Genomic DNA, 64,575 nt, shown 5'->3' with positions numbered 1-64,575 from the left:
CTGTATCAGCCAGAGGCGTTTCAGTGACTGATTTCAGGAAAGGGGACTCCTGCCACCTTGTGGTGAGAGAGAGCGAGGCCCAAGGCTGGTATCTAGTTGTAGTCCCTAGCAGAGATCCCTTTCAGATCTCTGCCCACCCCTGATTTTATGAGACCCTTGGGCAACTGACTTAATTTGTGCCTACTTTTTTTTTCAAATTTGGAATCATATTATCTCTTGGTTTACTGATCAGGAAATTAAAGTGCCAGATAGCTTTCTGTATTTTATATGGTCCAGTAGTAGACAGAATGAATCAGTCTTTACTGAAGCTTGCATATAAAAAAACCTCAATTGCTCATAAAATTTTGTATCTCATATTTCTGTGGAACAGATTTTTTTCAGGCAAAAGGGGCTGTGAAAACCACACTTGTTGCAGGCTTGAGGTCTAAATAGGAGGTGACTGAGGAACACTTAATAGAAACCGGGTTTCTGGATCAGAAAATCTCTTGGACTAGATTACTTCTAATTCCAGGCCAACTTCTCCAGTATCAAGAAACCAGCGTATGGAAATATTAATGGCTGGGAATGAGGATGACAGATCCTCTTTTTAGCAATTACAGTGCCTCTGGGCTCTAAATCTCTGTGCTCATGAGGAGAATCACCTGAAAAGCACAAACAATATATAAAAGGCCCTAAATTAGATAATTTTTTTCGGTTGTGAATAAATGCAATCTAGATATCTTAGATACACCCCTCACCTGCTGTCTGAATCAAAGGAAGTCCCCTGGTCTTTAGGGAGAAAACCTAAGACTCTAGTACCATTTTGGAGGCCCTTTAGCAGAATTAGCATTTTAGGTGGATGGTCACTTGGTGAAATAGTTGCCTCAGACTGAGTTCAGCCTTCTAGCTCAATAAGGCAGCGGTTGGTGCTAGGAGGAGGGAGAGACATCAAAAACCAAGAAAACATGCACAAATGGTTTTCTCCTTTCTTCTAGGTCTTCTGTTATCAGTAAAGGGAAAACCTCTATACAGGATAGTCAACAATAAAGCCAACCTGTTGGTAACAAGCATTCTTGACCACAAAATATATTTACCAACACCAATAGCATTGGCAGGTCAAAAACAGAACCAAGGATTCTGGGACAAAAAAGGGCCACTTAACAACGGCATTACAGGTAAAATACGTATGGCCATTAGAAACCAGGATCCTGTTACCTGCGAAGAAGGAATCTTTTTTAGACACATGCTTTAGGTTAGTTTCTCATGTCACTGGGACTCCCATTCCCTTCCATTTCCCCTTTTCTAGTTTCATTCTTTCCCATTCTGACTTTTAAAAAAAGTTCTGCAGTGCCTAAGTAGTTTATGAGTGAGCATTTTAATACAGTACTTGTAAATACCTTTAGCCATAACCTGTTTGGGGTCCCTAAAATTGCTTTGTGAGGAAATGTTTGACCTTCTGGAACACTGACCTAACCTGGTTTACTGAAGTCATACCATGTTACAGCCATAAGGCCTTTTTGATTTTTGCAAATGAAGAAAACAGGGACAAGAGGGGTTGATTCATTCATGGTCAGTCTAGTGGCTATAAAGCAGATAGTCACCTGAATCACAGGGGACTACTCTTTCCATCCCACTATGCTGCCCCTACCAGACTGGATTAAAAAGACTTGTTTTGGGAATGGAATGCTCACCAAGGTTGTTAAAAAAGAAATCCTAAGGCCCTGAATGGGCTTCCCTGGTGGCTCAGACGGTAAAGAATCCGCCTGCAATGCAGGGGACCTGGGTTCGATCCCTGGGTTGGGAAGATCCCCTGGAGAAGGAATGGCTACCCACTTCAGTATTGTGGCCTGAAGAATTCCATAGACAGAGGAGCCTGGCGGGCTACAGTCCATAGGGCTGCAGAGTCAGACATGACTGAGCGACTTTTAGAAAAAAAAAGGCCTTGAACCAGTGTTTATCTAGGAAATTGGCAATCTCAAATCATATTCCTTTGTGTGTTGAGAGACAGAGGAGAAATCAGATTCAGTTTGTACCATAGCTTTTATTTTTCCCTTGTTATCGCTCCTCAGTTACCTGAGCTGATTTAGTGGAGCTCAAACACCTGTCTTTGGGATCCACGTGTGTTTCTAAGAACATTTCTATCACTCATCAGTGCTTATCCAATCACATCTTGGTTCTTCATTCAAGGTTATTTTCTCATTTTATTCTGTTTAGTCTGTGAAACCTAGTAATCAGCCAGAATCCACAGTATTAGTAGTGAGCAGTGTTCTGCTGTGGCAGGAGGACATATATACTGGTTTATCTGGTGGTCTGGCCACAGACTGCTAGGCTTCCTCCTGGTAGCTGCTGCTCTCCCTTAGCTGATTCCAAGAGTGCTTTAAGCTTGGCACCCAGGAGTAGGGTTTCCGCTTACAGCTCTGGCCGAAGGCACCTATATTCCACTGACCTTCTCTGCAAGTACTTATGAACTAGTCACTCAGTGACTCACCGAAGATTTTAGCCCTTCTTGGAGATGGGACTGATGTTCTTGCCCAGAATATGCTGAGTTGACTAAAGCAGCCTCAGAAGAGTGGCTTCTATTTTCACACACGCAGTTGAAAACAGTTTTTCAACAATGACTGTGATAAAAACAAAGTATTAGAAGTGGCTACTCAGACTCCACTTTGGGTGGCACTAAAATTTAAAAATTTTACTATTTTGTGAGGTCCCAAAGTCTTAACATTTCCAAACTGACAAACCTCTATCAATAAAACAATAGCATAAAGTATTACATTGTAAAACAAAACATTATTGTGTAACCCTGTTGTCTCATTTGAAATTTTTAGTATCTCCAGTTTTTCTCTGTTGACAGTACAAAATTCCCACCTGTCCCCTGAGATTTTGATTTTAAAATGTTTTATGAAATGGTTTTAATATCCTTCTATCTGATAAAATAGAAAGCTGCCATCTATCTTGGTTCTAAAAGTTTAAAAATGTTACTATTTTGTGAATTCCCCAAGTTTTAAGAAACCACATTGGAAATGTTCAGCACAATACAACTTAATATAAAGTTTTACTCTTGGAAAACTGGAGCTGAGAACTAAGCTCCTTTTTAAACTCATTCAGTGGGAAGCAGCGATCTGGACAGCCAATCAAAACACCTGAGGTTTCCAGCCACCCTAGTCCATAAGGTCATACCCAACTTAGACATTCCTTTGGTTATCGGGCACCGAAATTTCTGAGATAGATGAGGGTTAGCTACTTTCTTTCAGTCCCTGTAACCGAATTAGAAAGAAAACAAACAAAACCAAGCCCAGCCCAAACTCTCCCACATATAAATTTTAATAAATGTTCATTAGTAAGCAGAGTTTCTGCTACCGGCTCTGGAGGTTCAGTAATGCCTTACCTCCATGTGTTGGCATTCACCCATCACTTTGCATTAAAGGTCCACTTAAGGCAAACCTGACAATATTCCAGAGATGGGACTGTCCTAATCCAGTCAGCAACAAGCAACAGGAATCCGTGGAAAAATGGCAGGAAGTAAAAGTCAAGCCTCAGGCACGAGTCTTAGGGGTACAGACTACAGGCCTCACTAGATTTTTTTCTGTAAAGGGATGGGGAACTACTCTGAAATAATTTAGTTCACATCTCCTGAATACCTCTAGTTTTAACAGTGAGAGCCACTACTATTAACTAGGAGTTACATCCAGTCAACAAGCTATAAATTTCAAAAAGATAACCTACTTCAAACATTTATTCTTTTATTGAGGCTTCTGAAGTGACTGAGATATGGATGCCAGGAACACCCGTGCCAGCTGCCTGGGGCATTTCTGATTAGAGGTTGAGCTGTCCACTTCTGGGGCAGGAAAACCCACGGCAGAGCTGCTAACTGCTGCAGGGGAGCATGTATAACCTGACACGTGTATAAAAATGCTATGACTACAAACTCAGGAAAAGAGAAAATACTACTTCCCAGTTCCTCAGGACCCAACAGATTTTGTTTCAGGTGGGGACAAGAGCCAGCTGTATGAAGACGGAAAGGGGAAAAGGGAGTCTATGTAGGTCTGAACCCTCCCACCCCCCACCCCAAGCTGTAGGGGCTGCCACATGCTGCCCTTTCAGCAATGGTAACTAATGCTTAGCAGGACTTCAGAGTATCACAGAAACTGTGTGGCTTCTTGTAAAAAAACAAAACATATTACAAGACTTATTTTTATTACGACAGTAAAATTTAACATTTTTGTTTTGAATCATTCCATCAGTTCTAGGTGGAAGCACATCATAAGTAGGGAATAAGCTAACTAAAAATAGAAAAAAAGTAGCTACTCTAAGTACAATTTTATTAGAAAGACTATGAGGTAAACTTCAGAAAGGCAAAGCTAAATGTTAGTCTTTTGTGACACGTGAACTCAAATTATAGTCACCAAAGCATCTGCGTTGCCCAAGGAAGTGCTCCCCCCAGTGGTCTCTCATAGGAACTTGAACAAAGATAGGCTAGCAAATTAGGGAGTCAAACAGAACACACATAACTAGAAAATTCTTTATTAAAACATATCTTGATGTTACAGTGACTGAGAAAGAATTAAACTTATTAGCTCCTGAATTCTAAGTAACTCAAGATATGTTCAGCTGAAACAGTAGTCTTAAATGTGCAAAAATGTCAGTCTTACTTAATCATAGGTTCAACTTTCATAGTGACTAACAATCTGAAAGTGGAGGTCCTTTTATCTGATGAATATTTACTCTATCCTGGCACTATTTTAGATACTAGACATGCCAATGGAAAAAAACCAAGTAACTGTCCAATTTTAAATTTAAAGGAAAACTGTAGTCCTTGAAATGTTTACTGATTAAGTATTTTCATAATTATGTTTTAGATGTGTTTTGTTCTTAACGCTTATTGAGACAAAAAAAAATCTGGACATTTGGCAGATTCAATCATTTCCTTCTTGAACACATACTGTAACTTTACAAACTCCAATGACTTTTGTACTAGCTGGGCATCCCGAGATTGCCTGGGAGACTTAACTAGTTATCGGGCATTCACCCTGGGCTAGATACCCAGCACTGCACGAGTCGTACAGGTACCTAGGAGCAGCGCCTATGTGCCCGCCCACTGAGATATGCCTTGGTTTGGTTGAGAAACTTATTTCAAAAAAAAAAACAAAAAAAAACATTGTTTCTGGTCGCACTAGGTCTTCCTCGCGTGCAAGCTCTTCTCTAGTTGCAGAGCACGGGCTCTAGGGCACATGAGCTCAGCAGCTGCGGCTGCCAAGCTCTAGAGTACGGGCTCAGCAGCTGTGGTACATGGGCGTAGCTGCTCCACAGAGTGTGGGATCTTCCAGGATCAGGGATGGAACCTGTGTCTCCTGCATTGGCAGGTGGATTCTTTACCACTGAGCCACGTGGGAAGCCCTGGTTGAGGAACTCTTATAGGCAAATAGAAGGTATCTCATAAGTACTTACTACAATGAATGGTTTTCAGAACAAGATGAAAATCTGTAATTCTGAAGACTGTTTTATATCATGTTCATAGATGCCTTCAAAATGTAAATAAATCATATAATTATTTAGACATGTTTGGTGACACCTAAACTTCAGAACACTGGCAAAGACATCACCTGTAAAAGCAGTCACTTCAATACAATTAAAATGCTATTTTAAAAAAATATCCTTTAAAACAGTGGTTCTCAAACTTTAGCAAGGATCAGAATGTCGGGGGTGGCGGGGGAGAAGATGGGGGAAGCTGTTTAAACTACAGATTGCTCGCCCCGCTCCCAGAGTTCCTGACACGTTTCCAGGGGGTCTAGGCATGACACTCTGAGAACCACTGCTTTATGACAGAGTCTCCAGAATTCCAACTAGGAAGTGATGTCCATATGCTATTGCTTTTTCTAATAGTGAATAAATAAAACAACATTTCTGATATGGCTTCACCAAACTTCAAATTTTTATACTCTTGGAATGTCCTACTTAAGTAGAATAACACATAAAACTTATGCACCTTGACTTATAACAATTTCCGTGAGTTCAAAAGAGAGAACCACAGACTAGTCCAGTACTGGATAATCTACGTCAACATCACTGACAAAACCTACAGCAACTATCGGGAAAGGGACTGTGCTGCTCCTCCTCCCTGCTTCTTCCCCTTCGAAAATCTTAACAGGAAGTCACGGAGGGACTGCACTCAGCATGAGAACATGACCTACTATGCATGTGTACATAAATAATGCGTGAACCACCATACTGAAGACTAAGAGTCAGGAACTTCTTCATCAGGACAGCAGTAATATTCCACAAAGCATATTTGTCCATCTTCATTTCTAATCATATACTGTAATGAGAGAAATCCTCGGTTATCTGTTCGAATAGATACCTTACAAGACAGGACTAATGCCTTTGTAGAGGGTTTCAGTAAAGAAATCTTGTATCTGCAGAAAAGTAAACAAAAAGCTGTTATTTGGACACATTTAAAGCATAAAGGACAAAAGTTAGCCAAGAACTACCAAATAGCAAATATAAGAACAGAATCAAATGGCCATCCAATTTGCTAATATTTTCTTCATTTTGAAAATTTAATTCACTATCACAATGCCAAATTCCCAAGTAAACCCAGCAACCTACTATTTATTTTTTGCTATACTTTTATCTATACATTGAAAATCTTAAAAAATTTTATTTAATAGAAATATAGTATTTAACTTCGCCTTCATCACCAAAATGGCAACCTACTGACCTGTTGACCTGGGTCTGATTGCAGTGAAATGATTCCATCAAATCAGAATCTTTGGGATAGTCAAGGTGGGAGCTTCCTGCATTCCCAAAAGTAGATAACCTATAGTACAAAATGAGCAATTCATTTACTCATTGGTTCAACAATAAGCCACATTAGTATCCAAATAAGCAAACACTTCCTTAAGAAGCTCATTCTGGTGAGCGGAACCGGTAAGTAGACAGCTGTAGACAAGGCACTGTAACAATGACATAATAAAGATTCCTGTGGGATGCTGCAGTACAGAGCTAGCAACTAATAAATGACTTTGCAAAAAGCCAGTCACAGAAGGAATCTAGGGGGCTCTGCCTCCATTTCATTACCTTAATATTACTTTGACATTGTCCCTCCCTCTTCCTCAAATCAGAACCATGTAACAGGAGAGTGGAGGAGTGACAGAAAACCCTGATCTATGTCAATGGCAAGTCCAGGGCCCTGCCAGCTACGTCTACTGCCACACCAAGCAATTAGGGCTTTTGTGTGTCTCAGATGCTTTTCAGGCTGTTTTATGGTTTTCTTTGCTTGGGAATATCAGTAGTTTGCAGACAATTTGTGAATGTTTATGTTTACTTAACTTATTGATCATTTGTTTTGGAAAGTGAAAGTGTTAGTGGTTCAAGTCGTGTTCAACTCTTTGTGACTCCATGGACTGAAGCTCACCAGGTTCCTCTGTCCATGGGATTCTCCAGCAAGAATACTGGAGTGGGATGCCATGCCCTTTTCCAGAGGACCTTCCTGACCAAGGGATCGAACCTGGGTATCCTGCACTGCAGACAGATTCTTTACCATCTGAGCCACCTGGAATTAACATACATGAGCACTGTAGGTGAGCGCTATGTGAGCACAGTGATAAAGACCTAGGTGTTTGCTGGCTTTCCCCAGAATCCATCTTTTCTCTCTTCTAACATCACCTCTTTCTCTGAGCCATGTTGTTCATGCCCAGCCATGCCATGCTGATGGTTCCCAAATCTATATTTTTAGTCTAGACTGATCTCCTGAACTCTACACCTATCTATCCAACTACTCCTTAGTGGCACAGGCTCAAGTTTAACATATCCAGAAAAAAATATTTCAACTTCCAGTTCCCCACCACCAAATCATTTCCTGTATGGGAGATGAAAAATACCATGATTCATCTAGTCACCCATGCTGAGAGAGATCATTTAGATGGGGAGCCTCTGGCATACTCTGTTAAAGTGCCTGGAATCTTTAATTCACATCACTGCTTAAGTAGGGTTATACTCATTTCCATTTTGATTAGCATTTTAACCAATCTTGAGCAAATTTTTTAACTACCTAACCAATAAGGAGGAGGAAATGGAGAAGGAAATGGCAATCCACTCCAGTGTTCTTGCCTGGAGAATCCCAGGGATGGAGGGAGCCTGGTGGGCTGCCATCTATGGGGTCGCAAAGAATCAGACACGACTGAATTAACTTAGCAGTAGCAGCAACCAATAAGAAAAGCCTGCAGTTCTTCTAAAGTAGATACAAAAAGAATAATTACACTTCTTATACCGTATGTATTTAACTCCTTTACTCTAATATTCTGAAGTATTTCAAAAGAGTAGAAATAAATAAATTCTCTGATTTTAATCCTGAAGAGTTTTGCCATTTCATTTGTTAGGTAAAATATGAGAAGCAGCTTCACAGTTTTTGATACTATATTCCCACTGAAAACTGTCCTCTTAGGAAGCTCACCTTGACCATGCCTCCCTAAGTACTCCTGTGCTCGTTCCCTAATCTTAATGGTATGAAATTTTCTTCTCTCTAAGGTGTTTCATGTATATCCTCATCACCTTGATTTTAAGCTTTTCCTTCCTGTAGTGCTTAATGTAAATATGCACACTCTAGGTGAATGACACTTAGTGAATGAACCATGTATAGAAAACACCTATTTCCTCCAGCATCCTGTACTAACTTGGAAAAAAGAGATACCACATGCTGTAAACACCTTTTGCAAAAGTTTAAGCCCAATTTTCCTCACAATGCAACTGATCTATGATGGTAAGTAGTACAGAACTGAAATGACTAGTTTATGAACTCAGAGATGGGGCTACTCTTCTAGAAACCAACACTACCTATGAAGCTTTCAATAGTGAGTGAGTCTTCCTGGGTCTTCTAGTGTCCTGACACATAAAAGTATGAAGAAAGAGTAGAAGCTCTCTGAAGTTCTGAAAATTCTTGTATCCTGGGTAACAAAAACTTTGCATCCTAAGCAAATGTGTAAGCAGGTAGATGGAGTAAACTACATTAACTAGGACTGCAGGGCTTTCAAGTACCTGAAATAAGGTTTATCTGGAGACATGGTGATCTGCAGGACCTCACTCGTCATATCCAACTCGGAGAATGCTTCACGGAGCCCCTCTGACTGCAGAATAATTTTATTAATGACATTGGTGCTGCAGAAATCAAAATCCAGAGTCTCCTCAGGCTCCTGAGTATTGATTTTACACACTGTCACCACACCTCCTTCTTCTAGAAACAGCATCAGAGGGTAACCATAACCTTGGTAACACATCCGAAGCGCAGTAAAAGTCCCTGCAAAGGAAACAAATCATACTCTGGGCTTAGTTTTAGAGCTCTGGGCTCAGCTTCTCCTCAAATCATGCCTTAAACTCAAGAATATTATAGTGTGTCCATTTCTAGCATATATATATGTATATCCTTATGAGAAGGGATCACATCTTCCCTGATGATAGTTGTGTGTAGACAATTCCAAAAATAACTGCAAAAAACTGGGAATAAAATACTCTATGAAATCGTTTTCCAGGTTGCAAAAAAAAACCCAACACTTCAGAGACAGCTAGGTGATTATATATAAATATACAACTTCAGGATGGAGAATCTATACAGTCTATATCGCATGTATTAATAATAACTGTTGTAGGATAGACTATGCTATTCTTGACGGTTCAATCTGTGTTAACAATGAATTGCTTTCATATTGTCTTATGATAACATCAATGTATTCCCTGTGATAAGGACCCTCTCAACGTTTTCTTCTGGCAGATAGTCTTTATATTTTACCACATCTTAAGGTCTGCTGCTAAGTCACTTCAGTCGTGTCCGACTCTGTGTGACCCCACAGACAGCAGCACACCAGGCTCCGCCGTCCCTGGGATCCTCCAGGCAAGAACACTGGAGTGGGTTGCCATTTCCTTCTCCAATGCATGAAAGTGAAATGTGAAAGTGAAGTCGCTCAGTCGTGTCCGACCCTCAGCGACCCCATGGACTGCAGCCTTCCAGGCTCCTCCGCCCATGGGATTTTCCAGGCAAGAGTACTGGAGTGGAGTGCCATTGCCTTCTCTGTCTTAAGGTCTAATTGGGAGAAAAAGGGTGATTAATGGAGGTTAGGGTTTTAGCTCTGCAAAACAATAAAGAGGAGAAGGAATATGACAGGACACTTGACTCCTCTTTCTTACTGGGTGGAGAACCACACTGAGGAATGGAAGAAGGCAGGTGCTTTTATGGAAAACCAGTTGGGGATCACTGCATTAGAAAATTATAATTTTAACCAATTCCAATAATAATGGAATTATCAGTACAAAATTAAAACATATTTTCTAGAGGACCATAACTGATCCTTTCCTATGAAGTAAAAATCATCCTTCTGGGGTTTCCCTGTAGTTTTAACTATTTCTAAAAGTATATGACTATTTTAAAGAAAAGCATTTAGGAAAATAAACTTAATTTATAAATAGGGCTTAAAGAAAAAAGAGCAAATGTCAAACACAGTGAACTGGGAGTCAGGACAACTGGTATCTATTTTCTCTGCCACTAACTATAATTCTTGACAAATTAGGGAAAAGAAGCAATTAAAATATATTTCTCAATGTTAAACATATTTAAGACATGTTCAAAGTATTCTTTTGATTAGTTCAAATTTAAAATCCTAAAAGCTTTATAAATTAAAAGGTGAATGTAAATATAAGAACCATTAGCATCTACTAATATTATGAAAAATCAGAATACATGATTGTGGCAAATGAAAAACAAATTGGCAATTAATTTTTTAAACAAATGTTTATATTACTTATATTCTAATAATTTTCCTGTATTTTTCTGACCATCCAGAAATGCTTTTATGTTATTATAATGACAATAAAATAGTTCACCTGGCACAGGACTTGATCCAAAAATAGACAAACAGTCTAAAAGGACAGTTAAATTAATTCGAAAAGTAACAGACTCTTCTTGAACTCTAAACTCTTGAAATATTCCAGCCTATAAAAAAAAAGTAAATGTGAAAATGTATGTTAAAGAATGAAAATGCACATATACAATTCTAGAGCTCACTTTATGTTTTTAAAATAACAATATTGTGCTAAACCCATGAAAATAATTTCTGATTATCAAACACATCTTAAACTTTTTCAACTGAGATCCACTAGAATACTACTACTCAGTAGCTGAAGGTGTAACTGATTTCAGTCTGATGCAAAACTTTATGAAAAGGTCCTTGATCTAGCTCCTTGGAGCTAAGCTATCTCCTACATGACTCTCCCTTGTCTCCTTTTTGTACCCATCAGTTGGGCTAAGGTCATGTGGAAAAGAGCCAAACAAATTAGACAATGCATGAGTAATAACTGACTCTCAATTTCTTTTGAGGACAGGAACCATGTCTGATTAATCCCTCTATACCTGAGGTCATACTGTGCCCTTAGGTGTTCCAAAAAAATGCTAAATTAAATGTGAAATCCTATCTGAACCATACAACTATTACTTTGTAAGAACAAACAGATTATAACCAAGAAGAGGAAAAAATAATAATAGGGAAGTAGTGCAAAAGAGCATATACTACACAAGCAAATGTTGTGGGTTCTCATCCCAACTAAGCCACTTGCCAGCTATAGGACTGCTGACAAATCACTTACATAGTGTCTCAGTTTCCACAACTGTAAAATGGGAATAATAATAGAACCACCTCATAGGACTGTTGTGACTTTTTTTTTTAAATTTATCAAAATACATTTATTAAAAGTATTCAAAGACCACTTCAAAGTTTAGCTGCCATCAGGACAGTTTTGGCACTCATGATGGACATTGTCATTTTCTACACAAAAGCACTCATTCTAGTATAGACACCAACTGACAGTTCAAACACAAATCGTTTCAGTTTTCCAGTTATGTGAGAAAAAGTGCTGATGATCTGTAGTCATAGGAACTTCAGTACCCTTGCTCATAGTAAACATATATTACCTAGAACTAAAGAAACTACATCTAAACCACTACTGTTGTGAGGATTAAATTATTTAAACACATAAACATACAAAACACTCAGAAAAAGTGCCCACCTACAGTTTAATATATTTTAGACATTATTAACCATTATCTCTGTAAAACAGGATAGGAAAAGGATTTGTTATCAGGAGAGAAAAAGAATTCAAATAATGATATTTTGTGCTCCAACTTAAATGAGGACCCTTGTAATTCATTGAGCTGGGTGAAGAATGTCATATGTCACTGGATTAAAGATGCCAACTTCCATACCTGAATAAAAGCATTTGCTTGTACACATTTTGCATTTTCCACTGTAACTTTGATTCCATTTTTAGTAGCGAAACACGTGGCATGTTCTCGGAAATGAATAGCCTTCAAGATAGTGGAGAGGTTCCTGACGTTGTCAAGGCTGGCCACTAGGCAGTAATCATTCTCGTCTGGGATCCTCTGGGTTAGGAGGGGCATGGTCCACGGCGCATTCGGCCCCGAGGGATGCTCCTGAAGAGATCGGACAATAAAACTCCCTGTCCAGGCTGACGAGGCCCGCGATTTCAACCTGCGCTGAGCCGAGTGGAAGAAGCCTCGAAGTAGGGGCTGAAACCCCACCTCTGCCACTTAACTATCTCTAACTTTGGGGGAAATTACCCTGTAAACTAGGGTTTCGTCGTCTTTAGTAAGGGGACAGTAACACGAAAAGTTACGAAGGACAGAAATACGCAACTAACACGGTCACTGGGGGTCAGTTTCGCCAAGCCAAACAGAGGCTCCGCTTCCTCAGTCAGAGAAGAGCTGTCCCGCGCCTCCAATCTTACTTCTAACAGGATATGCGCTAGGGGGGTGGGCTTGAGTCCTTGGAAGGTCCTCCAAGAGACCCAGACAACCAGCCACCACCACTCACCAGCCCACGACCCGCTTACAGACTTGTCTTGGGATCCCCAGCGCCCAAACCCTACCTTTGCGCAGCGCCCGGATGCAGCTCCTAGAAAACTGCGGAGGAAGTGGAGCGGCTCCCGCCACTCTATTCAGATATGCCGGCCACCTCGGCCACCGTCACCACAGAGATAGAAGCCTAGAGAGCCGAACGGGCCGTACCATAAAGACGGAAAGGAGGCACCATAGAGCTGCAGGACTGTGGAGCTGGAGACCGGGACCATAGAGACAGGAAGGCGGAGCGACCGGCAGAGCCGGAAGGAAGGCCCAGAGCGAAGGCGCGGGGCAAGATGGCGGCGACTAAGAGGAAACGGCGTGGAAGCCTGGCGGTTCAGGCGAAAAAGCTGAAAAGAGACGCGAAAGATGGCAAACCGCCGGCTAAGCAGAACGAAGTATCAGAGGAGGCGGCAGAAGAAGAGAAAGATCGTATCCCAGGCCCCGTTTGCAAGGTAAAGGGGGCTTTGCGGCCGTGGCTCCACGCGCTTTCGTTGTGGTACCTACCTGATTCCCGCTCTGGGGGTTTCAGAGATGCTGGGGTTGTTAAACGGGAGCTCCGTCTCAGCTCTCCCGGCGGGACCAGCTGCCGCGTTTACGTCTAACCCTAGTGCACGTGGCTGCATTCTTGGCAGGCTGAGCAACTTGACCGATTTCAGAGATGTTACCTGGCTCGCCGAGAAGCGACTTTCGGGGACTGTTACAGTGTTTGGTCTTCATTTCCTTCGTTTTTTGTTGTTGTCGGAGGAAGGAATTCTTCCTTAAACTTGCTTGTCTCTCTCTAGTATATATTCCTTCCAGGGATGGGATATCCAGAATATTCCCGTATTTTGAATGTTGAAGTTGGTTATGCGGTTCTTTAAAAAGCTACTGTCCTTTGGGACTATGCTTTAAACGTGATTTTTAAAATTTTACTTTTAATTGCTTTACAGTGTTGTGTTGTACAGTTTTCTAATGTACAACAACGTGAATCAGCCAAAAGTACACATATATCCATTCTTTCTTGAACCTCATTCCCATTCCATTCCCTACTTGTTTGATTTGTAACTCTCAAGGGATACGAAAAACTAGGGTAGATACTATGAGTTTTAGGTGTACTTGACAAAGTTTTAATGTGCCAAGCACTGAAAGAAGTTAGGTTTCCCGTGCTTTGGGATTGCAAGACCACTTTCTCCTAAAATGTTGGAGTTTAGAAGGAAACTAAGAACTGATATGTAAGTTGGTGGTTTTTATTCAGAAGAAGGTGAACACAAGTTGTTGAATCTTTCATTCATCTGAGAGCTCCTTAAGCTAGATAAAATACTGTGGAGACAGTTGGTCTGATCTAGTGATTTCCTTCTGTCCTCTCCTGCCACCTCCACCACAGCTTAGCATAGATCTGTATATACCGCGTAGTGAATGATGGGTAAATGTGGCAAGCACTGGGAAAGGAGTTAGCTTTGAGGAATGAAAGATTAGCTTGAAATCTAACCCTGATATTGATTAACGGGGACATTTTGAACTCTTCTCACTTGCAAACTAAGGAAGAAAATGTAGTTTACTTTTTGTGAAGAGTAAACTGGACTTCTTGTAGATTTTCTGTAAATGTTAGTATTCTCACTCTTCCCAGAGGAGCTAAAAAGAAATGTGATGGTATCTGTCATCTGAGTCATAATATGAAATTTTTTATTTAAGTGCAGGAGATAAACATTCCTTTAGAATAACCAGGTAAGGGATCATGAAGGATTCAGCCTTTGGATTGGATCCCAAGGTGAGGCCAAAATTTCCATATTCAGAAATGAGAGGGAACAATATAAGTCCAGAGGGAGAGAGAAAAACTAATCAGAGGTGTTGAAGTGGATGAAATGCTGGATTTGGAAAAAAAAGCCAAATTGGCTAAAGTGTAGGTAGAAATATAAATGTACTTTAGAATCTAGTGTTAAAGCTGTGTTATTTTGAACTTTGTTTAGAAAACCCTGGAAGATAAAGATGTGATTGGAGCAAGCAGGGGGTAGTCCACCTTGTCTATTGGAGGAGCTCTTGGTAGGGAGGACTAGCATTTGAAGATCTGCACTTGTTATGAGATGATAAGAATCTGAACCTTGAAGGCAGTATCACTAAGAGAGGACTAAGAGTTGTTGGAAAGAGAAATTGACAGCATTTACTGGTACTTATGATATGAGATAAGGGCAAATGGGAGATTCAAAGCATGGGGGACTGAAATGATGGTGACATCATCAGAAAAATAGGAAGGATGTTTACTAGATTTTAAGATTTGGTATCCTAAAGTTGAATTTGAGGTAAGTCAGATACTGGATTATTTGAGCTAGAAAGAGTTCCTTATCTTTCTGTAGAGTTAGTTGACAGTGAAAGCTGTGAGAGTGATTATGAGAACTGTCATAATCAGGAGGAGGAACTGGAGAAATTGGAGAAAAACGAAAGGAAGCCAAGGAGGTTTCTGGGTAGCAGCTGGGGTCAGTAAATGCTACTGAGATTGAATTAAAGGCTGAAGTCAGGATTGTTTGAGTTGCTACTTGGAAGCATTTATTTTTAAACAAGATAGATTCACCATGAAGTGTTAAAATTCTCACACTTTTTTCCTTTAGGGGAAGTGGAAAAATAAGGAACGGATTCTCATCTTTTCTTCTAGAGGAATAAATTTCAGAACAAGACATTTAATGCAAGACTTGAGAATGTTGATGCCTCATTCTAAAGCAGGTGCTTTTATATCATATGTGTTAAAATTTCATATTTGTAAACTTGCCTGTTTATGTTTTCACTTCTAGTCACACTTTATTCATTCAGCATGTCAGGTAAAGAACAATGACTTCTCAGAAGTTTTATCTGTTCAGTGCCAAGATTTTTCCAATTAATATTTTTTAGAAATTGTCTGCAAAATTCATTAAGCATTGTCTTCTCTAAAACTTTTTTTGAAAGTCGGGGAATGACTTCATTATAATGTTCTCAGAGGCCGTGAGCTGGTTTGTCCTTCTAAATGAATCAAGACTGCCATGTATTATTTTCTGCATTTACAACAAAACAAAACAAAAAACGGTTCCTATTAAAAACTTAATGTATCAGGAGTATGATTTGAAGCACCTTTCAGTTGGGACTCAGTCTACTCCTAAATGTCAAGCTTTTTCTTGTATAATGGGATGTCTTACCAGCAAATGAAAAACATTTAGTAATGGGATTTGGAACCATGACAGTGTTCTCATGCAGCTGTATTTTGTGCCTGTGTTGGGAGGTGCTTAGGTTTTAATTCTTGGTAATAACATAACAGTGTTTCAGAATAAAATAACAGTGTTTCTGAAACTGAGGTCTGTAGTTACATAAAGAGAATTTTAATTTGTATTGTTTCCCTAAGTGAGTGTTTCTAAAACCTGTGTCCTAAAATTGGTTTGTGAGAACTTTCCTGTTTTGGAAAGAGATTCATAAAATTTAGGTAGACCTCATTTTATTGTGGTCTTTTTATTCACTTTTTATTTTATTATTATTATTCACTTTTATTCACTTTCTTGCAATTTTTTTTTTTCTCCATATGCAGACTTGTAACCTTGTGTCAAGCAAGTTTCTTGGCTCCATTTTTTCAATGGCATTTATTTGCTCACTTTGTATCTCTGTCACATTTTGATAATTCTTGCAGTGTTTCAAACCTTTTCATTGTTATTTTGTGATCTGTGATCAGTGATCTTTGAAGTTACTACTGTGGCTCACTGGAGGCTCAGATGATGGTTAGCATTTTTAAGCATTAAAATATTTTTAAATTCAGGCATGTACATTGTTTGCGTGTAATGTGTTTGTACATCTGATAGACTACGGTATAGTATAAGCATGACATTTATATGCACTAGGAAGATGGAGGAGCCTGGTGGGCTGCAGTCTATGGGGTCGCGAAGAGTTGAACACAACTGAGCGACTTCACTTTCATTTTTTACTTTCATTCATTGGAGAAGGAAATGACAATCCACTCCAGTGTTCTTGCCTGGAGAATCCCAGGGACGGGGGAATCTATGGGGTAACACAGAGTGGGACACGACTGAAGCAACTTAGCAGCAGCAGCAGGAAATCAAAAAAATGTATGACTTGCTTTCTTTCAATATTCTCTTTATTATGGTCATCTGGAACTGAACAGGCAGAATCTCTGAGGTATGCCTGCACGCAAAGAAACACTGCCTAGATCTTTATATTTCCTGAGGACTATTTTCAATCACTCCTTTTTGCATTTCAAAAGAACAAGATTTTTAAAGAGGTCATGTGTCTTCAGCTCTAATCATTTTGAAGATCAGTAAATCTCATTTAAACTGAAAATTATAAAGATACTTATTTTCTAGAAAGTATGAGTGATTTGATTGAAGTAGCTTTGAAATCTGTTTGTTTTTTTTTCTTTTTACAGATACTAAAATGGATCGTAAAGATAAGTTATTTGTGATTAATGAGGTAATTTAAGAAAGTAAAGTAAAATATTCTAGCAGCACTATCTAGAAGCAATATTTTAGAACATGAGAAGTTTATCATTTAAAAAATAAGTCAGTTATCCAGTGACTTAAGTTGTTTTGTATAAGACATGCAAATTTTATGAACTTTAATTATGTACCTTCTAAATTTTTTTATAGTACTCATTGTCTATTTCACACAGTTTAGTGCTTCAGTATGTATTATTTCTTGGTCATTCTTAAATTTGTCTTCTTTCAATAAGCATATTGAGGAAAGTATTTTGCTAGTATTAAAAGCAGTGCATATGATATTTGCTCTTAAGGTATTATGGACTAGTAATAGGTTAAAATTTCAAAGTAGTGTTGAAGAATAAACTTTCATTTTTAAAGCAAATTTTTTAAAAACTTAGAATTGTTTTAGATACTTCTTTCTAGTTATTAGAAAGGCTTCTGTTATTCATTTAGCATAAAATTTTGAAGCCCTGTTCTATCATGGGATTATTCTATAGAAACAGTGTTAAAAGAAATGCCCCTGTCATCATGGAACTTACATTCTAATGAGGGAGTCAGGCCCCTAATAGGTAGTATAATTTCAAGTGAAGATAGGAAACATAAACAGGATCTAGATTGCAGCAACTTAACGCTCACAACTTAGCATGTAGTTCTATTTATTCCAAGAAAGTAAGCAACAAAAGCATTGAATTGATGAATTCTTTAAGCCTCAGGTAGTGTTTATATATAGTGTGTATATATTAATTTATAAATACTACAATAATAAAGGACTTCATTCTCTTATTGCTTTTGTGCATTTCTCACTTGTGACTTTATAAATCTTTAAGACGTTGACGTTTACTTCAACTTGAAATAGGTTTTGTATACTCCTTAGTGATTTTATAGAACCAAATCACAGAAATGGTAGTACAGATGAGGAAGAAAAAACATAAATTTCTTGAGCTTAAAATAGAACAGCAAGAGTTAAACATCAAAGTAATGGTTATAAAGGATGTTTTTGGTTCTTTAAGGACTGTTTCTGCAATTGGTGAGGTTGTAATATGCTTTATTCCCTGGGTTGTTTTTAATCTTAGTAGTTTGTACACAGGAATATGGTCAGAAGAAGAGGTTCCCCAAGGGAGGCCAGTTGAAATGCTAGACCAGAAATAGTAGCTGTTTCCGTCAAAGAGGTGGGCAGAGCATAGTTTACCTTATGCAGAAAATCTAAACATTTCTGCAAATAAATCTACTTTGATTTAGACCTTTGTAACCTCTTAACCTGCTGAAGTATTCTTGGAGGAATCTGAATATTCATTCTTTGAATTGCTTTAGATCTTAGTTTTATTATGTATTTCATTTTTCTCTACTTTGCTCCATTTAGGTTTGTGAAATGAAAAACTGCAATAAATGTATCTATTTTGAAGCTAAGAAAAAACAAGATCTCTATATGTGGTAAGAGAATGTATTTTTTTTTAATTTTTTAAATTATGAAAGTATAACACATTTACAGGAGACTTGGAAAATAAAAGTTATAGTTCTACAATATATTGCAATTATTTTTTAGTAGATTAATTATGATTTTTAGTTGGAGTTTCAATATCAAACTCTCAAAAATTAATAGAATGAATAGACAGAAAACTAGAAGAATATAGTGGACCTGAAAAGCACTGTGAACCAGTTCAATATAATTAAGATTTATCCAGTTTTCACACAACAGCAGGATACAAATTGTATTCAAGTTCCCAGAGACTATAAACCAGGAGACACTGGAACATATCTAGGGATGTACAACAAATGCAAAAATTCCATGGTCTAAAGGTATTGAAATCATAGAGTCTTTTCTTTCAAAACTGTGAAATTATGTTAGAAATCAATATTGAAAGAGAATGTATTAAATAAATTTGGGAATATGTGAATACTGTTAGCACTTTATGGTATCTTTTCTTTTTTTTAAACTGTGCATTTTATGTTTTTGACTGCACCGTGTGGCATGTGGGATCTTAGTTCCCAGACCAGGGATCAAACCTGTGCTCCCTTGCATTGGAAGTACAGGGTGTTAACCACTAGACCACCAGGGAAGTCTCTGTGGTATCTTTTAAATTGAGCTGGTAGTAAGCTTTTACTACATTCTAAATTCTAATTAGTTGAAAAAGCTTCTTTTATATTTTTTAGGCTTTCAAATTCACCTCATGGACCATCTGCTAAATTCCTTGTTCAAAATAGTAAGTTGACTCAATTTAAATTTTTTTTGTGAGAAAATTGAAAATAATCTTTTGGGATAATTGTGCCAAAGTTATAACTGTTTCTGTTGTTATAATTTTTCTAGTTCATACCCTAGCTGAGCTAAAGATGACTGGAAACTGTTTAAAAGGTTCTCGGCCCCTCTTGTCTTTTGACCCTGTAAGTTTCTCATTCAGTGTATGAGGTTTAATTTTCTTACTGTGCATGGTTGTTTTTTTTGAGTGGATATAGTTGTATAATTCAATTTAGTTAATAAAACACAATTTTAAGCACAATTAATGTTGTCAAATAATATGTTCACTTTATTCTTATAGGTTTTTGATGAATTACCACATTATGCTTTGTTAAAAGAGCTCTTAATTCAGGTAAATAGCTTTACTAGAAACTGTTTTTAGTAGAATATTATAAATAAGTGTCTTCCTTTTAACTTTATCTAAAACACACATGGTATGTCATAGAGTACAGAACTAACGTGTCCCTTTTTCCACTAGATCTTCAGTACACCACGGTATCATCCCAAAAGCCAGCCATTTGTGGACCATGTGTTTACATTCACCATTTTGGATAATAGGATATGGTTTCGGAACTTTCAGGTTAGCTTATATTTTTAATTATATAAGTTAGGCTATATAGTGTTTATGATATAGAATAGGCACATGATACTCTTTTTCTCTTATATAGCTTTCTTTTCCCTACAGACTTGTAGTAAATAACCCCTATTTCATAACCTAAGTTCATGGCTATCAGCTGAATATAGATTTTCTCACAAGTCACTAGACATTGAGTAAAATATAAGTTTCTCTCCTAAGAGGTTAGAGTCTGCTGGGGCTGGGGTGTGGTTTTAGACTTAGAAAAACATAGCCCCCATAGAAAACATTTAATGAGAACCATCAGATGAGTCATACAGTGATTCATTCAGGAGGAGAGGTGGATGAAAACAGCAAGACAGAATTTCAGACAGCGTGTGAAATTAACTGGGCTTTTTTCTGCTTGTGTTAAGCAGAAAAGATGTGAGTTAAACATATCCCCTTCTTAACCTCTGAATGTAGCCCTACCTTAAGCAAAAAATAGTAATATTTGTGGTTCAGAAGTTGCTCCTTAATTCCACAGTCAGTAGCCATTCAAAAATAAATTTTGCCATATACCCTTTTATATGCCTTTTAATCTAATTTGAATTAGATTTATAAAAACAACTCAAGGATTGATTTAAATTTTGAAAGAGTGCCCCATAGGGTGCTTGAATACATTTTATTCTCATGGTTGCAGTTTTAAATATTTGACTAGTTTTGCAAGAAGACATGTGTTGTGAGAAGCTAGATACAGACCAGATTGAAATGACTCAATTTTAAAGACACACTGAAAAGACATTTATATTTTCCTATGACAGCTACCTGTAACCAGTGATACATTTCAGAAAATATTGATGATTTGGCATTTGCCAAGTTTCCCTTCCACCTTAACTTTATTGGTTGTTAGTTCTTTTAGGCACATTTGTAATGAGGATATAGCCCGTGTACCATTTAGAAGTATTTTATTCAAATCAAAATGAAATGTTTCCTTTTTTTAATTAAAGATCATTGAAGAAGATGCTGCTCTTGTAGAAATAGGACCCCGTTTTGTCTTAAATCTTATAAAGATTTTCCAGGGAAGTTTTGGAGGACCAACTTTGTATGAAAATCCTCACTACCAGTCACCAAACATGGTAAGCTGTTTCTGTTCACTGGTCCTTGATGTCCTAAAACTTTTGGGCCAAAGTAATTCTGTCAAATAAGTGTTCTGTTAACTGTGAAACTGAATTTGGTTTTTGCTGCATCCAGTCTTACAGATTACTTTTTTTTTTGATGATGCAGGGTAAAGGGAAGTAGGTTTCATAAGTGAATGTCCTTGCCATGTATAAAATGTTTATTTTTATTCAAAAGCACCTTTCATATTTTGTTTCTAGCATCGGCGTGTCATAAGATCCATCACAGCTGCAAAATACAGAGAGAAACAGCAAGTGAAAGATGTGCAGAAGCTGAGAAAGAAAGAACCAAAGACTATTCTACCCCATGATCCCACTGCAGATGTTTTTGTTACTCCGGCAGAGGAAAAGCCAGTAGAAATACAGTGGGTGAAACCAGAGCCAAAAGTCGATTTGAAAGCCAGAAAGAAAAGGATTTACAAAAGACAAAGAAAAATGAAACAGAAGATGAGCAGTGGGAATGCAAAATAAATCAATGGAGAACTAATTTGATTTCAGTTGTTTTATATTTATTTTGTGTTCAGTGTGTAAATACTTTTGTTATTTGCGATGACCTTACATCTAATTAGTGTAACATTTAAAAGAAAAAGCTTAAGATTTTGTGACTTTGGTCCGGGTGGGTCTATGTTTTTCTAAATAAAATATCACCAGAACTCATCACCTAATTTCTGTTTTTCTTTTTCAAGCTTTACATATTACTAAAAACTTAGCACACTTAAGGTTTAGGCCTACTGTCTTGAATTAAAATTTTCAGTTTATTAAAGCTGAAATTCAGGCAGATTTACTGGATTGTTATTTTATGTAAAACAGTATTAGGCACTTTGAGGGCATTGTTTCAGATGGTACAGTGAGGGTAGAGTGCTAGCAGGGGAAAGCATCTTACTGAAGTTTGAGTCCCTGCGTCACAAGGCATGGAAAGAGCCAACTTCTCTTGTTTACTTACCTTGAAAAAATATGAGAAAAACATTTAGGTTTTGCATAAGTTGATATATGTATTGAAAGTGTTTTGTAGATTACAAATTTAATTGAGAAGCAGTGGGTGCAAATAACAGTAAAAGGAAGAAAAACGGAACAGTTAGGGCACCAGAACATGAGAATTTTTCCTGTTATGAAAGAACTTTATTTGAAGCAGAGAGAGCACTGGGCTTATCACCCTGAAGAACGATTAGTAATAGGATTCTGGGTGCAGGTGGCTGGGGACAGGGTAGGGCCATGCGTGTGGGGTTTTGTCACTTTTTTCCTGCTAATCGTTTTCCCGTCCTTGCTCTGCAACATTAGTAATTGCACAGTGTTCTACTTTGCCACACCTCAGCAGTCCCTTGTTGGATATGTATTTCAGTTTTATCTTTTCTGGTATAGATGCTTGCAGCAAACATTCTATACATATTTTGTACAATATATGTAGTTAAGAACCCTGGTCAAAAGTTAGAAACTTGTTCCTCTAAATATTGTACCTCACCAGAGGTTAGTGTTCATTTCCTTGTACACTTGCTAATGGTGAGAGAATCTTTGTCAATTTGATAGGTAAAAAATATGAATACTGTGTTTTGGCTGGGTATTGGTTTTTCTTTTGTGACTAATACTGTTTTTGTGTGGTAGTTACATGAATTTGTTGGAGAAGGAAATGGCAACCCACTGCAGTATCCTTGCCTAGAAAATCTCATGGACACAGGAGCCTGGTGGGCTGCAGTCCATGGGGTCGCAAAGAGTTGGGCACGACTGAGCAACTAACGCTTTCTTTGGGGGAAAAAGCCGTTATTTAAGCAATTGAATATAGGATGAAAATAAGATATTATTGTAATCATTTATGTGGATACCTCATTTGAATGAGAATGTCTCAAGTCTGTGTTCATTTAGAAGTCAGCCTGTTTAGATCTTCCTTTAGGCTGAAATTTACGTACAATGTAATTGTCTTTAAATTTTGATACAGTATTACAAGCAAAATGGATCCTCTTTCCCTCAGGGGGAAAAAAAGGCAAGTGACTGAGAAGTAGCAAAACCAGATGGAATTGGAGAAAGAAAAAAGTCATTTTTTTGTTCACTTTACTCCCCTTTCCTAATTCCATTCAGTTCAGTTCATTCTCAGATAGGGAAATGTCCTGTTTTTCTTGCACTCAAACTTCTCAATCTTCCCTATTATCGTTTATAATTCAAGACCATATATTATTTTCCTTCTTTGGAAAAGAGGCTAATGTATGAATTTTTAGTAGTGAGTTGGTTGGACAGGGTTGTGCCTAGAAACTTGAGAATTAAGAGTTGGTTTGTTTTGATTGTGCAGAGGGCAGGATGTTAGGGAAGAAAGGGGCAACTTCATAGACGTTGGGTACCCTGATCCTGTACAAGAGAGACTTGTTAGCAACAGAGCCAACCCTTCTAACCATATGTGGCTGACAGTCTAACAACTGATAGGTAAACATTCCAGGTTCTAGTGAAATATATTTGAACAGTTGTAGGGATCTTTCATCCCATAATACAGTGTATCAGTTACATCAACAAAAACCTGCTGGTTAAATACTATCCCTTAGCTGTATTTTCTTTCTTTTTTTTTTTGGTGGCACCTCTTTTCTTGTGGCTTCAGCAGTACATGAATCGTGAACTTCCAGATGTTAAAGCTGGTTTTAGAAAAGGCAGAGGAACCAGAGATCAAATTGCCAACGTCCGCTGGATCAGCAAAAAAGAGTTCCAGAAAGACATCTATTTCTGTTTTATTGAATGCAAAAGCCTTTGTGTGGATCATGATAAACTGTGGAAGATTCTGAAAGAAATTGGAATACCAGACCACCTGACTTGCCTCTTGAGAAACCTGTATGCAGGTCAGGAAGCAACAGTTAGAACTGGACATGGAACAACAGACTGGTTCCAAATAGGAAAAGGAGTACGTCAAGGCTGTATATTGTCCCCCTGCTTATTTAACTTCTATGCAGAGTACATCATGAGAAACGCTGGGCTGGAGGAAGCACAAGCTGGAATCAAGATTGCTGGGAGAAATATCAGTAACCTCAGATATGCAGATGACACCACCCTTATGGCAGAAAGTGAAGAACTAAAGAGCCTCTTGAAAGTGAAAGAGGAGAGTGAAAAAGTTGGCTTAAAGCTCAACATTCAGAAAACGAACATCATAGCATCCGGTCCCATCACTTCATGGCAAATATAAGGGGAAACAGTGGCTGACTTTGTTTTTGGGGGCTCCAAAATCACTGCAAGATGGTGATTGCAGCCATGAAATTAAAAGACGCTTACTCCTTGGAAGGAAAGTTATGACCAACATAGACAGCATATTAAAAAGCAGAGACGTTACTTTGCCGACAAAGGTCCATCTAGTCAAGGCTATGATTTTTCCCGTAGTCATGTATGGATGTGAGAGTTGGACTATAAAGAAAGCTGAGTGCCAAAGAATTGATGCTTTTGAGCTGTGTTGTTGGAGAAGACTCTTGAGAGTCCCTTGGACTGCAAAGAGATCCAACCAGTCCATCCTAAAGGAGATCAGTCCTGGGTTTTCATTGGAAGGACTAATGCTGAAGCTGAAACTCCAATCTTTTTGCCACCTGATGTGAAGAGCTGACTCATTAGAAAAGACCCTGATGCTGGGAAACGATTGAGGGCAGGAGGAGAAGGGGACGACAGAGGATGAGATGGTTGGATGGCATCACCGACTCAATGGACATGGGTTTGGGTAGACTCAGGCAGTTGGTGATGGACAGGGAGGCCTGGCATGCTGGGGTTCATGGGGTTGCAAAGAGTCGGACACGACTGAGCTACTGAACTGAACTTTTCTTGTGGGATCTTTAGTTCCCCTGACCAAGGATCTAACCCGATTCTCAGCAGTGAAAGTGCAGAGTCCTAACTGCATTCTTAACCTAAATCGATCTTGGAAATGTAAGTTTAGAGCCCAGGAAGTTAGTGATGGATGTGATGGACCCATCAAGAGTGATGGATGGGTGGATCACCACAATTTTATTCATGGTGAAGAAGTGAAGTCGCTCAGTCGTGCCCGACTCTTTGCGACCCCATGGACAGTAGCCTGCACACCAAGCTCCTCCGTCTGTGGGATTTTCTAGGCAAGAGTACTGGAGTGGGTTGCTGTTTCCTTCTCCAGGGAATCTTCCCAACCCAGGGATCGAACCCAGGTTTCCCGCATGGTAGACAGACGCTTTACCGTCTGAGCGACCAGGGAAGACCCTTATTCACGGTAGTAAAACATAAAAGCGTGTTGATGCTTCCCTCTTAAATTGTTTCAGTATAAGTCATTTTATTTATTATTATTGCTCATGCACAGTAGTCAGGACAAGGTGTATTAGAGATCTCATTAAGTGGTAACCGAAGAAAAGAGTTAAAAGACCTGGTTTTGATCCAACCGAATCCTGCCATTAGTCAGTGGGGAAGTCTTGAGTTCCTCAGGCTTGAGTTTTCTCTTCTGTAAAACCGTGGCTCAAATTGAGAAATTATCTTCAGAACTACAAGATGTTTTCCAGAATCTCATCCCATCAAACTCCTTTCTCATCTCTCAGGTCGGATGTCAAGTTAGCGTCACTCTGACTGGCGTCTGTGCCCCTCACAATGATACCCGCCGGGGCCCCGCCTCCCGTGACTCTACCTCCGTCTCACCTCGGCCCCGCCTCCCGCCCGCCGCGGCCCCGCCTCCCGCCCGCCGCGGCCCCGCCTCCCGCCCGCCGCGGCCTCGCCTCCTCCCCGCCACGGCTCCGCCTCCCTCCTGCGCGGCTCTTTCCGGAAGAGGGCCCTCCCCGGGTCCATGCGGAGCCGCCGCCGGCGCCGCCCCCTCCGCGCTCCCGCGTGCCGCAACCAGCGCCGCCTTTCGCCCCCGCGCGCCGCCGTCGCCCCGCGCCGCCGTCGCCGCCGCCGCGCTCGCTGGCTGGCCCGGTGCGGGCGCCGGGCTCCCGCCGCAGGAGAGGACCACCAGGGCCGTCGCCACCACTTCGGCCCGGGTCCGGGCTCCGGCCCCGCCCCGGGCCCCGGCCCCGGCCCGAGCCCCCTGCCCTGTCGGGCGATGAAGTGTCACTACGAAGCGCTGGGTGTGCGGCGAGACGCCAGCGAGGAGGAGCTCAAGAAAGCCTATCGGAAGCTAGCCCTGAAATGGCACCCGGGTAATTATTCCGCAACCGCCGCGGCCCCTCTCAAAAGCCGCGGCCCTCGCGACCTTTCTCACCCCTCTCCGCAGGGTAACTCCAGGGACCTGGCTGTGCCCGGGCTTGCCCGCCGGTAACTCCCCTCGCCCTGTAAACCGTGCCGGCGTCCGGCCGGGTGGCCCCTGACCAGCGCTGGCGATGAGAGTTCTCAGCCCATCGGCGGTCGCAGCCCCCCACCCCCAGGCTTCACTCGAGACCCGAGCACCTCGTTCTGTCCCAGACATCCCCGGGTTCCCGCGTGGCCACTTGATGGGGAAGGATAACATCCTAGAGACCTCTCGTGCTCCTCCCACCCCTCCGTAGATGACCCCGAGCGGGGAGGAGTCGAGCTTTTAACCCAGTCCTGTCTCAGGCTTTTCCCTTGCTGCAGTTCCTGCAGCTTTCCTGGGCTTTCACCGGGAAAGCTGCCCTTCACTTCAGCGGGAAATCCCAGCTACTTAAGTGTAATTAAGACAAAGGGGCTAGTCAAATGTCTTCTAAAGAGCTATGCTTTTTTTCTCTTTTGGTGGGTTGAGTGATTCTGTATTTCACTTCGGGTGTTCTGCAGATTGAAAATTTTAATTGCGTACCTTCCCTAGTGAAGTTATGATTACATCTATAGAAGTATGCTTCTTTCGGATGTTTTATTTAGTTGTAGTCCAGGCCTGTGTGACTGGTGAAGTCATCTGATCTTCTCGACTGGGTAACGAAGACAGTATTTGAATCTCAACTTTGTGAGGTTTATAAGAGGCTTTCATATTAGTACTAGTCCATGAAAATGTTCATAGAGTGGTTAGGATGCTCACACGGAGACCTCAGCCTTGTTTGGAAAACATGCCTTACTGGAAAGGTAAATACAAATGCAAGCAGAATAGCATAACGCATATAATTGGTAGTGGGTTACTAGAACAGTGACTTGGTTACTAGAACATGGGTAGTGGGTTACTAGAACATGTTACTAGAACAATGACTTCGCTGGTGGCTCAGACGATAAAGCATCTGCCTACAGTGCGGGAGACCTAGGTTCAGTCCCTGGGTTGGGAAGATCTGGAGAAGGAAATGGCAACCCACTCCAGTATTCTTGCCTGGAGAATCCCATGGACGGAGAAGCCTGGTAGACTACAGTCCATGGGGTCACAAAGAATCGGACACGACTGAGCGACTTCACTTTAACTTTCACTTACTATAACAATTAATAACTGCCCCAGGAATTCAAGACAAGGAGTTTTCACCATGTACTGAAAGGCAGTGAGGCTTCCCCTCGGCAGAAGAGCCTGGCCATTAGCTGGCTCTAGAGGAAGGAGGGAGAAGAAAATTTAATTGTATGGGAAAGAGCACCGTGGTGGCCAAAAGGGGACAGTTTGACTGAAGGCAGCGTTTATTGGAAGTCTGAAAATAGGCTTTGAGAGAAGGGCTGAAGGAAGGGCTTAGAACCCCAGATTAGAAGGTGATGGTTCTAGTTGATGGAATAGGAAATAAAGCTATGGGTTTGTTGCTTAAAGCTGTAAATGATGACTGTCAAAGGAACTAAAAAAATCTGATGTATCCTGGAAGGGAAGAGGTAAATGAGCTAAATGTTCATCAGGAAGTCAGGAGCTATATCCAAAATTAATAGGTCCAAAAACAGTATAGAAGAATGTTCTTAGAGTAATAGGGATTACTGTTAGAAATGGAGTTGGAAATTTGTTAACTGTCTGGGTGGGGAAGGGTGAGAAAAAGAATTAATACTTATGACCAAATGCACATATAACTTTGATGGCAATATTAAAATGTTTTTGAGTAGTAATCTGAGATTAGGTTGTAAAGGTCTTTGAATGGCAAAGGACGGTGAAATGTGTTTTTCCAGTAATGGATAGTTGTGGCCAGTTTTATTAAGATGTCCTGGAAAGGTAGTATGAAGGCAGCTTAGTAGATTGAGGGGGGCCAGAGACCAAAGTCAGGTAGAGTCAACCGTGGGCACTTAAGGACCCAAAGCAGTCTTGGGATCATTGGGAGGGGTAAGGACTGCATTGAAGGGAAGTTGCAAAGGAAAAATGACCAGATTTGATTAGTTGGAAATCAGTGCAAGGAAGAATAGGATAAATACTGTCCCATAAGACACATGATTTTGATGTGCTTTACTTTGCGCATTAATTTGTTAAGTCCGTCACTCAGCACATGTTTAATTTCATCCTGTGTGCAAGGTAATGCATTAGATATTTCCAAGGTTAACATTCGGGCTGTGCTTCAAAGACTAATGTGTGTCTCATATAGAGGCCACCCATTTTCATTGTTTAAAAAAGGAATTACCTTTATTTATTTTATTGAAGAATTGAGAATAATTTCCAGTAGGGTCAATAGCACTGCCTAGTAAGATCACTCCTTGTGAAAGCCAGTCTTTCAATAATTCATCTGATGACCGTTCCCTGAGCGCCTTACTGTGGACAAGACAGGAGTGGTCCCTGCTCTGCTGGCCCTGCTGTCTTCGGAGAGACACGGAAGAAAACAGTCACTTCCCATCCGCTGAGATAAGGGCAGTATGAGGGTAAATACAAGGTGCTTCTGAGCCCCTGGACCAGTCCGGATTGGGTTTTTGGGAGGGTGGGATAGATGTGCATCCCCGAGTGACATCTAGGTTGAGACCTCAAGTGGGATTGCAGGGAATACAGGAGGTGGGAGGTAAGAGAGAGCGCAGCAGAGCCTAGGAAGGGAAAGAAGTGAGCCTGCCCAGGTGAGCAAGGGCTGGGTCTTGAAGGTTGTGGTAAACTGGATTAGGAAGATTGGGCTTTGGGAAGCCTTTGAAGGGTTGCAAACAGGAGAAATGATAGGTTTGTGTTTTTCAAGTATTCCTTTGGCTGTATGGTGGAAGACTGGGTTGGAGAGGCTAGGCAGGAGGTAGGGAGACCAGCAGATCTCACCAGGGACACTGACATCACCAGGATGATGAAAGGACCTGGGAGCAGAGATGATTCACATGCTAAAATTCTCAGTGAACAGGGGGAATGGTTGGGAGGCTAGTGGATAGTGAGGAGAAGGGGAAGGAGGAGAGGTAGCCAGGTTGTGTGAGTCTCCATTTGAATGGACAGAATGCTGATTTGTACTGAGTGGTGAATAAGGATCAGTGACCAGGAGAAGAGGTCAGCTCCATCACCAGACCTGCTGTATCAGAGCCCCAGAGGCCTGTAGGGAAGTGTGTTCTCAGGGAGCTTGTTTTCAGTTAAGGCAGGGCTTAAAATGCACAGTCCATGAAATGTTCTATAAGGTACTGTAAAATCATTTGAGAGAAAGTAGAGGAGGACATGAATTTAGAGAAAAACACAAAGAATTGTATGAGAGTGCCTTTTAAATTTCAGTGGCTTTTTAACTTTTTACACTCATCTTTTAGATCTCAGTTCAACCTCCTAGTCAAACAGTCACAGGTATATTTAAGTGAAATAAAAAGCCATATGACAGACAGATTGAAAAAGTTATTTAAAAAAGAAGATTCAGAAAGCGATAGATCTTGCTTTCAGATGGTACATTGATGGGTTTTCTCGTTTTAAAAGCTTTAGCTGTCGCCAGACTTCTTTAAGGGAGGCAAGAAGGGAGTGGGAAGAAAAAGGACAACAAAGTACAGTCCAGATTAAAAGGTGAAGAAGGCCCACCCACCTCCCACCCCTAAACAGTCACCTTTTCTGTCTCATGTCAGGAGATTTAGTTGGAGGCTTTTTCTGGCATTCTGCTTCAATGTGAACTATGTTTCTTTGTTTATCAGACCATCATTATTAATGATTTGATGACATGGAAATCATGAGCTGGACTGTACCCTTGTATGCATATCGGGATTGTGTTCAGCTGCAAATGATAGGAAGCCAGCAGTCGTGTTCAAAAAGTCGTTTTATTTTTCACATGTAGCAGGAAAACCAGAGGTGACCCATTTTGGTAGTTCTGGCTGCTTGATGAAGCCATCGAAGACCTGCTCCATCATCCTGACCATAAGACTTGAGTCTTTGTGTCAAGTGTAAGCAATTAAGAAGCTCACTGCTGTCACGTGGAGGTGCAGAGAGAGGCAGGTGAGCCCAGGGTAGCAGGTCTCCCGTGAGGTCCTTGGACTCTGCTCAGCAGCTGTCAGATGGGGCCTCGCTCACCATCTGAGATGGCAGAAGGGGTCCCAGGTAGCAGCATGGAGGAGGAAAGGATAAAGCAGGAACAGGGTGTGTGCTGGTTGTCTTTCGAGGAAGAGTCTAAAAAGCTGCCATAAAACACTTTCATAGATTTTATTCATTCGAGCTTAGTCACGTGGTCAGTCCAGGCTTCCAGGGAGACTAGAAATGGCATCTTTATTTGGGGGATCATTTGTTCTTGGAAGAGGGGCTGAACCTGCAGTCTCTGCCTCAGTTGTCATAATCTGCCGGCAGGCAGTATACCCAGGCTTTGAGCAGGATGCAAAGGGTGAGTTAGAGCGTAAGGTGAGTGCCACCCCGGCCCATCCCTTTCATCAGGAAGAACAGTGCTTCTCCTGGGAAGCTTCACTTAGTTATTGATCGATTTGTGTTTGTATCTGATGGGCTGAAAGTGGGTAACCTGATAATCCCAACTTCAAAAAAGTCTGAGGAGGTAAGGTTTTTAAATGTGTACATTACTGCTGTGATCAATATCACAGTTTTGTTAGGAATAAGGGGAGAATGGTATTGAGTAGGCAACTAGTAGTAGTTGTCACAGAGTAGTAATAAAAATCTAAAATAATTGAAACAGGCTACTGGGTGTCCTGTGTTTAGAACCAGATGGCAACAAGGCCACAGCAAGATGAAAGTTGATAATACTCATTGGAAATAATAGAAAATCTAGCCACAGTGGTTTGAGTAAGTTAAGAACTTATTTTTCTCACCACAAGAAGGCTTGGAGGTACATGCTTGCTGGCATTGTTTGAGTGGCTGAGTAATGTCACTGTGAATCTCTTGACTTTTCCTTCATGGTCTCAAGATGGCTGCTGAAGCTCCAGCACTCATTCCATGTATAAGACAAGGAGAAAGGAAAGAAAATATAGTACTTTTCACCAGTGCTTTCTTCTCACTGGTCAGAACTGTGTCACATGGCCCTCTCTAGCAGCAAGGGAGGCTGGATAAGCCAAAATGCTTGCTTAATTTTTAGCTCATCCAGCCTCCACAGTAAAGCCTGGAAGAGAGAAAAGAGGGAGAAGTTTCGGATCGGCTAACCTTTAGCATCTGCCACAGAGTGGATTGAGCACTCTATCTGAGGTTAAAAAACTGTTTTACAGTTATCAGTTGGCTTGTCAGTAATTAATATGTAAAATACTTAAAACTTTGTCAGCTATAAATTCAACATGACATAATGTGATATTGTTGCTAAAAACTAATATAATTAGCTCCAGTGGTTAAAAGTAGAATATTAAGAAATTAATGAATAGCTTCTTGATCATTACTGTCTTTTGACTGCATTTGAAGTATAGGACACGGCTAAGCAACCAACACACACACTTGGGCCTCCCAGGTAGTGAAGTGGTAAAGAACCTGCCTGCAGTGCAAGAGACACAGGTTTGATCCCTGGGTTGGGAAGATCCCCTGGAGAAGTAGATGGCAACCCACTCCAGTATTCTTGCCTAGAAAATTCCATGGACAGTGGAACCTGGTGGGCTACAGTAGTCCATGGGGTTGCAAAAAGTCAGACACAACTTAGTGACTAAACAACAACAGTTACTTCCTCATGATTAAATTCAGAGTAAACATTTCCAGCAGGAGTTTTACAGAGATGATGCTGAATGACTGAGCGTGCACATGAGAAGTAGGAGATTTAGGCCAGAGAAGAGGTAGGCTAGAAGATGACCCATGGGCTGCTCTAAGGAAGGGGAGTTAGACCTGTGATGGAGTTTTCTTATTTCTGGTTTTTTACTTTGTTAATTTCAAAGGAGCATGGTTCTAAAAGCTTTTTGTGTTGAAGCACCTATTAAAAAAGAACTGAGGCCAATTGCTGCACTTGAGAAAGTGTTGTCAGTGTCAGCTGTTGAGCAGAAGGCTGCTTGAAGGACGTGGGACTGTGTGGTGGTATCTAAAAAGAGGAGGTCAGATACACTTGAGAGCCTTGTTTTAAGACTATTTCTGTCATTTTTTAAAAGAAGTATACATTGCATTGTAGCCTAAAGAATGTTGAGGTACTCCTTAGTAGACTCAAGATACTGATATTTTGCTCTTTGAGTGTGTTAGTTACCTATTGTTGTGTAACACATTACCAAAAACTTGAACAGCAAATATATTCAGGATGTGGACTCACACCGTTTTCTGGGGATCAGAATCAGAATGGTGTAGCTGGGTGGTTTGACTCAAGGTTTCTCCGAAGGTTGAATCATCACTGGGAAAACCCATGTTCAAGCTTGCCCCCAGAGTAATGGCAGGCCTCAGTTCCTGTTGGCGGTGGGCCAGAGGCCTCCATTCGTTACCTCATGGTCTTCTCAGAGGCCACCAAAGTGTCCCCATGCTATGGCAGCTGGGCACTCCCAGAGATCCAAGAGAGGGCGAGCACCCGAGATGGAGCCTGCAGTCTTTCATAATCCAGTATTGCAAGTACTGTCCTGTCCTGTCATCACTTCTGCCTCCTGGTTTCAGTCACGCAGACCGACCCTGCTGATGGGGGAGAGGACTACACAGGTGTGAATGCCGGGAAGGTGGGGGTCCTTGGGGGCCATCTTGGAACCTGGCTATCGCCCTGAGGCAAAGATGCTTTGTGAATTCCATGGTTAAAGAGGCAAACTAAGAGAAAAGTAATTAGTATATATTTTTTAAGCTTTATGAGATTTATTTTGGTGTATGTTGATGGGATAGAAAACCTTAAAGATGGTGGTAAAGACACACTAAGTATAATCTAGCACGAAACAGTAAGTCTTTCTATAGCTGATGTATTTTGCTCCTAAAAATAAAACGTGTACTACTCAGGGTTTTCTGTTTGTGAATATCCAGATTGAGTGCTAAGTGACATGCTGAGATTTAGAGAAAAGCTTGAAACTTCTACTCGAGTTGACACTTATAACTGATCCTGAGTATCAGATGTCAGCCACTTTCTCTGCTTTTCGCTAGTTGTTTTTCTTCGTTTTGTACATATCCATTTATGGCATTCCTGATGGAAGCGGTCCTTTTTAGAGTCTGTCCTCTACTTTTCTGATGAGTGAATTTCTGTCCTTTATTTTAACAGATAAAAATCTGGATAATGCCGCAGAAGCAGCTGAACAATTTAAACTGATCCAAGCAGCGTATGATGTGTTGAGTGACCCTCAGGAGAGAGCGTGGTGAGTATCGTGCTGTCCGTCCTGGAGTATCTGGTTGGGAAGAATGGTCAACAGAGGGCTTTTTAGAAATGTAATACATCAAATGGTTCGGGGTGTGTTCTGAAGCCCAGTCATCTATTCATTATGTAAAATGCAGTGTTTGGGTAGGAAGGAACCTGAGAGATGATTATTCAACTCTGATCTCATAGACGAAATTTGACAGTAGTAGAAATAGTTTTAATTTTCATACTTATGAAGCTCCTTCTCATTTAATAAGGTCTCTTTGATGTCTGACAAATTAACTGATATCAGTATTCTTGCCTGGAGAATCCCAGGGATGGGGGAGCCTGGTGGGCTGCCGTCTATGGGGTCACACAGAGTCGGACACGACTGAAGTGACTTAGCAGCAGCAGCTGCTGAAGAAAAGGAAGAATGTTGACTCATCCTTAAAGAACAACAAAATTCTGTAAAGCGATTATCCTTCAATTAAAAAATAAAGTAAAAAAACAGGTATAGTGTTTTTGTCAAAAATTGTAATATTTTTTCCAAGAACTTCTTTATATGCAGGAGTTAGGCATCTACATCTGTGACAGACTCTTTAATGATCACCTGATCACTTAATGCCATTTCCGGACATAAATTTCTACTTTTTAAATCCTTTTGAAGGTTTCCAGATTCTCAGTGAACTTTTTGCTGTGAAACTATAGGTTTTGTACTCTGACATAACCATGCAAGATGCTGCTGGTACAGAGAGCAGATGGGTGTTCAGTTCACCTGTGCAAGTCTTGTCTCTTATTAAGAGAGAAAGGCTATAAAGAAAATTCTTATTAAATTACCTTTTGTATAAAAACTAGAGAATACTAAATTTTTCTCCTCCTGAGGAATTTGAAAATGTGGCCTTAGACATGCATTTTCTTTCCTTTGGAAGCTTTGAGATTCTTTCCTCTCTTCCATTTGCTCTAGCTCTTCTTTAGATCTTAGGTGGTATTCCTATCCCGAGGAGTCCCTTGTCCTTTGGTTTAAAGCTCCTACCTGTTAATTCTCCTGTGAACTGAAAGCAGTTCGGCACAGTGGCGAGGAGTGTGGTCCTTCTGGTGCTGGACTCATGGTTTTGAATTCTAGCTCTGCTGCTTATTGGCTTTATGTTTGTAGATAACATTATTTAATATTGCTGAGCTTCCATTTCTTATATCAAACAAGGATAATAACTGACTTTATGGAGTGAGGGTCAGTTGTATGTGTGTGAAGCTCTTAGTTGGTTTACATAAACACTGGGGGAGAGTTATTCACGTCCATGCTGGTAAATTCCCATATCCCAAAAGTGTATTTAGTCTATGGACCAGATGATGTCCACTACTGTCTTACTTAGGCTTCTTTCTGGTGAAAGTGCTGCTCCCTTCCTGGGAGAGTAGAAATTCCCTGGCTTCTTAAACTCCCCTCTTCATGTTGGCTAGTTTCATATATGGCTAGTATCATATAATGACTATAATGGACTTGGAATTGCAGTTGAAGTTTTAATCAGCAGTTCTGTGAAAGATTCCATGGATTATAGCCCACCAGGCTCCTCTGTCTGTGGGATTATTCCAACAAGAATACTGGAGTGGGTTGTCATTTCCTTCTCCAGGGGATCTTCCCAGCCTAGGGATCGAACCTGTGTCTCTTGTATTGACATGCAGATATTTTACCTCTGAACCACCTGGGAAGCTATTAAGTCTTTACCTGTTGATATTTTCCTTCAAGGTTTTGGTTGTAGGTTGGCAACGTTAAAGTGTAAAGAAGTTATATTTTGACTGTTTCAGAGTAAGGAATCTTTTGAATTCTTATTTATTCAGCCTTCACTGTTACTGCTATTTTTTTTTTTTTTTTGCTTAGGTATGATAATCATAGAGAGGCTCTGCTTAAAGGTGGGCTTGATGGAGAATATCAAGATGACAGCTTAGATTTGCTTCACTATTTCACCGTTACCTGCTACTCTGGTTATGGTGATGACGAAAAGGTAAGAAGTGAACTCACTGATAATTTGTCAGGCACTTAAGTAAGACTCTTGAATGCAGAATTCTTAAATATTCAAAAATAGAAAGTGACAGACTACTCATTTGAAAACTGAGAAACATTGCCTTCATATTTAACCTGTCAGCATGTAAAGACCTTCAGTTGAAACCTAAATGTATTTGCAGTGACAGAGCTTGGGACTGTAAATCTTTTTAACAGTTAAAAATTTTTTTTAATTAAAAATTTTCATGTGACATTTAAAAATCTTATTCCATGCGTAGACTATAAAAGCATTAAGAATTTGTATTTCTGTTACTGACTTTTAGGGCTTTTATACGGTGTACCGTAATGTTTTTGAAATGATTGCAAAGGAAGAACTAGAATCTGCTTTAGAAGAGGACACGGAAGATTTCCCAACTTTTGGAGACTCCCAGAGTGACTATGATACGGTAAGAGGGAAACTACTACCGTTTTGTAATTAGCATTTATCAGGGTGTCTTTCCCCATTTCTTTCTTTTTATTTTAAAAAAAGAGGTTCTAGTTCTCCGTCTTGAACTGTGACTCTCTTGTCTTTTGTTTTTCCTGATCCCCTCCCCTCTTTACTTTTTCCTATTGATCATGGTCCCATTCCATTAATTTCCTCATCAAATTAATTCTGAAGGGTTACTGTGTAAAGCCGTCAAAGGACTGTCTTCTCTATTGATTAATAGTAATATTATATATATATATATATATATATATATATATATATATAAAGAAAAGAGGTTAGATGTTTTGCAGCATCAATATTTACTGCCTTACTGGAAAAAAAAAAAACAAACAAAAAGCGAGTGTTCCGCCTGTTTCCTTTGTCCCTAGGTGGTCCACCCTTTCTATGCTTACTGGCAGAGTTTCTGCACTCAGAAGAACTTTGCTTGGAAAGAAGAATATGATACACGGCAGGCTTCAAACCGCTGGGAGAAACGAGCCATGGAAAAAGAAAACAAAAAGATTCGAGACAAAGCGAGGAAAGAGAAGAATGAGCTTGTCCGTCAGCTGGTCGCTTTCATCCGTAAAAGGGATAGAAGAGTGCAGGCTCATCGAAAGCTCGTGGAAGAACAAAATGCAGAGAAGGCGAGGAAAGCTGAGGCAATGAGGCGGCAGCAGAAGCTAAAACAGGCCAAGTATGTGGGCCGGGCTGGAGCCTGTCTAGCTGTAGGTGCTGGTCCCCAGAAACGTCATGGATACCTGACCTGGTGCTTTCATGGGGATTTAATCCTCACCCTGGCTTCAGCCTTTCTTTTTATGTCCTGGCACTAGGATGATGTCTTTTTATCAGCTCCGAGAAAGTTCTTCCTTTAAGTTGGGTGTTTTCCTTCAGAGGCCCATTTACACTTGAGATCCTTTACAGACTCTTATAACATTTAATAATAACTAATATTAATTGAATTCTCATTCTGTATAAGGCCACATCCTAAGTGCTTTTCTTGCAGCAGTGCTGTGATGTAAGTTCTAGTTTTTATCCTCTTTCTTTTGAGGAAATGAGACAGGCCCAAGATCACATAGCTAATAAATTGCGGAGGTGGGAACTGGAGCCTGAAGTCAGTCCAGGGCTCTGCTTTTAAGCCCCACGCAGGACTCTACTTTGTCAGTATACTCTTAGAGACTTAGTACCTTTAAAATTCTGTTGGTTTGAGTCACTATAAAAGCATTGTGTCCAGAGCTTTATAGCATTCTTTAAAAAACTATTCACTTTTTGAAAGTTCTACCCACCTCATGTTTGGGAAAGTGGCACGTATGTTGACACTTAGGATTTAAAACCACCTGAAGACTTTTAGTAAGTTGCCAAGAGTTAGATGTTTCAAAACTTGTTATCTAGTGGAGCGATGAAAATCAACCACAGAACTGCTAACAGATTGAAGTGACTTGGCCCGTTTCAGCCAGGCACAGGTTTTAAGTGTGTAGGCGTGGACAATTGGGGAGGATGGGGCTTAAGCCTCAGAAGTAAATGAAACCAATGCAGAGACCGTGCCGTGTGTATCCAGGCTGGCAGAGCAGTACAGAGAGCAGAGCTGGATGGCGGTAGCTGACTTGGAGAAGGAGCTCAGGGAGATGGAGGTGCAGTATGAAAAGCAGTTTGGAGATGGATCAGGTGAAGACGAAGCAGAAGACCAGGAGCTCAGAGACGGACAGGATGGTAACTTCCTTCATTCATTAAAGACTACAGGAAATGTTTTTATTATGCGCTCGGGACGCTCACAAGCACCTGTACAGGGTTCCGGTGTGACACAGCAAGGGATTGGGAGGGCGAGTGGAAACCCAGAGAGCACCTGGGCTCCAGCCGATTGTTGCCAGCTTCATGCTTGTTTTAAGAATGAGGCTGGAAATTGGATTTTTATGTGCCATCTCCCAGTTTTTAAATATGGCAGATAATTGAAAACTAATTTGGCATGGCCAAGTGAAGGTGGTCTATGGAAGTACACAGTATAATTGCGGTAATTTCATTCACAATTTTCTGACCATGTTTTAAACTATTTGTCTGCATAAATATAATGAGAAGTGGGCATATTATCAGGTATAGCTGGTTATTTCCTAAAAATGCAACTAAGCAGTAGGTCAAATTTTAATAGTAACTCTTTCCGGAAAAGCTGGTGTTGTGCAGAAGTCTGTACGGTATATATAAGTTGTCTCATTTCTGACCTGTAGAGGGGCTCCTGTTTTGTGCTGAAATGTGTCTTTTCTCTGCCTCTGTTATTAAAGCATAGGCATGTGACTACCATAAAAGGAGAGGAGTGGGCATTGTTGAGAATAGTGGTCAATATACCTGACTTTATTGTCTCTGGCTATTCCATGATAAAAAATTAAATGATCTAAACATAGTTTAATTAATTTTACCTTATTTACAAGTGTGGCTTTTCCTTGAGTAATAGCTCATGGTAAAATGACACTTTTGTTTACTCCAAATGATTAGGAAATGGAATGTTTTCTTAATAAATTAGAAGTAGTGTGTGTAAAAGTGCTTTGAGAGCTGTAAAGCACCAAATAAATGTAAGGTGACATGATTACATAGAGTTTTACAATCTGTAAGGTGCTTTCACACACACAGTCTTGCTTTGTCCTCCCACAGTACCTCTTAAATGTAGGTTTTGCTCATGTAATTATCTCTGTTTTACTGATGAAGAAATTAGGACTCTGAGAAGCTCTGGTATGTGTCTGAGAACATATGAAAACATTCTTAGGTGCAGATTATGTTTTCAAATTCAGTATTCTTTATTCACTATTTGAAAGCATACACATAATTATAAAGTATCTTATACTAAACATTGGTGATATTTTGATTATTTCAGAATGTCCTTCAGAATCAGACTACCATTACTTATTATAAAAAAACAAAATATAGGAAAGAGATCTTGGGATCTTGATCCCATAATGAATCTGAAACAGCAGTCAGTTTACTTGTTCAATTTCTTCTAAAGATAGAATGTGAAATTGTGCAAAGACTTTCAGCAGAGCTTAGATTTTGTAAAGGGTCAGTACTGATAGTAATCATTCCATTGTAATAAAGCTTCAAGCTTATAAAATCTGGGAAGACAGTGTTGGAGTTTACATATAATATGCTGTTTTATGAACCATCTTTCTCATAAGGAATAGCATGAGCTATTTAAGCTGACTTAAGCAATTAAAAGTAGATTACAGTTACAGGTGCTATACTATAGGTATATACTATAGGTGCTATACTGTATTTCCGTTTGTATGGGCTTCCCTGGTGGCTCAGATGGTGAAGAATCTGCCTGCAATGCACGAGTTCCAGGTTCGATCCCTGGGTCAGTAAGATCCCCTGGAGAAGGGAATAGCTACCCACTCTAGTATTCTTGCCTGGAGAATTTCATGGACAGAGGAACCTGGTGGGTACAGTCCATGGGATCATGAGTAGGACATGACTGAGCGACTAACTTTTTCACTTTTACATTTGTATCAGACACGACTGAGTGACTGAACTGAACTTGTTGAAAAAACTGCTTTGTGGTAGAAATATGAAAGTGACATTTGATTTTCTGAGCTTAACACACATCTAGGACTCTGACAATTTTTTGAATCATCTTCTGAGTAGACTTATAAAAAGATCTTGAAAGATAAAGTGATTTATTTGAACACCTTCCCCTGTAATTCAGTGCTGCTTTTAAAAGGCCAACTCAAATCCTGGTAACATGTTTTTTTTCTTGGTGAAGAAGTAACAAATTTAATTTCTAATTTGTGTGCAACTTTAGATCCTTACCAAAGAGATGTAACTTGCTAACATGTTTTAGATTTATGTTCTAATCAAACAGGATTCTCACTGTAGGCTTCCCTCTGGTAGGTAAAGATAGTGACGAGGCCGAGGACGCAGAGCTTTATGATGGCCTTTACTGCCCTGCATGTGATAAGTCTTTCAAGACCGAAAAGGCGTAAGTTTACTATCTCTGCACTCACCTCTTCTTTTCAGGTGAGGTGTAACACTTTGAAAGTCCTTAAAGAAAATGCTCAGAGCAGTTGTTCACTCGCCCTCACCTTTCATCTTGGAGGAATATCTTCCCAGCGGAGAAGGGGGAACCATCTGCACCAGCAGTTAAGCCTGGTGTACTGATTCTCATTCATGCCGTGTTCCTCTTTAAACGTGTATGCTGTCTCCAGAAAGAAATGTTGCTTGTTTCGGTGAAGAAGGCAGAGTCACAGAGGCAAGGGGGCGCTGAGCTGAGGCTGGTCTCCTCTCTCCACTCATGTGCACACTCACATCCAGCCGTCACACTGCCTTGCAGGCCGTGGCCCCCAACCCAAGACCTTCAGATCTGTCCTGCCTGTAGTGTATTTGCTGGAGTGGCAGGACTTTGTCATAGGGGAGCAGTGATGAAGGGAGGAGTATTAAAAAGGATACTGTCCTAACACAGGAGGTATGGGGGCAAATATGGGAGAAAACGAGAGGAGAACTAGCAAGGGAAAAAGAAGCAGAACGTGTGCAGTAGAGAAGGTGGAGGTCAACAATGGAAATGGGGCTGTGGGAATCCCAAGTGGTATTACCATGTAACCCCAGGGGAAAGTGAAAGTGTCAGGAGGAGCGGTGGGAGGCAGACAAGTTAGAACCAAACAGGGAAACAAAAGCAACAAGGAAGGAGGTTTGAAAAATTATTTTTTACTTGGAAACTGAATGTCAGACTGGCAAGTTGCATGAATAGAATATAGAGCGCCCAGTTCACCTTTTGCTCACATTTCACCCCATCTGCATGTGCTCATTCTCTTTCCACACACAGACAAGATTTTTACTGGAATAATCCGAGAGCAAGTTATGTGCCTGAGGCTCCTTTACCTCTAAATACTTCAGTATATATTCCTTAAGAATAAGGACATTCTTTCACGTAATCACAGCTGTCAGTTTCAGGAAATTTAGAACGCTGATGCAGTACTTTTCATTTACTACCCATGTTTCACTTCTGTCAGCTGATTCTTTGTTAACGTCCTTTGTAGCATTTTCCCAGCTTCAGTATAGGATCTAGTGTAGGATCACATATTACTGCATTTATTTATTTGGTCTCATTTAATCTGGACCAGTTCCCTTGTCTGTGCCGTTGACAGTTTGGAAGTACTGACCTTCCATTCCAAAGTCTTTTTAAGCAGAGCATTTCTCACTTGGGGTTTGTCCATTTCCTCATGGTTAGATTCAGGTTGCTCGGTCCTAGCTAGAGTGCTGTGCACGCCTGTGTTGCTCTCAGGGTTTCTGTCTAGAAGCACAGATGGCTGCCTGCCTCATGGCTGGTGATCATTTTGATCATCCAGTCAGGGTGTTGCTTTATTTTTCCACTGTATAGTTAGTACTTTTTCCCTTGCAGTGTTTTCCCTTGTAGCATGTTTAATATGTGGGGAGACATGTTAAATCCCTGCAAATAATCTTTCTCTTGATCAAAATTTTCCTCCTAGATTTAGCATCCACTGATGATTTCAGCTTGTGCCAGTCTTCACTAGAATTGTCTCAAAATGGGGCTTTTCCGGTGCCAGGGCTCCTGCATCATAAGTTGACCTTCTGCTGCACATGAAAGCATTGATCTGCATGTCTGTTGTCAGAATGAATTGAGGAGTTTTGTTTCAGTATGTTAAATTCATCATTGCCCTTTTCATGCTCAGGATTTCCCAGGTGTGTTCAGTGACAGTTCCATCAGCCTGACTCCTGTATCCTTTGACGTGTCTGAGTCATATTTTTGAACACTTTACTTTCTGGCACAGAATGTTCCAGTTTCTCCTGAAAACCTCGTTCTTAAGGAGAATTTTAGTGGGAATGAAAAGTAGGCAGTCCCCACTAGAAAATCCAGATCTGAACAGGATGAGATCCGGGCCTTTAGTGCTCAGTTTTATCTTGTTAAGTGTTATTTAGCTGCCCATGGGAGCACCGAGATAGACATCGCTTATATAGTTTCACACAGAATGGTAGAGATGCACCTGAGCTTATATTTAGGGTGGTGGGAGTGAGAAGAGAGACCCTTCTTGAAAAAAGCAAAAGGACATAAACTACTTTTACACTTCAATGCTTCACATCACCATTTCTGAGATCCAAGGGGGCTCCCTTTAAATGTTAGAATCTTGCTTTGTGATTTTCCACTTAGCCATACTTAAGTGATTAAGAGAAAACAGTGATGAAGGTTTGAATTCTTAGAATGGGAAAAGAAAAATATGGAGAATTTGACCAAAAAAACCAAGGAAGAAACTATGTAGATAAGAGGACAAAGGGAAGGGAGGGGGAGTGTTGGAATACAGGAAAAAGGAACAGTCATGGGCTTCCAGTGTACTTAAATGCCCAAGAAATCCCCAAAGGGTTCTGTGTCTCCTTAAAGTATCACTGATGATTTGCTTATTAGTTAATGGGAAAAAAGTAGATTTTAGCTTGGTTGTATTCATCCAACAACACAGTTGGGTATCTATGAATTAATCCCATTTCAGTCACTCATTTCAACTTGTCCTTTCAGTATGAGGAATCATGAAAAATCAAAGAAGCATCGGGAAATGGTTGCCTTGTTAAAACAACAGTTGGAGGAGGAGGAAGCAAATTTTTCAGGACCTCAAACTGATGAAAACAGTCTGAATGCCAATTCCGAGGAAGAGATGGAGGATGCGCCAAAACAAAAGTACTTCTAAAAATGTCACTAGACCTACTTAGCCCATTTAGAGATTGCATTTAAAGGCTGTTTTATTGCAGAGAAATTATTCTGTTATGCTAATATTGTCTGTGTTTCTTCTAGTTAAGAGAACTTTCAACTATTGAAATGGATAAAGACATGATGTCAGATATAATTTTTACAGACTGTATTATGACTGTATTAATAGCAGTTTTATAACTGGCTGATTGATATGCTAATTACTATCAATTGAACCACTATTATATTTTTCTAAAATGATAATGTGGGTATTTTTCTTTCAATGCTTTATGATACTCAGGATTTTTTAATATGGTATTCTTTGTATCACTAGTATTTTGCTATTTTTTCTTTTTATTTAAATATGTGACATTTTGATCTATGTTTGTTCTTAGGCTTTCTAAAAAACAGAAGAAAAAGAAACAGAAACCAGCACAGGTACGTTGAAAAAGTTTTATTAACATTCAATATCAAATATAAAGTTGGAGTGTTCTTGTTTATTCAGTGTAAACTGTATTAAGGAGAGGAACTTTCACACCCTCATTTCATACTGATTGTAAAACAGATTAAAAGGAGCTGAAAATATTTTGGTTTTTCAGTGCTTTGCCTCATTATATGGGCTTCCCTGGTAGCTCAGCTGGTAAAGAATCCACCTGCCATGCAGGGCCTTATGTATGTGGTCAGTTACCTAGTTACTGTTGTTTTTTTGTGTGTTTAAAAAATTTGCATGTGGAATTCTCATAATACAGATTAACTGAGGGATCCCATTAAAAACATCTAGACACACGTGATGGTAAGATTTTTAAATCAAGGCAGCCATTCACCTCATAAATATATGAAAATGTAAGGATTGATCATTTGTATATCCAAGTTTATTGTGCCAACAATGTAAATGAAATTTTGGAAAGGGAAAATTTGCTTTCCTACTTCTGGGCATGTATCTGGAGAAAACTCTAATTTGAAGAGATCTGCGCACCCCAGTGTTTATAGAAGCACTGTTTATAGTAGCCAAGACATGGAAGCAAGTGTCCTTTAATAGATGAATGGATAAATAGGGTGTGGTGCATATACACAGTGGAGAATTATTCAGCTAATTAGAAAGAATGAAATAATGCCACTTGCAACAATGTGAATGGACCTAGAGATTAAGTGAAGTAAGTCAGACAAAGATAAATATCATAAAATATCACCTATATGTGGAATCAGTGGTGCAAATGAACTAAACAAAAATAGACTCACAGACATAGAAACCAAGCTTATAGTTACCAATGGGATTAGCGGTAGGGGGAGGCAAATTAGTTGTTTGGGAGTAACATATATACTCTACTGTTTATAAAATAGTTAAATAACAAGGACCTATTGTATAGCACAGGAAACTATATTAAATATCTTATAATAACATATAATGGAAAAGAATTGGAAAAATACATGTTACTGAATCACTTTACTGAAAACCTGAAACCAATACAACATTGGGAATTAACTATAATTTTTTAAAAGTGGTTAAAAAGAGTATTTGCTTAGAAACTTGTGATTGTGATTCTTGAAAAAAATGTTTAAATGACTCAATAAGTCATTTAAATATATCACCTGGGGGATTCATATTGAATTTCTATCTTAAGAATCATTATTAACTAAAAGTATGTTGTAACACAACATACTGTGTTACACATACATATGTTGTTAATATGTGTAACACAATTTTGTGGATTTTTTGAAGCTATAAAAACAAAATGAACTTGTCCATTTTACTAAGGATATCTGGTGATTCTACAGGGAATGGAATTGATTTCTGTGCTGTTTAATGTGATCTAATTATGTTAACTTACATTAAGTATTAAATGTTAACTGTAGTTTTTTAAAAATTGGAAGTGTTTCTATGAAAACTTAGGTAATGCACTAATAATTTTTCATAAAACTTTAGATTTGGCTTGTTTATCCAAATGGTTTATATTTGATAACTTTTAGCTGTTTTATGGGCTTTCCTGGTAGCTCAGCTGGTAAAGAATCCACCTGCAATGCGGGAAACCCCAGTTCGATTCCTTGGTCGGGAAGACCCCCTGGAGAAGGGTTATGCTACCCACTCCAGTATTCTTAGGCTTCCCTGGTGGCTCAGTCAGTAAAAAATCCACCTGCAGTGTTGGAGACCTGGATTTGATCCCTGGGTTGGGAAGATCCCCTCCCTGGAGGAGTGCATGGCAACCCACTCCATTATTTTTGCCTAGAGAATTCCCATGGACAGAGGAGCCTGGCAGACTACATACAGTCCATTAGGGGTAGCAAAGAGTCAGACACGACTTAGCCACTAAGCACAGCACAGCTGTTTTATATTTCAGAAATTATCATCACACATAAATTAATCACTGTTAAAGCTGTGACTTGGAACTTTTTGCCTCAGTTATAAAACCACACAGCAAATTGTATGTTCCTTTTATAAAATGACTTATGTCATTTTCCACCCAAAGACTCGCTAGTCATTAGTTTAGAACAATTTTTTCTTGTGTGCCAGAACCACTGGAAAAGACAGAATAGAGAGGAATTTATACCCAGTAGGTCCTAAGAGTGCAGCAGTAAGCACATATATTTGCATTCTTTTACCAAGGAAGACACTGAAGTTTACCACCCCATTTTTTTCCTCCAAAGATGATACCTTTCCTCCAAAGATGGTTATTGCTGGATTTTTCTACTGTAAAGCACGTTTTCCCTTTTTTAAAGGGAAAGGGGTATTCCTTGATGATACCTATGGTTTCTAATTATATCAGGGAGAAAGCCCCAATTCAGATCTAGTTTTCTGTAGCACTTTCCCTGGAGTTTTTCTAAGTTCTTTTTGAAGGGAAAGATAGTGTGGAGACACATACAGGTAGATAAAGGAGCAGAAAGCAGCAGATACTAAGAAACTTCAGGTTGGGAGTTTTCTGTATTGTCAAAAAAAATTTGCATAAGCCAACAAGGATTGTGAAAGAAAACCTCAGAAAATTGAAATTGAGTGTAAACAAATAAAACCCTCTTGCTGACAACAAGGAAGAATTAATGCAAGAAACTTTGAATGCAGTACTCTGAACACCATCCATGGGACATAACTGAAGACAAAATTAACTGCAAAAGAAAAAAATCTTAAACTTTACTTAGATATTTTAGTGATATTGGTGTGGTATTTCGGAAACTATTTCTACGTGTATTATAGGGTAAAGCAAATAAGTAAATATACTAATGTTGTCGGGAAACAGATTCTCTTGTAGGAGAAGGGAAATACAGGTATAGATTGAGGGAAGGAGAGGAGAACACTAATGTCCTACTGGAATTGGAGGTATGATGTTAAAAAAAATAAACAAGATACAAATGTTCAGTATACGCTGAGGGCCCTGAAGCAGTGATACCCAGTAGCAGTGATTTATAGTACACGCATCTTAGTTTCTAAACCCCCTTCCCTAATAAAAGGAGTCAGGAGTTGATCCTTGGGAAAATGACTGATTCTAGGGCCAAGACAGAAAGTACAAGGTGAGCCTGGATTATCAATGCTGGAAATAAAGGGAGTATTCAAAAATTTGTGGGAATAAATCAGAAATACCCAGAAGTCAGCTTACGGGCTTGCCAAATATGAGAAATTTTGAGTTGTCAAAAAGAATAATGGTGACAGATTTTACATATTGATTTTATTTTTTAAAAAAATCACGAGTCTATATTGAGCTTTAAAAAAGAGAGTTGGAAAAAGGAGGCAGATGGGAAGGCATCACTCCAAGAATGTGAATTAATACAAATGCAAATGGCCGGACTATTCTGGACCCACCAGTATAATAAATGGCTCACAAAAGAATCATCAATAGATGCCAGATCCTAGGGGTAAATAGTTATTAGGGAAGAAGATACTGATATACTCTGTTTATTACTTATTAAAAAAGGGAAAACATGCTTTACAGTAGAAAAATCCAGCAATAACCATCTTAACTAAATGATGAGACTTTAATCACTGAAAAATGGAAAGTGACATTTTGCTTCCTGATAAAATGTACTGAGGGCACAGCATTATGTCTGTAACATTCCTGCTAGAAATGTTTAACCTGAATTTAATCATGAGGAAGTAACTGTTGTTGAGTCGCTAAGTTTTGTCTGACTCTTCTGCGACTGTACAGACTATAGCCCACCAGATTCCTCTGTCCATGGGATTCTCCAGGCAAGAATACTGGAGTGGGTTGCCATGCCCTCCTCCAGGGGATCTTCCTGACCCAGGGATCAAACCCACATCTCCTATGTTGACAGGCAGATTCTTTGCCACTGAGCCACCAGGGAAGCCCTGCAAAAAAGGACATTACTGCAATACGTATATGGATTGTGTAACAGATAACGACAGTGTTAAGGTCTTGGGTGTGAAGAGGGAACTGGATAGGAAGGAGAATGTTCTTAGGACAGAACATGATATCTTCCTGCAGATTGCTTTTGTAGTTCTGGGGGCGGGAAGTAAAGGGGGGACGTTTTGCAGAGAAAGGGAACAAGGGGAGAGAAGGAGAAAACAAATGTGGCAAAGCATTACCCAAGGCAAAAGCAAGCCAGTTGCATTTAGTGAAGATACATTTGTCTGGTGTTTTTTCTTGTATAATGCCTGTGTGTTGCTGTTTTCTTTTTTCCAATTGTAAAATAGTTGTTCATTGCCTGCTCATTTGGAAACTATGGAAGACTCTCAGTATCATCCCTAATTCTGCCTATGGATATTCCTGAATGTTGAATTAAGTTGTAATCAAAGGTTATATATAGTTTTCTCTCTTCTGTTTTTGCTAATGTGTTCTCTTTTCCCACATAATTGAATCAGTGTCTTTGGAAACGTGACTTTGAAGAGCCCCATAATTTTCCTTCATTTGTTCAACCATTCACTTACTGAATATTTGGATTGTTTCCATTTCCCCCTAAATTAATATTTCTCTAATGGACATTCATATTCTTCTTTTCTGCCTCTCCTTTTTATACCCTGAAGATATCTTCTTACTAGAGTGTACAGAACATGACCATTGTTTATTATAGCTGTTTGGTAACATAATATAAAAAACTAGTGGTATTATAGTATTTATTTTATAATGGCACACATATTTTCTTACCTAGAACTATGATGATAATTTCAATGAAAATGGAACTGGAGAAGGAGTAAAGATTGACCCGGAAGATACCAACCTAAATCAAAACAGTGCCAAAGAATCAGAAGATAGTCTCCAAGAAAACGTTGGGGTCACAGAGACTGTGGAACTGTGCGATGACCCCAAAACTGAGGCTAAAAGGTAAGACAGAGTCACGTGTTGTTTTCTAGTTACTTAATACTGGTAGTGAGGATGGCTTTTCATATATCAAGTAAAACACCCTTTCCCATGATGGACGCTGGGAGTTGGATGTATCTGTGACTTATTCATACACATGTATGTCTACCAAGGATGATGTTGGAGGGAGAATGCGAGACAGTGTGCTCAGACGTTTCAGCAGCATGGCCCAAAGCCGAAAGGAGTTTCATGGACCAAGTTTCTGTTTTTCTCATCCTGGTGAAGTCCTTATTTTGTGCTGGGTCAGTAATCCTTGGCGAGGCTACAGACAAGGCCATGCCCCACTCACCCGAGCATCACTGCCCGAACCTCCACACTCTGGCCAGGCAGCCTGCGTTCGGCTCCAGCACAGGGCATCAGGGTGGATGTGCCAGCTTGGGGCCTTTGCTCTCTGGATGCCCGGGAGTCATGGTGCTGCCCAGGCCTCCGGGGTTGGCCAGGGGGAGGTCTCACTCAGATGAGTGGTATAGGTGCCTTGAAGACTGGAGAGTGGGAAGCTGGAAGAGGGGGTTGCAGCCACTCTGATGCTCGGTGTGTGTCCCCATCTTACACACGAGGAAACTGAGTCTGGGGTAAATGACTTGCCGCAGAACAAAAACTGCTAAGTGGAAAGGCTGGCTGACTACATGGAGGACCCAGCTCTGCTAGTTCCGTGGAGCCCTGCTGTCCTGTAAAGGTCCCTCGGGGGCTGCTTGGGTGCATGAGGGGTGGGCCGAAAGGGGGGTTCCAGGCCCCTGAGGACCTCCTTTGTTTAGAGCTGAAGTCTTTTTATTTATTTTTCATATGACTTCTGTGTGGGTTTCACTGGGGAAGGAAAAGGGGTACTCAGTGCTCAGTCAGACTTTGGCAACCACTAATAAAATGCCGTTTCCTCACTTAATAATGTGAGAAAAAGAATCAGAATTCAGGTGACCTCTTCCCTGCTGAGGAGTGGCAGAGCTGGGGTGGACACCCCACCACCCGCGCTCCCCCTGCCCAGTGGCCTGATGCCCAGTGCTTTTCTGCAGGGCCCCTCTGCTGCTTCTCTGCGGTGCACGGACACTAGCCGCCTACTACGTGTGTGTGTGTGTGTCTGGAGTACATTTTTTTACCTTCTTTTTAATTTGTTATTAACATAGACATACAACATTATGTTAGTTTCAGGTATATAACATAGTGATTTGACGTTTATATACATTACAAATTGATACCACAGTAAGTCTACTAACTGTCTCCATATAAAATTAGTGCAATTTTCTGGAGTATATTCATATGAATACATTATATCTCCTCTAAAGTACATTTTAGAAATAGAGTCTTAGATACTAGCTTCGGAGATGTAGCTGTCTTTCATAATATGGTAAGTTCTTTGGGAATAGTATCCTAAATTTTCCCAAATTAGCCTAAATGCTAAATGTTTTTGGATATATTTGTGGCCTCTGATGTTATTTTGTAAATTAGCAAATGTTGAATCTGTTGCCTTTTATGTCATTGTGTCTTTTTCTTGAGATTTTCAAAGCTGGCCAAATACTACATAGTGTGTTACACTCCTTATCAGCATCTTTTGTTTTAAAAGATTTTATTGACTTGTATTTATTTTCGGCTGTGCTGCATCTTCATTGCTGAGCGGCCTTTTCCCTCTAGCTGCAGGGAGCGGCGGCTGCTCTCTAGTTGTGGTGTGCGGGCTCCTCATGGGAGTGGCTTCTCTTCCTGTGCAGCGTGGACTCCAGAGTGCTTGAGTGGTTGCAGTACACAGACTCAGTAGTTGTGGCTCCTGGGCTCTGGAACCCAGCCCCAGTCAATAGTTCCGGCTCACAGGCTTAGCTGCTATGTGGCATGTGGAATCCTCCTGAGTCAGAGATTGAACCCATGTCTCCTGCATTGGCAGGTGGATTCTTCACCACTGAGCCACCAGGGGAGCCCCATTTGTCAGCATCTTTTAAGTGTATAGACCACGTAACTTAATCCAGACTCCTAGGTTCTGACTGAAGAACTGTATACTTATGAAGTGCTTGACAGCATTTTAACTCATTGGTTATAACCCATCCCATCTGTTCTGTAAACATAGTTGCACTCAGATTTTACCGTAAGAATTTGGCTAGCACAAATGAGGGAAAGTATGAGAGCACTAAGGAAAATGAAGATTCACATGGCAGATTAAGTGGAGGGATGTTCTGGAGTTAAGCAGAACAGGAGGAAACTGAATATACTGACTGGCAGTCTCTGGGTTATAGAATACAGGGGAGAGAAACTCATCACATGAACAGAAAGACATCATCTTTCAATAAAAGAAAATGCTTTACATGTAACAAATTTAATTATATGAAAAATGCATTGCAGTGTCTGTTTTTCTCATTTCACTGTGGAACTGGTGAAATGTTTATCATCAGCTGAATCAGGTTTAACAAGTTGTCTCTTAATGTCATAGATTATTTGTGAGCACTGTAGGTTGGCCATGAAGATGGTTTGCTTCAGTAAATGGAGTATTAAGTACTTACTTTTTTTCTTTTACAAAAATATGCTGAGTAGAAGTTCAAAGATATTTTAGAGGGCTTGCTTTATCTTGTGTTTCAACTTTTAAGTAAATTCCTTATTTTTTGTATCAAATTTGGTATCTAATGTTACCTCTAAAGTTGTTTTTTAAAGTTGTTCATTTGAGATGTGAAAATTAATTCACTTGGCCATTAAAATGAATGAATTTTTCTTTAAAATGCACGTTACTCTTTTGAATCTTCTTGGGTTCTAGATGACAGTTAAAAGGGCAGTGCGTTATTATTGAATTAGTCTGAATTCTTTCATTTGTTTTCCAGTGTTTCTAAACCCAAAGGAAAGAAAGCCAAAGATACTAAAAAGTCTGTCAGAGTACCTGCTGAACCACAGACAGTGGTAAGTCCAAACAATATTGACAGCTTTTCAGTGGACCTTGTTGTTTAAACAGTGTAATCTACATTCTTGATTCTAGTCTAAAGATTTAAGTGTGTACCTGGTGAACCCTTCACCTGCTGCATACATGTGGCTCCGTCAGCAGTTTTCCTTGATGAATGTAAAATTTATTCAGAAGATATGTGCCACTGACATTTTTTTCTTTATGGTAAACAGGCACACTGAACATATCAGATTGTACCAGAACAATTACTATTGTGTTTTCATTACTTTGAAATCCAGGACCTTATTCTTACGGCATGTGCTCTTGAATTCTCAGGACCCTTAGAGTTGATGGTATTGGTTAATGGAACTCAGCTTCCAAGAACAGTTGCCTCTGCTGAGTCTGTCTTGTTATTTTGCAATTGCTTGATATTTAATCTCAACATGAAAACATTGCTCTCAGATAATAACACTTGCTTTTATTTATGATTTTTTCCCCCCCTTCTCAGAGTGATGTGCTTATCAGCTGTACAACTTGCCATAGTGAATTTCCATCCCGGAATAAACTGTTTGATCATCTAAAGGCCACTGGTCATGCAAGAGCACCTTCATCCTCAGCATCTTTGAACAGTGTAACAAACAGTCGAAACAAGAAAGAGAAACGTAAAAACAGATAGAAATTCTGCCTGCGCTTTTCTCTTTCAGTTGTTGCTAGCTTTTGAAACCAAAAACTGAACTGAAATCATCTAAAGAGTTAAAATTTCAGTGATCTGCAATTTATTGCATTGTGGAAAATTATTTTTTATCTTGTAAAAACATTTTTTTGGTTTAATATATATTTTTTAAACATGTCATTAGTGACTGAATTCTACTTTTGCCATCTGAAATTGACTTGAATGTCCCCAAACAGGTACATATTGTAAAGTATGCATTCTTGACTTTTGTTGGCTCATGTGGACAGAAATGTACAGGGAGAATTAAATTATTTTAACACATACAAATTCTCCTTTCTGCTTTATTTTGTGAATTTCACATGAAGTATTTTTATATGATTCAATGCTTTTGTGTTTTGTCCTGCTTCGTGATCTGTTGATGACTCAGATCATTTTAAAATCGTCATGGATTTTTTTCCACCTGATACCATGACTCCAGTTGTGATTTTAAAACCATTTCTAAATAACCTGTTGTTGATTAATGCATTCCCCCCCGCCCGCCCCCCCCCGACCCCCCCCCCCCCCCCCCCTGAGGATAATGATAAGTGGAAACGAATTGAACATATCCGGTTGTTTTTCAACAATAGTATTTCTTCAAGGTATATCTGTTTAACTTGAGATTTTACTAGTAATTATTAATAGGATATATCTTTTGGTTTTTCACCCTGATTTGACTCATAGAGTTGAAACAAATTAATTTATAGGGTGCTTCCTCCTCATAAATGTGCACAGTGCCAGGTATAAAGCATGATGAATTCAGGTAGCCCATGGTTCACAATGTATTCTGACTCTTTAATAGAGGATGTTCTTCCTTGGATTTTTTTTTCACTGTTTTCAGAAGTTTTTTGTTTTTTCATCATTCAGTGGAGAGAAACTTTAAATGAAAGATTGTTCTCCAGGGCTGCTATTTATGCCATCTATTCTGTAGGAAGGATGAATATTAAATCAAAAGAAATAGGGAGAATCTTTATGAGTGTGGTCAAGTACATGGATCAGCGATGAGTCAGTTTTTAGAATGGATTAAATAGGCAGTGTTTTTAGCTGAACTTGAAAGTAATTTTGAACTCATTCACTTTGAAATATATACTTGCTGTACAGTGAGGTTAATTCTCTCCATATATCCTTGAATCATCAAATGAAGCAATCTTTACTTATGCATAAACTCTAAAACACAGGGTCCCTGATGGTAAGTTTTTCTGAACTGTTCATGGATTATTGATGATATGGATCCATTTTGTGCGATGGACTTAAAAATATGCATTTTTGGCTAAATTTTTTATCTTTTTCATTTTAGATAGGTGTTTATTTTCTTTACCTTCTCCTCTTTCTATCTAACTTATTGCTAATTCTTTCTAATTGTTTTCCTTCGTTTCTTGGTCCCTTTAGAGGAAATACCAGGCAATTTTCTGTCTTTGGTCTTTTCCTCTTAAGTTTCATCTGAACACTCACCACCTTCCTGTAATTTGAGCAAGATGAATTGGTCATAATCATGAATAGGGATATTAATGAACGGGAGGGCATATTAGTCATAGATCATTTATTGTCAGTAAAGAATTGGAAGTCATCTGGAAAGGCAGATAGTGTCCTGCAGACGCCCTTCAGACCTCCCTTGCTTTCTCCATGCAGTTACCAATCCTACAGGTGTATTCAAATTTATTCCTACTACATATGAAGATTGGTTGGGGTTACTTGTCAGTTTTATTCTGATTGTGAAAAATCATCCATACTTTTTAAGAGATCTTCATCAGTTGTGACTGGAAATTAAGTTTCACATCTCATCCTGTGTGTGCTGCTGCTAAGTCATTTAACTTCTCTGAACTTCATGTTGCCTATGTCTGACTCAGTTGTTAGCATAATAATATTGTCTCCATTTATCACACAGGGTTATTATTAAGATCAAATACAATAGTATATGTGAAAAAAATTTTTTTAATGCAAAAATTTTACACACAGTGTTGTTGAATTGGATAAACCTTTTCCAGTTAAAATATTTGCAGATAGCAGTATATGTGCTGAATTAAATATGCTTTAAGTTTTAAGGGAATTTCCAATCTACTTCTGAAGAGGAAAATAGAAACATATGTTATGCCAAGGGTAAAATGTAATTTTTGGTGACTCACAGACATTCAGTTTTGTCTGAGGCAAAGCAGAATATTGAAAAATATTTAAGCTCATATTTTATATTGATCTCATTTAAATCCAGTGGTAACTATTATCTTGATTGAAGTTAGTTCATGTATGGAAGATACATCACTTGTTGGTTCTGGAAGGAGAGTGTTTGGGAAATCCCATTTTTTTTCCCCATAATCCATTCAATGATACCAAAGCTTGGGTTCTCCATAAACTCCAGTGAGAGTTTCCCTATTCAAAATAGGAGCAGTATCCTTATCAAAAGCCCAATACTATAGGAAAGTAAGATTGCATCAAAATGAAAAACATCTGCAGAACAATAGGCACCATAAGTAAAAAGACAAGCCTCACTCAATCTGGGAGAAAATGTTTATGATACATGTAACTGACAAAGGATTAGTATCCCAAATACATTAAAAGACAAAAGAATGTCCTACAAGTCAGTGAGCAGTTGACAGCTATGGATTAATACGGAGTAGTTCTGAAAGTTCAAGACCCCTTTTAACAATTGAGAAGCCCAAATTGGTTTTTTGGGCTTATATCCATTGGGGTTATATCTATTGATAGTTAAAATAGAGGAATTTTTAAAGTATTAACTTATTTAAAATAATACATGTTAAGTAACACTTATGGAAAGCAACTTTTTCAAAATGAAAGTTTAATGAGAAGAGAGGCATTTGTTTTACATTTCTGAAGATTTCTTTAACGTCTAGCTTAATGTAAAACAGCTAGGTTCTCATATCTGCTTCTGCAGTCAGTCTGTTGCTCTGTTTTGGTGAAAGTATATGAAGAAAATTGAGCCTCCTGTGGATAGGAAATTGGATAAAGAAGGACCTTGTGGGCTGTCCCTAGATCTCCCAAGGTCCTCAGATCACACTTAGAACTGCTGCATTAGAAAAATGGGTAAAATATATGACCAGAAAAAGCTTGAGTAGTCCAACTATGAAGAAAGGGGATCATTATCAATGATAATCAGGGAAATACGACTTAGTCGTTTCATGTGTTCAGATGGGCAAAAGGCAAAAAGTCTCGCATAATCAAGTGTTGGTAAGAATGGAGAAATGAGAACAGTTGCTTCAAAGTGATGGTGTCTATGGCAGTGGAAGATGTACCCCCTGACTTGACAACTCCAAGGTAGTCTTAGAGGCTCACAGTGTCTGCAGAGTCACAGCACGGGGACAGTGTGTCACCCAGGACCCACCCCAGAACTGCTGAGTGAGTGTGAGGTTAACACGACCTCCTGGGTGACTCCTCACAGCTTGAGAAGCAGCACTCTAAGGAACCCATGTGCAGGTGGACAAGAAGACTTAGTGGCTGCTTACAGCTGAATTGCTTGTGTCTGGGAAAGTTTGGAGATGGACCCTACATTTCCATGAACAAAAAAAGAAGTCATTGCATAATGGGTAATTAGATGGCAAATGAACAGTTAAAAATGAGTGGACTTGATATCTAGCATCAGTGGCTGGCACTTAAAAATATATTGAATGAAAACAAGATATCAGAAGGTGACATGTATGCCAGTTATATATAGTTTTTTTTTAAGTACTGTTGTTAGTTCAGTTCATTTGCTCAGTCATGTCCAACTCTTTGTGACCCCATGAGTCTCAGCACGCCAGGCCTCCCTGTCCATCACCAACTCCCAGAGTTCACTCAGACTCAAGTCCATTGAGTCAGTGATGCCATCCAGCCATCTCATCCTCGGTCGTCCCCTTCTCCTGCCCCAAATCCCTCCCAGCATCAGAGTCTTTTCCAATGAGTCAGCTCTTCGCATGAGGTGGCCAGAGTACTGGAGTTTCAGCTTTAGCATCATTCCTTCCAAAGAAATCTCAGGGCTGATCTCCTTCAGGGTGGACTGGTTGGATCTCCTTGCAGTCCAAGGGACTCTAAAGAGTCTTCTCCAACACCACAGTTCAAAAGCATCAATTCTTTGGCGCTCAGCCTTCTTCACAGTCCAACCCTCACATCCATACATGACTACTGGAAAAACCATAGCCTTGACTAGACGGACCTTAGTCAGCAAAGTAATGTCTCTGCTTTTGAATATGCTATCTAGGTTGGTCATAACTTTTCTTCCAAGGAGTAAGCGTCTTTTAATTTCATGGCTGCAGTCACCATCTGCAGTGATTTTGGAGCCCCCCAAAATAAAGTGACACTGTTTCCACTGTTTCCCCATCTATTTCCCATGGAGTGAAGGGACCAGATGCCATGATCTTAGTTTTCTGAATGTTGAGCTTTAAGCCAACTTTTTCACTCTCCACTTTCACTTTCATCAAGAGGCTTTTTAGTTCCTCTTCACTTTCTGCCATAAGGGTGGTGTCATCTGTATATCTGAGGTTATTGATATTTCTCCTGGCAATCTTGATTCCAGCTTGTGTTTCTTCCAGTCCAGCGTTTCTCATGATGTACTCTGCATATAAGTTAAATAAGCAGGGTGACAATATACAGCCTTGACGTACTCCTTTTCCTATTTGGAACCAGTCTGTCGTTCCATGTCCAGTTCTAACTGTTGCTTCCTGACTTGCATACAGATTTCTCAAGTGGCAGGTCAGGTGGTCTGGTATTCCCATCTCTTTCAGAATTTTCCACAGTTGATGGTGATCCACACAGTCAAAGGCTTTGGCATAGTCAGTAAAGCAGAAATAGATGTTTTTCTGGAACTCTCTTGCTTTTTCCATGATCCAGCAGATGTTGGCAATTTGATCTCTGGTTCCTCTGCTTTTTCTAAAACCAGCTTGAACATCAGGAAGTTCACAGTTCACGTACTGCTGAAGCCTGGCTTGGAGAATTTTGAGCATTACTTTACTGGCGTGTGAGATGAGTGCAATTGTGTGGTAGTTTGAGCATTCTTTGCCATTGTCCTTCTTTGGGATTGGATTGTTATTTATAAGGAGAAAATACAGAACCATCAGTGGAAAACACATCATTCAGAAAAGCAGTTGCCTCGGAAAGGGAGGGAGAGAAGTGGAATGGGAGCGTGGGGGCAAAGGCTCCCCATCTGAGCCAAGACTTCTTATTAAGATCTGAAGGAAGATGTTAGCATTGATTGAATTCTGAGTGGTGGCAGTGAGGATTTATTACTCTAGTACCATGTTTTCATTAAGTACTTCAAGTATCCAGAGAAGTACAAATTAGTGGTCCATTTCTTGTTAATAGAAAATACACTTGCACGAAAGGGGAGATGAAGGATTTCAGGTCTACATTTTATTGCTGGCGTATTCCGTGAGCTCACTGGCAGAGGCTGTTAAACTTGTTTCTCTCAATTCCCTCCTCCTTACAATTCTGATTTTTAATTGGGTGCAGGCAACCTAGAATCTAAAGATGACCTTCCCAGCCTCTCATGCTGCTAGGTGTCAGTAAGTTCTGGCCAGTGATCTGAGCAACTTTGGGAACGTGTCCTCAAAGACCTGGAAGGTACGTATTCCTTCCTCCACCAGCTTAGATGAACAGGTAATGAGGAGCTTCCTGCTACCCATCTGGGACCATGAATCCTCACAGGAAAGTGCCGTCCTTGACACTCTGAAGAACCCTACGAGCCTCCAGACTACTTGCCTCTGCATTCCAGAGAAATAAACGGCTTTACTGAAGCCTCTGTTGTTTTGCATTTCCTGTCGCAAGTGGCTCAAGTCCTGATTGCTTTTTTTTAATCGAAGATAGTTCAATCCTTGGGTCAGGAAGGTCCCCTGGAGAAGGGAATGGTTATCCACTCCAGGATTCTTGCCTGGAAGATCCCATGGACAGAGGAGCATGGTGGGCTACAGTCCATGGGGTCGCAAAGAGTCGGACACTTCTGAGTGACTAACAATTGATTTACAAAGCTGTGTTAATTTCTGCTGTAGAGCAAAGTGATTCAGTTATATATGTATTTTTTCCTTTTTTATATTGCTTTCCATTATAGTTTATCTCAGGATATTGAATATAGCCAGTTGATTCTTACTTCAGCGTGTGTACAGTTCCCTCCCCATATGAGAGGCATGGTTTCAGCAGCAATGAGGACGTGGGCTTTTAGCTCTGAGGGATCTGGGATCGAATTACAGTGGCAACGCTAACTGATCTTGGGCAAGGCGTTTAAACTCAAGTCTTTTTCATTTTTTTTGTCAATCTGTAATATAGGGGTGAAATCAACCTTTGGCAGATTTGCAAAGGTGAAAACAACTGAGAACTGTGCCTGGCACACAGTAGGCATTCAGTAACTCTTAGGTTTTACTTACTTTGAGGAATCTCTGTTGCTTTATAAGTTTCTTGCTTTATTTAACTTCACTTTGATTTCTGAAATCATCTAATGGAGTGGTAATTTGGGGAGAAATCCATAATTACATTGATCCTATGGTGTATTTATTTTTCAAGTACTGGTTTATATATTGGAATTCTTTCTGGCTCAAATAGAACACAATTTGTACAGGCTAAAGCTAAAAATATGCCATTTCAATGCGGTCGCGTGACACTAATGGAGGCTGTCTTGCCAGTCAGTGATCCTAATGGTATTAGAAGACTCAGTACATTTGTACAGATAATTACTTTGCCATTAAAATAATCAGGGCCCCAACATCGTTGATGTCCTTCCTTTCAGTGTAAATAATTTGAATGTCACTTGGAGAAAGTTTCTAGCAATTTCAAAAATGAAAAGGTCATAGTATTTCCAAACATTTATATAAAATGGTATATAGCTACTCTATCTCTTCAGGTACTTATTTTCAAATTTAACAGTAACTCACACTTCTGTGTAGGAGGCAACAGTAGTCTCAGCATATTTCTCAGCAGAATTCTCAACAGTTCTATCCAGTCCATCTTTTATGATGTAGCTCCCTGTTTCTGGGACCGCCTGTCAGGGCTCTCTGCCAGAAATGCCGTAGAAGGATGCCTGCCCCGGGGGTGGGGGGATTCTCTGAGGGACAGCAGGGTCCTGGGCTGGGGTTCCCTGCCTGCAGTTCAGGGGAGCCCCACAGTTTGATGAGGCCTCTGGCAAGCGAGCCATGCCACTTGCCGCTGGGCATCCTTTTAAAAAGCCAGTACTCCACACAGATAATTTCTCTCCAAACTTGAATCGGGTTTTGAAAGTGTAGGGCCAATGCAGATGGCAGATGTTTGCGAGACTGAGAAAGCTTATCCAAAGTGGGCAGGCCCATCGACTGGCACGCTTTAGCTGAGATACATGTGTTCCATGTTCTGGGTCAGCCTGAGAGAAAGCTGTGCCGCTGCAGAGAGAGATGCTCAGTGCTTTCCACAACCTCCACTGGTGCACGCGTGCTCAGTTAGTCTGACTGTTCGCAACCCCACAGACTGTAGCCTGCCAGGCTCCTCTGTCCATGGAATTTTTGAGGCAAGAATACTGTGCGGGTTGCCATGCCCCCCTCCAGGGGATCTTCCTGACCCAGGGATCAAACCCATGTCTCTTGTGTGTCCTGCATTGACATGCAGATTCTTTACTACTGAGCCCCTTGGGATACCATTAAACCAGCCCCCACCGCCCCCACTTGGCTTCCAGTGTTCTCTGCCCTCACGTGGCTGGAGGTGAGCTCACGGGGATCCAGTCTCCTCCCTCATCCCAGCTGCTCCTTCCTGAGGCCTTCCCAATCCTGCTGCCCAAGGACCCTACTCATCTCAGGTCCTGGGTAATGGAATCCTTGGAGTAGGCACATGAGGGAGCCTTTTGAGGTTCCTCAAAACCAAGAGGCAGAGATGGTATTTCTTCCACTTACACAGAAGATCAGTGTGGAGAGACTGTAAGTCTTGAAGTTAGACTTACATAGGTTCAGACCCTGGCTCCAAATAAGGCTTATTAACTAGGACATACCCCCACCAAAACTTTGAGCCTGTTTCCTTTAAAGTAGAGAGGTTAATACTCATTTCATAAGTTAGTGGTTGTGGCTCATGGTAAAGAGTTCGCCTATAATGTACGAGACCCAGGTTTGATCCCTGGGTCAGGAAGATGCCCTGGAGACAGGGCATGGCAACCCATTCCAGTATTTTTGTCTGGAGAATTCCATGAACAGAGGAGCCTGGTTGTCTACAGTCCATGGGGTCCCAAAGATTCTGGCAGAGAACCCTGTTGGGTAGTCCAAGAAACAAGGAGCTTATGTTAAGGCTGTATAATGTCACCCTTCTTATTTAACATATGCAGAGTACATTGTGCGAATGCCAGGCTGGATGAAGCACAAGCTGAAATTAAGATTGCTGGGAGAAATATCAATAACTTCAGATACACAGATTACACTACGCTAATATCAATAACCTCAGATATGCAGATGACACCACCCTTATGGCAGAAAGTGAAGAGGAACTAAAAAGCCTCTGGATGAAAGTGAAAGAGGAGAGCGAAAAAGTTGGCTTAAAGCTCAACCAACATTCAGAAAACGAAGATCATGGCATCCAGTCCCATCACTTCATGGGAAATAGATGGGGAAACAGTAGAAACAGTGTCAGACTTTATTTTTTTGGGCTCCAAAATCACTGCAGATGGTGACTGCAGCCATGAAATTAAAAGACGCTTACTCCTTGGAAGAAAAGTTATGACCAACCTAGATAGCATATTCAAAAGCAGAGACATTGCTTTGCCGACTAAGGTCCATCTAGTCAAGGCTATGGTTTTTCCAGTAGTCATGTATGGATGTGAGAGTTGGACTGTGAAGAAGGCTGAGCGCCGAAGGATTGATGCTTTTGAACTGTGGTGTTGGAGAAGACTCTCGAGAGTCCCTTGGACTGCAAGGAGATCCAACCAGTCCATTCTGAAGGAGATCAACCCTGGGATTTCTTTGAAAGGAATGATGCTGAAGCTGAAACTCCAGTACTTTGGCCACCTCATGCGAAGAGTTGACTCATTGGAAAAGACTCTGATGCTGGGAGGGATTGGGGGCAGGAGGAGAAGGGGACGACAGATGAGATGGCTGGATGGCATCACTGACTCGATGGACTTGAGTCTGAGTGAACTCCGGGAGATGGTGATGGACAGGGAGGCCTGGAGTGCTGCGATTCATGGGGTCACAACGAGTTGGACATGACTGAGCGACTGAACTGAACTGAACTGAACTGAACTGAACTGAATGGCAGAAAGTGAAGAGGAACTAAAGAGCCTCTTAATGAAAGTGAAAGAGGAGAGTGAAAAAGTTGGCTTAAAACTCAACATTCAGAAAACTAAGATCATGGCATCCAGTCCCATCATTTCATGGCAAATAGATGGGGAAACAATGGAAACAGCGAGAGACTTTTATTTTGTTCAGCTCCGAAATCATTGCAGATGGTGACTGCAGCCATGAAATTAAAAAATGCTTGCTCCTTGGAAGAAAAACTGTGACAAACCTAGACAGTGTATTAAAAAGCAGAGACAAAGGTCCATATAGTCAAAGCTATGGTTTTTCTAATAGTCATGTATGGATGTGAGAGTTGGACCATAAAGAAGGCTGAGCACCGAAGAATTGATGCTTTCAAACTGTGATATTAGGGAAGACTCATGAGAATCCCTTGGGCTACAAGGAGATCAACCCAGTCAATCCTAAAGGAAATCAACCTGAATATTCATTGGAAGGACTGATGTTGAAACTGAAACTCCAATACTTTGGCCACCTAATGTGAAGAACTGACTCATTAGAAAAGACTGTGATGCTGGGAAAGATTGAAGGCAGGAGGAGAAGGGGGCAACAGAGAAAGAGATCGTTGGATGGTATCAGCAACTCAATGGACATGAGTTTGAGCAAACTCTAGGAGATGGTGATGGACAAGGGAGCCTGGTGTGCTGCAGTCCATGGGGTTACAAAGAGTCAGACATGACTGAGCGACTGAACAACCACACTGGGCCCACCCGGATCATCCAGGATAATCGTCTCAAGACCCTTAACTTAATCACTCTGCAAAGGTCTTTTTGCCTTGTGAGAAAATATTCACAGTTTTCAGGGATGAGAATGTAGATGTTTGCGGGCCTGAAGTGCTTTCTGCTGTGCCACAGGCTCCTCACTCAAGGGTCATTGCAAGGATTAAGATGTTGGTGCCTGTGGAGCAGGAAGCGCTCAGTCTGCCGCACAGCTGTCTTGCTGGCAGGTCTTAGGTCTTGAGTAGACCGTGATCTTCCTGATGGCGATGAGGGACTCGTCCTCCTTCTCTGTCCTACACCATACCCAGGATAGTGCTGGAACCACCGCACAGCATCAGCAAACCTCTTGTCGGATATTTTAAGTCCATGATCCCTGTGTGGCTCTGTGTGCAGCTGGGCCAGTTCCAACAGGCACTGTCCCTCCGTGGAGCCAGGTCCCAGTGGTGCTGATGCAACAGTCATCCAGTGAGAGTGCCCTACCCTCCATCAAACAGAAGACAGACCCGCACTGGCTCTATACACACTTGGTGAGAAGTTGAACTATAAAACTTCCAGTAAATCAAAACTATGAGCTTTATGCAAGCCTAGCATTCTCTATCGGGCTCAGGATAGGCACAAGTTCCTGTGTCCACATGACCCCTCTAAAGCGAAATCATGCAGCTTTGAGATTAAAAGCATCCAATTTGATTTTTTTTTTCAAGGAAATTTGAAATTTACCAGCTTCTTAATATTTTCCTCAGACCGTGGCCTACTTTATAGGAGACAGACTCAGGATCCATGAGAAGTGTTTACAGATGGTGGTTTAGTCACTAAGTTGTGTCCAATTCTTGCAACCCCATGGGAGGTAGCCCACAAGACTCCTCTGTCCATGGAATTTCCCAGGCAAGAATACTGGAGTGGGTTGCTATTTCTTTCTCCGGGGGATCTTCCTAACCCAGGGATCAAAGCCGCATCATTGCAGGCAGATTCACAGATAAATTTTAGGAAAAAAAAAAAAAAGATAAAAGGTAAATGAGAAATCTACGAATGTATGGCAAAACCAATACAGTACTGTAAAGTAAAATAAAGTAAAAAAAATACAAAGGCAGAGAAAAAAAAATATCACTAGAACAAAATAGAATGGGGAAAACATGACTCAACCATAAAGTTGTGGAAATGAAGTGGAGGTTGAGTGGACAGCAACATCATGGAGTCTGGGTGAAGAGAAATGTCTGCTGATCTTAGGATGGGTTCATAGCTGGACAGAGACCTGAACGTGAGGGTCTCCTCTGCCCACCCCACGCTCAGTTCCAGGTGCTGCCCCTACAGGAAGGCACCATGGGCAGGAGCACTGAGGCTGGCAGTGTCCGGAAGAGTCGAAAAGTTTGGAAGCACTGATTCGAGAATATATTGGAAATCAATCAAAGGTACCTAGCAATATTTAGCTGGAGAAATGACATCCTGAGGGAGCTAAACCAGGACTCTGTTCTCTGCATCACACTCATCTGAGACCTCTCCTCCTCTCTGTGTTTCCTAATCCTACCCTTCCTGCAAGTCATACTTGAAGCTCAGGCACACCCCTCAGGTTCCTGGGACCTGGGGGAGGAGAGCAAATGGACACCCACACACCATATGTTGAAATGTTTCAGAATTATACCAAGTTAACAAACTATTGAGTTAAATATGCTTTATCCTCCTACCTTGGTCCTTATGACTTATACAGACCCAAAAGTCCAGGTTCAGACTTTGAGTTCTCAGACTCCTTGCCTTTCCTACCAGTATGTGGTGACATGGAAAGACCTGACCTCTTGCCCCCCTTGCTTTTCACCCTCAGCTCCATCCTTCTTCATGTGTATCGCTGTAGATATCCCAGCTCTCATGTCCAAGAATCTAGCTCACGTAGTCTGCTGTACCAGGAGGACGTCCAGCATTTGAGCTTGGAGCCATTTGGGCAGTTGTTCAGTTGATCAGTCATGTCGGATTCTTTGTGACCCCATGGAACTCAACATGCCGGGCTTCCCTGTCCTTCGCTATTTCCAGGAGTTGGCTCAAACTCATGTCCATTAGGGCCTCCCTGGCAGCTCAGCTGGTAAAGAATCGGCCTATAATGCAGGAGACTCCGGTTCAACTCCTGGGTTGGGAAGATCCGCTGGAGAAGGGATAGGCTATTCACTCTAGTATTCTGGCCTGGAGAATTCCATGGACTGTATATAGTCCATGGGGTTGCAGAGTCAGACATGACTGAGTGACTTTCACTTTGATGTCCATTGAGTCAATGATGACATCCAACCATCTCATCATCTGTTGCCCCCTTCTCTAGGGACCTTCTGGGGTCTTGTGGATTCCTTACTCCTGGAGAGTGGCCTTGCCAAAGGAAAACCAGATTGGGATCCCTCTAAAACCGGGGTCCCAGAGGAAGAGTTCCTATTACCATTGCTTTCAAGCACTATTATTTAAGTGATTCATTTTCCATGAAGATTTCCCTCAGTCAAAGCAAGTGTTTCTTCCCTGACCTCCTCCACCATTTGACACTTATTGTCTGCTCCCTCAAGAGCAAAACAATGGAACTTGGCTGCGGATGGTGATTGCAGCCATGAAATTAAAAGACGCTTGCTCCTTGCAAGGAAAATTAGGACCAACCTAGACAGCATATTAAAAAGCAGAGACATTACTTTGTCAACAAATGTCCATCTAGTCAAGGCTATGGTTTTTTCAGTGGTCATGTATGGATGTGAGAGTTGGACTGTGAAGAAAGCTAAGTACTGAGGAATTGATGCTTTTGAACTGTGGTGTTGGAGAAGACTCTTGAGAGTCCCTTGGACTGCAAGGAGATCCAACCAGTCCATCCTAAAGGAGATCAGTCCTGGGTGTTCATTGGAGGGACTGATGTTGAAGCTGACACTCCAATACTTTGGCCACCTGATGTGGAGAGCTGACTCATTTGAAATGATCCTGATGCTGGGAGGGATTGTGGGCAGGAGGAGAGGGGGATGGCAGAGGATGGATGGCATCACCAACACAGTAGACATGGGTTTGGGTGGACTCTGGGAGTTGGTGGTGA

The 64,575-nt window shown here is 40.5% G+C and overlaps 3 protein-coding genes across 3 annotated transcripts; 2 read left to right on the top strand and 1 right to left on the bottom strand.

The window, feature by feature from the left end:
- Positions 1-6,211: 6,211 nt before the first annotated feature.
- On the bottom strand, positions 6,212-12,986 carry RAD1 (RAD1 checkpoint DNA exonuclease). The gene is made up of 6 exons (XM_052659288.1): positions 12,904-12,986; positions 12,221-12,448; positions 10,846-10,954; positions 9,010-9,268; positions 6,695-6,793; positions 6,212-6,389 (listed from the first exon to the last, which is right to left on the bottom strand). Exons 2-6 carry the CDS (start codon positions 12,413-12,415, stop codon positions 6,212-6,214), a joined length of 840 nt encoding a protein of 279 aa, XP_052515248.1. The 5' UTR covers positions 12,416-12,448; positions 12,904-12,986.
- A 165-nt stretch (positions 12,987-13,151) lies between these two features.
- On the top strand, positions 13,152-21,872 carry BRIX1 (biogenesis of ribosomes BRX1). The gene is made up of 10 exons (XM_052659224.1): positions 13,152-13,329; positions 15,460-15,571; positions 17,250-17,293; positions 18,662-18,732; positions 19,453-19,502; positions 19,607-19,680; positions 19,836-19,886; positions 20,013-20,114; positions 21,095-21,223; positions 21,464-21,872. The coding sequence occupies exons 1-10, from the start codon at positions 13,171-13,173 to the stop codon at positions 21,731-21,733; spliced, it is 1,062 nt and encodes a 353-aa protein (XP_052515184.1). The 5' UTR covers positions 13,152-13,170; the 3' UTR covers positions 21,734-21,872.
- Positions 21,873-26,267: 4,395 nt separating this feature from the next.
- On the top strand, positions 26,268-51,874 carry DNAJC21 (DnaJ heat shock protein family (Hsp40) member C21). The gene is made up of 12 exons (XM_052659190.1): positions 26,268-26,364; positions 33,547-33,640; positions 35,492-35,615; positions 35,938-36,060; positions 36,470-36,774; positions 37,636-37,787; positions 39,948-40,035; positions 42,580-42,738; positions 43,143-43,185; positions 47,839-48,011; positions 50,837-50,912; positions 51,401-51,874. Exons 1-12 carry the CDS (start codon positions 26,268-26,270, stop codon positions 51,566-51,568), a joined length of 1,602 nt encoding a protein of 533 aa, XP_052515150.1. The 3' UTR covers positions 51,569-51,874.
- Positions 51,875-64,575: the final 12,701 nt, after the last annotated feature.

The sequence above is a fragment of the Budorcas taxicolor genome, chromosome 20, assembly GCF_023091745.1.
Source record: "Budorcas taxicolor isolate Tak-1 chromosome 20, Takin1.1, whole genome shotgun sequence".
Taxonomy (NCBI): Eukaryota; Metazoa; Chordata; class Mammalia; order Artiodactyla; family Bovidae; genus Budorcas; species Budorcas taxicolor.
The sequence above is the reverse complement of the archived record's forward strand: the minus strand, read 5'-3'. Positions and strand labels throughout refer to the sequence as shown.

Excerpts from the sequence above, each read along its gene's own strand:
- RAD1 (XM_052659288.1), bottom strand. The coding sequence starts at position 12,415 with ATGCCCCTCCTAACCCAGAGGATCCCAGACGAGAATGATTACTGCCTA. Across the intron at positions 10,955-12,220 it reads AAGCAAATGCTTTTATTCAG|GCTGGAATATTTCAAGAGTT; the intron begins GTATGGAAGTTG and ends TTTTTTTTATAG. Across the intron at positions 6,390-6,694 it reads AATCAGACCCAGGTCAACAG|ATACAAGATTTCTTTACTGA; the intron begins GTCAGTAGGTTG and ends ACTTTTCTGCAG.
- BRIX1 (XM_052659224.1), top strand. The coding sequence starts at position 13,171 with ATGGCGGCGACTAAGAGGAAACGGCGTGGAAGCCTGGCGGTTCAGGCG. Across the intron at positions 18,733-19,452 it reads AAACAAGATCTCTATATGTG|GCTTTCAAATTCACCTCATG; the intron begins GTAAGAGAATGT and ends TATATTTTTTAG. Across the intron at positions 20,115-21,094 it reads TATGGTTTCGGAACTTTCAG|ATCATTGAAGAAGATGCTGC; the intron begins GTTAGCTTATAT and ends TTTTAATTAAAG.
- DNAJC21 (XM_052659190.1), top strand. The coding sequence starts at position 26,268 with ATGAAGTGTCACTACGAAGCGCTGGGTGTGCGGCGAGACGCCAGCGAG. Across the intron at positions 36,775-37,635 it reads CAGAAGCTAAAACAGGCCAA|GCTGGCAGAGCAGTACAGAG; the intron begins GTATGTGGGCCG and ends GTGTGTATCCAG. Across the intron at positions 43,186-47,838 it reads AGAAACAGAAACCAGCACAG|AACTATGATGATAATTTCAA; the intron begins GTACGTTGAAAA and ends TTTCTTACCTAG.